This window comes from Phodopus roborovskii, unplaced genomic scaffold (assembly GCF_943737965.1).
Source record: "Phodopus roborovskii unplaced genomic scaffold, PHOROB, whole genome shotgun sequence".
NCBI lineage: Eukaryota > Metazoa > Chordata > Mammalia > Rodentia > Cricetidae > Phodopus > Phodopus roborovskii.
Window position 1 is genome coordinate 5,469,185 of NW_026126447.1, and position 72,089 is coordinate 5,541,273.

Consider the following 72,089-nt stretch of genomic DNA (forward strand, 5'->3'; position numbering starts at 1 on the left):
CCCATTTGCTCTTGTCAAGAACATTTCGAAGGGGTTCTTGTGTTTTTCCTAGCTAAGGTCCTCATGTTGGTGCAGTAAGAGCTCCTGCCTGCAGGGCCATCTATTTTCTCGGCCCATTTTTAATAATTCTTATATCTGTCATTGCACTATTTTGCTAAGGCTGCCATCACAAAGAACCACAACTTGAGTGGCTTTTACAACAGAAATTTATCTTCACAGTTTGTGAAGTAAGAAATCTAAAATTGAAGTTGTAACTTGATTGGTTCCTTCTATAGGCAGAGTAAAGATCTGTTTTAGCATCTCTCCTTGGTTACTTGATGGCTCCTTTTTCTCATGTCTATTCATGTTATCTTCTCCCTATGTCTACCTCTATATCCAAATTTCTCCACTTTAAGGGCACTAGTCACATTAGATGAGGGGGAACAAGAGTCACTTGATCTCACTCGAACTTGACCTCAGCTTAGAAGTTCTAAAATATATCATGAGCCTGAGTGGCCTGGCCTCAGTCAAGGGTCTCTGACTTTCAGTTTGTTTCACTTTGCCTTAATGGAGGTCATACTATAATGACAAAAAAAGTGTTGCATTCTAAAGTTCTAAGGGCTGACACTTAACAAATGAATATTGGGAAAGCAAAACAACCTATAAGAATAGTCTAGCTCCAGTAGATAAAAGCTCATAAATGTCTCCTATTTACCTTCCTTAAAGCAGAGTTAAGTTGTTTGCAATAAAAGAACATTTAGAAATTGCATAAATGAGTTCATGAATGTAGGTAAGTTAGCAAAACTAACAGAACAATGGACAGGTAAGAAGTTAGGTCAGTATAAAAGCAATTGAGCAAATGAAAGTAGTTACCGCTTGGCTTCACTCTCATCCAAATCACACTTCCCTGTCTCTCCTCTGTAACTAAAATCATGAGTCCTTGGGGTCAGGACTAGGCAAGTGAGACGTATACTTGCTCACTGTTCTCACTGTTCATTTTTGAAAATATGTCAACCAGGTTATATTTCATTAGAGCCATGAAAAAGGAAGATGAGACACTGTCTCCTTTGCTCAGCCTACTCTGCTTCAGGGAATGAGACAGAACATCAATTACTTAGGGGAAAAGTCACATTTTATTTTCATCCAAGGAAAATGATGGGGGAGGGGGAAGTAAGAAGAATAAATGTGGATGTGAGCCTCCCTCTGTCCCTCTTGGGAAAAAGAAGGCTGCCCATCAGCTAATTTTAACAAATTTCACCAAGTACTGACATGATTCCCAGAGGCCCGTGTCTTCTTTTTCTAGCACATTAATTGAAAAGTAGAATTGGTATTGGAGGAAATTAAGGTCTCCTCCTCCAGTACTTTTAACATAGAGGATAGAGCTGTTGACAATCGAGGATTATAAAGGAGGCTGCATCTTTCCTATTCTTATACCTCCTGACATGACTTTCTGGCATATCATCTGACCTGTGACCCTACAGTATGCTGATGGACTCCTGTCTGTCATCACTGACAACCTGCAAAAATGCTCCTCTGCATATCATTGTCACTCTTTTACAGAAGTGAGACACATTTGCTACCTTTAGCACAAATATAGACATTTTTTTTAATCTTTGTCATTTCTTCTTCGATTCTCTGACTTTTCCTCTCTCACTCAGATACTAATAGCATCTATCAACTCCATATTATGTATTACCATAACAGCTTCAGGGTGGTGTGTCTTATTCTGTGTAACCTGTGAATAATTTTTGTTAAATAAATAAAACCCCCAGGCATTTACAGATGGCTTGATCATTGTATATAAGTACTTACTTCCATGTTATATTCTGTTAAGATTTGAATGTGAAAAGTTCCACATGGGCCATATGCTTGCACTTTTTGGTCTCCAGCTAGTAGCACTGTACCAGGTCATTGTGGCAACTTTGGGGCTGCTCCATCCAACAGAAATGACTCACAGAGGCTGAGTCTAGAGGTGTTGATTCGTACCTAAGCTATCAGGTTTTCTGATCAAACAACATAAAAACAAGCTGCATCACGAGCTCTTGCCACTACTGAGATGCTTCAGCTTCCAAATCTTCTACAACATTATGGCCTGAACCTGTGAAAGATGTGAGCCAAAGTATACCTCCTTCCCACCTGCCTCTCTAGACCCTGTTTAGTTTGATCTCTTTGCCACTCTCTTCCTGCGTTTAAAACACATAATAATTCGCACAAATGAGAACCTTTTAATTTACACTAGTTCATTTGGGATGATTTCTGTGCAACATATGCCCTGCTCATACTGTGTCTTCATTCAGTTCTCTGCTTAAAAGCAACAGCTTCAGAGAGGCAAACTCTTAACCTTCTATTTAACATAGCATCATCCAGTTTAGTATTCTATCACTATGCTTTGTGAATGGCATTGTAGACATATGTCTGATACTGTGTTGTATAATCAATTTGTTTTATCTATTTCTTGTCTAATTCCTTTTCTACAGTATATACTCTCTGGGGTTAGTTCTGTGTATTTTATTTCCATGTGCAAAAGTTCCTGACACAAAAATATATATGTAATAAATAAATACCCATACAACAAAAAATCTTTGTGTATGTAGTGTGCAAATGATTAGTTTACAGACATTCCAATGAGATAAAGACTTCAAACCCCAGTCATAATTCATTCTCCTCTCTACACTACCATCCCCAATGTTAGCATTTGTCTTCACTTTCATCTATAAAATGGGTATGATACTATAGCCTGCCTCCCTAGAAAAGCTTTTCTGTCAGGGTTGGGGTGAAATGTGAAATTAGAATTGAATGGATATTTAGAAACATAAGGAGGCAATGGAGAAAATAGCTCTAGCTGATTAGCTAGAGTAGTGATTGCATTCAGTTCCTAAGGGAAAATGATCCCATGCATCTCACCATACACAGCAAGCATTCCAAATGCCTGAAACTGTAATGCATCTATCAAGACACCTCTGATGGAACATCTAACTAGGGCGCTGCTTGTGAAAACAAGAATAAATTCAATTTGAATGAGACATAGAACACATTTTGGGAAATATCACAAGAATAGTTTTCAAGTAGGATGGTGACCAGCTGTTCTTGTTCTCCCCCTAAGGGGAGGGAGAACTATATCATAGGGATTTGGGGACTAGGTGTAGATCATACTAATTCTGGGGCAATTCGGCTTTTAAAAGTTAGAAGAAAGAAGAGAGATATGGATGCTTAACATAAGTCTCTTTGTATAACTACCTTTATCTAACAAATCTGCCAAGGTGTCCTGGTACAATCTCTCTATAAATTTGCATTACACTTTCTTTAAAGAACACAGACACATACATTTGATTTTACTTCTTAACTTTTATCTATTTGTTTGGCAGTCTGTGACTCAGTCCAGGTTGTTGTGGCATGAATGTGAATTGTTTCAAATAGGACTATGAGTTTGGATGTCTGGTTCTCAGCTCATGACTCAGGGAAGGTGTGGGACCTTTAGGAACTGGAGCCTGACTAGAGGAAGTGAATGTCTGCAGTGAGCCTTGTGATTTTTGTAACCTGGTCACATTTCTTGTTCAATTTGTTTTCCTAACTGTAGATAACATGACCAGCCAGACTCTTCTGATGACACGCTATCTCTGCAATAATGGACTTTAGCTCTCTGGAACTATATTCCAGAATAAATTATCCCCTCTTTAATTTGCTTTTGTTTGGTGGGTGTTTTATTGCATCAGAGAAAAGTAACTAACACACAAGGTTTTACACATTCTAGCAGGCGCTCTACCTGGGTTGCATCACCAGCTCCTTTACTTTATTTGGAAGATATTCCATTAACAAACTACCAGCATCATTTTCTATTCCATTCAGTATTGTTGTTTTACTTACTTTGTACTGTATATAACCCAATATTTTACACCAAAACATTCATAAACAGGAAACTGTCCATCTTCTTTATTATCATTTTGGTTTTGTGCTTCCTGTTTCAGAAAGCAACTTTACCTTTCCTTCACCTCAATAGCTACTTATCCCACAAGATTCAGCTCATTCCTTCTTTTCTATCAGGACACTGCAAATAGGTGCTTCTACACGCAAAGTGACATGTTTTGTGATATCCTGTGAAAAACTCATAAATATCATAAATATATTATATTTATGGATAATTATTTTAAAATACATGTCTCATGTGTCTCCTCTAGGAGATATAAAAGAAGCTGGTAATCTTTTTTTTTTTTTTAAACTCACATATAGTCCTGAAACAGAAAATAACCCCAAGACATTGAATGCATCACAAATGGTGCTAAGGAGGAAGGATCTTAAATATTGTTTAAAAGAATTATCTTTTTCACAGCACATTTTTGGGAAACATCTTTATCTTTTAATTTTTTATTTATTTTATATAACAAAGTCCATTTAAATGAAAACAAACATTTATAGACAACATTTGGGAATTTGGGCGTTGTTCTTTCCAAACTACTTCCTGCTGGTAAGGGGCACTGTCATGGGGGATTCGAAGAAGATTCAGAAATCCTGGCTGTAGTCTGTAAGGCTGCTTTGTCCAGCTGTTTTGAATGTAGGATCACCTCGTACTGTTTCAGGTGGTCGGCTTAATCAAACCACATTAGTCTGGAAGGAATCCACATCTTTTCACTTTCTGTGGAAACAAAAATAGAAATCCTTTTCCCCAGTAACATTTCCTTGACCTTAAATTTTGGAGTCAAAGCATTTTTAAATTTAATTTATTTTTTACATGTAGATCCCAGTTCCCTCTCCCTCCCTCTTTCCTTCCCTACCTCCCTCCTTCCTTCCCTCCCTTTTACCCTCTCTGCCCTCTCACATGCACTCTAACCACCCTCCCCTCCCATCCCCCCACCCCAATTCCATATGTAGGGGAATGCCATCCAGTTGGGGTCATGTAGATCTGACAGGTCATATGAAATAGGGACTAGGGCTTCTCTCCTGTCTCTAGATTAAGGCAGTTATCCCTCCATGGGGGATGTGTTTGCAAAGTCCTTTTGTGCACCAGGGATACATTCTGGCTCCACTGTCTGAGTTCCCTTAGACTGCTTAGTCCTTCTGGCTGAGACCCATATTCAGGGGAGCCTGTGTCAGTCCCATGGTGGATTCCCAGCTATCAGTCTAGTGGCCATTAGCTCCTCCTTGTTCAGGTAAGCTGTCTGTATGTTTTTCTGCTGCCTGCTCTTGTCCTCTCCATCTGCATCTGGGTTCTAGTTCGACTCAGTGTTTATGTATGGGTGTTTGATCCTGTTTCCAACAGGTATTAGTTGAGGGCTCCATGGAGAAATTAGTTGTTGATCTCACTCTCTGGGAAGGGCATATATGATAGCCTTTCCACGGAAGCTCAAATTGTTAGTTGGGAACAGTCTTTGGGAAACATCTTAAGAATAGTTTTCAAGTGGGGTGATAGTCAGATATTATCTCTTCCCCCTTCTTGATTTTGGTAGACATTTCACATTCAAACCACAACATCCTGGACTTAACAGCAAAAATAAACAAATGTTCATAAAGAAAATCAAATTCATTTGTCAGTGCTCTTTTTACCAAAGCAATGAACATTAAAAATCAAAATCAGGAATGTCTTAAACATACCTTTTCATTACCAAGACCAATTCAGCCCATCAAGCTTGGAGGACATGGCTTACCTTAGGAACAAAATCCAAATGCATTGAAGTGAGATATTCACTTTGTCTGCACTTGTGACATAGACCATACCCATTGGGGGTGGACACAGGGCCAGAAGTGATCTGGAGGGAACGAAGCCTGACGAGGGGGCATGGAGAGCTCTCTTGCTTGTAGCATGGGGAAAGGAGGATATCTGGAGGCATCCTTGGGACCAGGAACCTGCTGGTGTTGATCTGTCTATGTTGTGAGTTTTTCTTCCCTGAATAAACATCTATTCTGCCTATTTGTTTCTCCTGATCCTTATTATACATCAATATCTGGTGTCAGAAGTAGGATACGAACCCATGAGCCCCCTTCTCAGACTTCCTTCCCCCAGGTCACCTCTGTCCCTGTCTCCACCCCCAATGGGCGTGGTCTATGCCACAGGTGTGGACAAGGTGAATATCTCACTACAACCCATGTTTAGAAAAACTAAAATATCCAAGTTTTGTCTTTTTGATAGCAGTTCTTTTCATATGACTATACAATACCAAGGAAAACTAAAAAGATAGCCCAGTATTGAGCACATAGTGTTCAAATACTTTAATAGCATCTGAAACCTGTGTGAAGTAGTGAGATATTGTGGGAAGTACAAAATCAGAGTATAGGTGACAACTAGGAAAATGGCAGTTTATGCATGTTGAGGAAGGATTTTATAAAAAGTCAGAAATAAACTTCTAGTCCCCAAGTGCAGGCAGATTATTACAGAAGTCTGATGTGATCTCATGAAGAAACCAGTTACAGAAATAAAATCTTGGTGTCAATCAATGTATGGAAGTTATGCTCTGTTATAAGAGTCAGGTACTGAGACACACTTAGCAAAATATATTCACTCTATTCACAATGGTTAATCCTTATCCTAAGGTAGAAGGTCTCATTCATCATTTTCTACCCTCTCCCTGCAGAAAAGCCAGATAGGACTATCTTCCCAATCAGGCAGATTTTATATTATCAATTTTCACATTGTTTGATAATTAGTCTATTTACATGCTGTGTCATACACTGGATGTAGACTTTGAAGCAAAGTTATGATTTATTATCATTTGCTAGAACAGTATTGAAACTACCAACTCATCCACTAAATAAATGTTTTTTTATTTAATTTATTATTTAACATATTGATCCCAGTTCCCTCTCTCCCATCCTCCCTCCCTCCCTCTCTCCCTCACTCACTTTTACTCTCTCTGCCTTATCACATGGAACTTAACCACCATCGTCTCCCATCCCCCCCACCCCATTCCACATGTAGGGGAATGCCATCCAGTTGGGGTCATGTAGATCTGACAGGGCTTATGAAGTAGGGTCTAGGGCGTCTCTCCTGTCTCTAAGTTAAGGCAGTTATCCCTCCATGGGGATGTGTTGCAAGGTCCTTTTGTGAACCAGGGATACGTCCTGGCTCCACTGTCTGAGGTTCCTTAGACTGCTCAGTCCTTATGTCTGAGACCCATATTCAGGGGGGGGGGGGGGGGGGCTGAGGCAGTTCCATGCTGGATTCCCAGCTATCAGTCTGGGGGCACATTAGCTCCTCCTTGTTCAGGTCAGCTGTCTCTATGTGTTTCTTTAGGCTGGTCTTGTCCTTTCCATCTGCATCTAGGTTCTAGTTTGACTCAGTGTTTATGTGTGTGTTCCTGTTTCCAACAGGTATTAGATGATTTCTCCATGGATAAGTTAGTTGTTGATCTCACTATCCAGGAAGGGCATTTATGGTGGCCTCTTCACGGATGCTCAAATTTTAGTTGGTGGCCATCTTGTAGTTCTCTAGACCTTTCTTTGTGTTCAATTTTCTCTTCAAACCAATATTGGCTCCCTCTTTTATGTTCTCTCTCTCTCTCTCTCTCTCTCTCTCTCTATCTATCTATCTATCTCTACCTCTATCTCTCTCTCTCTCTCTCCTGTCTTCTATTTCTAACCGAGCTCAATCTTCCTGGTTGCACATGTTTTCCTTTCCTCCCCCACATTTTCTCCTACTTCTCTCTCCATTCACTGCCCTCCCCCCACTTCCTCTGTGCTCTGGGGGACTTCTCCCTTCCAGGTTCTGTGAGAGACTTGATATGATTCTCTTAGAATACACCTTGTATCCTAGTTCCTCTGGTGGTGTGAATTATAGGCTGGTGATTTTTTGCTCTAGGTCTAAAATCCATATATGAGTGAGTACATACTGTGTTCCTCTTTTTGTGACTGGGTTACCTCATTCAGGATGGTTTCTTCAAGTGCCATCCACTTGCCTGCAAATTTCAAGATACCATTATTTTTTTCTGCAGAGTAGTATTCCATTGTGTAGATGTTCCACGTCTTCATTATCCATTCTTCAATTGAGGGACATCTAGGTTGCTTCCAGTTTCTTGCTATTACAAATAGTGCTGCTATGAACATAGTTGAACAGATGTCTTTGTTGCATGGATGTGGACCATTTGGATATATGCCTAAGAGGGGGATTGTCGGGTCCTTTGGTAAACTAATTCCCATTTTCCTGAGGAACTGCCATACTGATCTCCAAATTTGCTGTATGAGTTTGCACTCCCACCAGCAGTGGAGGAGTGTTCCACTTTCTCCATATCCTCTCCAGCATGAGTCATCATTGGTGTTTCTAATTTTAGCCATTCTGGCAGGAGTAAGATGGTATCTCAATGTTGTTTTGATTTGCATTTTCCTGATAGCTAAGGATGGTGAGCACTTAAGTGTCTTTCAGCCTTTTTGATTTCCTATAATGAGAATTCTTTCTTCAATTCTCTACACCATTTTTTAATAGAGTTATTTGATGTTTTGTTAACTAGTTTCTTGAGTTCTTTGTATATTTTGGAGATCAGCCTTTTTTCGTATATAGGACTGGTGAAAATCTTTTCCCAGTCTGTGGGCTGATGTTTGGTCTTGTCCAACGTGTCCTTTTGCCTTACAGAACCTTCTAAGTTTGAAGAGGTCCCATTTATTAATTGTTTCTCTCAGTGTCTGTGCCCCTAGAGTTATGTTCAGGAAACAGTCTCCTATACCAATTTGTTCAAGGGTGCCTCCTACTTTCTCTTCTAAGGGGTTCAATGTGTCTGGATTGATGTTCAGGTCTTTGATCCATTTGGACTTGAGTTTTGTGCATGAAATAAATGTTTAAAGCACTTTCATTTTATAGACACCATTGAGATTAAGAAATACCTAACGAAAAACAAATTGGGGTTATCCTCAAGAATCTTACATTTTAATAGGAAAAAGAAACTCAAGAAAACAAATTATACCATTATGAGATAAAATGATATGATAAGAAATATTAACTGGAAATACAGACTGATAGAGAAGACATTAACAGTATTTTTGGGGCCAGAAAATGGCTCTATGTAGTATTTTTCATCGAAGTTGAAACAAATATATGAGTCAATCATATGGATAGTAATTCAGGAGAGACATGGATGAGGCAAAAATCATAGGAATGGAGAATGACTGAAACATTAGCTGGTGGAGAAGAGAATGTGTGATTAGACAAGAATCCGTGAGTGACTACAGAGGACAAAGTATATTTGTGACTGGACAGATGAAAAATAGGAAATCTCATTTATTCTGTAGAAAATTGAAAGGTCAACTGTACTCATATAAAACAAAGCATGTTTAGACTAGATAATAAATAATACCATAGCATTCATTCAATTAAAATGAGTGGACAAGAGAAGGGCTAGAAGTAGGTAATTGAACGAGGATACATGATGTAATTATATTTTAATGAATCATGTAAAATAAATAAGTAAATAAAAAGAACATGTAAATGAACAAATGAATCTCTAAAACATGCTATTCCAAAAATATCTTTTCTAAAATAAAGTCTGCGATGGTGCTATATATCTTCTGGATGGTTCAGGAGGGATGCTGTAGCCTAAGCCCTAGAGCTTGAACATGACTGCATCATCTCTCCAAAAGTTTGAATCAATGGTAGGCTAGATTGAAGATAAATTAAAGCTCTATGATGCTACCACATAATTCAACTATTAGATAGCCATATATTAGATTTCAGATCATCTTAAAATGTGTGTCTTGATGTGGTCCTATAAATGAGTCTGGGGATTGTGAAAATTTTGACAACAATGTAAATTTTCTGAACAACAGAAAATTCATTCAAAATCAAATGTATAATGAATCTGATGATGCTCCTGTAACATTGCAGACTTTGTTCTGGACTCATTAATGAAAATTTTACATTACCTATGACATGATACAACATAACACCAATGAACAGCTGAAAGATCATATTCAAGATAAATACTTTTTATAAGTTGTAATATTTTTACTGTACACAGGCGTTTTCTTCTCTTACAGAAAGGAAATTGTTTAATTAGCAAAAACAAAGACAGTAGTTTCCTGGCATCATTCCTCATCATGTAAGTATCAAAGGAACATACCTTTGAACTGTATTGTGCTAGAATGCTTGATTTTAAAATTTGTTGTTTGAGTTGCAGATAGAGTGCCATTTAAAAAAAAATCTTTCACTGAATTTTGGTTTAAGATTAGCACAGATTTTCAACAATTTCCATAATGATCCTAAGCATTTATACTTTATGTTTGTGAAAATTTGTGGTAGTCACAATATTAACAATTATAAAATGAAAATATCAATCAACCATGGAAGATGATGCATTTCCTCAGTTTAAATACTCAGCCAAGATTTAATTCTTACTGTATAAATAAAAACACATCCATATCACTATCATGCAAGTTTCCTCCATCATACATAAATGGTAAAAATATACATATAACAAAAAAAGTTCATTTGTTGTTGGTTTTCAGTAATTTTCTATAATTTATCTTCTTCATATACCTGAACACTTAAATTCATTTTAAAATGTATCATATGAACTGGGTTTACAATGAAAACATGTTAAGAACCCCTGGTAGCAAGTATCCAAACATGGTAACACTCTTGGAGGGAAGAATAATTTTAAAAAGATACAGCAGAAGTATGCAACTGGCTCATATTGATTTGATCAAAACAAAATAACTTAGAACACTTTTTTCTTCGTTCTGTTAAGTTTATGTACCACCTAAATCTGGAAGGTTTGTTAGTACTCAGATTTTTGCTTGGTTTTGTTTTGTTTTGTTTTGTTTCAAACTTTAATGATCAGTTAGAAATCGATATGGTGTTATTCAAAAGGCGTTGAACCTATTCTGTACCTCTAAGGTGATAGTGCCAAGGAAAACACATTTTCTTTTAGAGTGCAGCTTCAAAGTGGTTTTTTCAGATAAGATAACTGCAAGAAAACCAGAGAACAGAGTTTTGTTTCAAATACACAAGGTCCTATATTAGATATCAAAGATGAAAAAAATAAGTAAGAAAGAAATATCTAAGAAATTATGTTCCCACAATGAGACACTATTTACAATGACAAACATATCCCTGTCATTCCATGTCAAATAAGATGAAAAGAAAATTAATTTCATTTTTTTAATTATTCTTTTTTCTTGTACATATTGATCCAAGTAACCTCTCCCTCCTTACTATGCCCCCAACCCCTCTCCCATCCCAACCCCGCACTCCACAGGGAGGGTGATGCCTTCCAGGAGGAAGCAACAAAATATGTCAAGTCATTTGGAGAAAGGGACTAGGCCCTCCCTCCTGCCTGTAAGGGAGTATCCTTCCATGGGGAATGTGCTCCCAAAGTCGTTTCATGCACCAGGGACATATCATGGTTTCACTGTCAGAGGTCCCTTACACTGCCAGGCCTTCGAACTGAGACCCATGTTCAGGAGGTCTGAGTTACTGCAATGCTGATTTCACACCTATCAGTCTGGGGGTCCATTAGCTCCCACTTGTTCAAGTCAGTTGTCTGTGGATATGTGTAGCCTGGTCTTACCCCCCAGTTTCTTATCACTCCTCCCTCTCTGCATCTGGATTCCAGGAATTATGCTCAGTATTTAGCTGTGGGTGTCTGCTTGTGTTTCCATCAGTTTCCATCAGCTACTAGATGAGGGCTTTATGACGGTAAATAAGTTAGTCATCAATCTCATTGTCAGGTAAGGGCATTTAAGGTCGTATTCCACTGTTGCTCAGATTGTTATTTGAGGTCATCCTTGTAGGTATCTGGACATTTCTCTATAGTCAGTTTTCTCTTCAAACCTATAATGGCTACCTCTTTTTTTTTTTTTAAGATTTATTTATTTATTATGTATACAGTGGTCTGCCTGCATGTATGCCTACAGGCCAGAGGAGAGCACCTGATCTCATTACAGATGGTTGTGAGCCACCATGTGGGTGCTGGGAATTGAACTCAGGACCTCTGGAAGAGCAGTCAGTGCTCGTAACCTCTGAGCCATCTCTCTAGCCCTAATGGCTACCTCTTTTATGGTATCTTTTTTTTTTTTTCATCTATTTCTCCCCTGACTCAATCTTCCTAGTTCCACATGCTCTTCTCTCCTCCCCTTCTCTTTCTCCTAACTCCCTCTCAACTCACTGCCCCCCACACACTCCCAATATGTTCAGGAAATCTTGTTCCCTTCCCCTTCTGTGAGGGACTTTGTATGAATCTCTTAGACTCCTCCTTGTATCCTAGTTTCTCTAGCAGTATGAATTATAGGCTGGTGTTTCTTTTTATCTATGTCTAAAATCCAAATATGAGTGAGTACATACCATGCTCCTCTTTTTGTGACTGGATTACCTCACTAGGATGGTTTCTTCAAGTTCCATCTATTGCCTGCGAATTTCAAGATTCCAATTTTTTCTGCTGAGTAATATTCCATTGTGTAAATGTGCCACATCATCTTTATCCACTCTTCTGTTGAAGGACATCTAGGTTACTTATAGTGGCTCCATCTATTATGGTATCTGTTTTCTTTCTCTTTTCTATTCTTCCTCTGACTCAATCTTCCTGCTCTGTCATGCCCTCTTCTGTCCCCTTCTTCTCCCTAAGTCCCTCTCCCCACTCCCCATGCTCCTCTCAATTTGCTTGGGAGAGCTTGTCCCTTTCCCCTTCTCCAGGGGACCATGTATGTCTCTCTTAGGGTTCTTCTTGTTTCCTAGCTTTTTTGATGGTCTAAAACCATATATGAGTGAATACATACCAGGTTTCACTTTTTGTGATTGGATTACCTCACTTAGGGTGGTTTCTTCTAGTTTGATCTATTTGCCAGCGAATTTCAAGATTCCATTTTTTTTTCTGCTGAGTAGTACTCCATTGTGTAAATGTACCATGTTTTCTGAATATGGAATGATTTAAGAATTTCGATGACATAGTTAGAAGACTCCCATTTCACAAAGGCTACTGTCTACAACTCTTAGATGAAAGTTGCTTTTATCCTTTGATTTTGTTTCTTTGTTATCAAGAGATCCAGGACTTATGGATCAAGGAAGGTATGACTGCCCCCTATTCTCTATAAGTACCCAGAGGAACCACATGGATTCATATTTTTCATAGCTGCTCAAAGTACCAAATTAACCATCATCTCCTAATGGGTCTGGCTACATCTGGAGTTAACCCACCAAGAATAATAATGAGGAGCTTTGACAATGGCCTCTGGCCCCACTATCTCCCAAAATTGGACAATAGATCTGCAGCAGTAATTGCCAGAAACCCAAAAGCTGAAGCAAAAATGGAAATGGGAATAGAAATAAAGTTCCCCAGGGAGAACTCCTGGAGGATTCATTATTGTGAAGCAGAAGTAGTGGGAGGGTGATACATTTCCACACTTGAGGCTCCATTTGGGTGAACACATTACAAATAGTACTGCAAGTCTTATAGTACCACTGTTCTCTGTATACCACTATTAGAATATGTTTTCCAGAATGGGGTGCCTACCACTCTCACCACTCTAACCCTACTTTCCAAAGCAAAAACCACAAATGATCCTTTTGCCAACAATACCTACCAAGACTATTCTTAAGCCTTAAAGATAGGATACAAATTTGGGCCTGCAAGCAATCCCAGTCTCTAAAGAATAATCAATCCATTCTGCTATATTTATACAATTTCAACTAGTGGAAATTGAGTAGGTTTTTATTTGAGCACGTATTAAATAGGAGGTACCAAATGACATGTCAGCATATCATCCTCAAATAGAGATAACAAAAAATAAATAAATTAGAAAAGAACCTGAAATCTCAGTGAATCTCAAGCTGAGTCAAAGGCAGGATACAGATTCTAGAAAATTGATAGAGGAGATCATAAAGTAGGATGAAAACCTTTTCTCAATCTTACTAGTGGTCTGCTCTATATTCTAGCTTAAATATAGCATATGAGTTCAGTCTTAATAATAAAAAAACAAAAAAATGTGGAAGGGGATTGACCTGGGTAAGAGACAGATGACAAAAGATGGAGCAAAGGATGACAGCAAGTAGAATGCATATATACACACATGAAATTGTCAAAGGACACTTTTAGTAAGGTATAATATTGATTATATCAATAATATTAATAAAATGTACTGCTTTATTCTTAAAATGTAGGCAACCAGTACCCATTTGGAAAGTGAAAGATCAAAAGATGAAAATAGTTTCTCATATGTGATGATCCTTTTTTTTCAGCAACAAAAAACAAAGAAACACAGAAATGACTTCTATTATTGCAATCATCCCCTAAAAATCACTACTCTGTCACCATTTATTAACATGCTTTCTATTCTGTTTTCAACTTATATCAGAGTAACTTAGTGAAGTGGGGTTGGCAAGCCTTCAACTACGTCTGGGATCACATGCTGCACTTAAGAATATGATGAAGATTTTTACAAGGTGTACCTCCTTTGGACAGAGCTTTTAAAAGGATGAAAGTCTTAGGAAGCTGAGAGTGAGAGCCCACCAACTCACCCACTCTAAGATTCCAAGACTCAAGAAATAATAAAGCTTAAAGGAAACTGAAGAAGGGGGCACTGAGGAGCCAGACTCCTTAGACCACCAAGCCACACTGACCCTTTGTGTGCTAGTTCTGTATGCTTCTTTGCCCTTTTGAAGCCTCCTCTCTGCTCCTCCTTCTCATTTTTCTACATGAGGCTGCTTCAAAAGAGAACTAGACTCCTAGAAATCAAGCCAGGGAATAACCTGACTATTTCTTGCTGAGAAGTAATAATTATGGCCCTGGAAGGATGCAATCTGCATACATTATTGCAAGTTATGCCAACAGAATGTCAACATTTGTGTCAGGAGGAGTCTCAAGCAGCAATTACTCCCAGTCTTGGTCTGGCTTTCTGAGCCAGAGATGGCAGTACTAATTACAGGGGAGGCAAACTGGAGGGAGGGCAGGTTACACAAGGGGAGACAGAAGGGGAACTACAAACTTGAAGGTCAGACTTGAAGGTAGTAGGGACAGAGAAGAATTGGGGGTCACCTGGCTAATAGGAATGGCTGAGAGGGCAATCTTTTTTACTAAGGTAAACAAGTGTACTAGATGTAGGAAATTAATTTTTACACCCTTGTTTTTTACCTCCTGTTTGTTCTTTCAACTTCTTTTAAATAAAATCAGCATTTAAGATCTAAAAACGTTTGAAGTAGTTATAGGCAACATCTTAAATATCATCATTATTATGGCAACCTGTGCACTGTTGTAGATACGGAGAATGTACACACACCAACCACTGCATTTGGGCTTATAAATTCAACCTCAGATGGATAAATTAACAGATAGTCATAACAAGGCAAACTAAATATTAAAACATGAACTTACAAATGCTTGAAAAAGCACCAAAAATAAAGGAAACTGGCAAAGGAGGAAAAACAGGACATTTATGAAAGAGTTAGAGTTCTAGTACTGATTTAAGGGATGGAAGGGGGAAACAGTCAGAGACAGAATTCTTAAATGGATGAAGGAAGTACATTTACATAGTAAATAAAAGTATTCGACAAGAACTAAATGTGAGCACAGACAGTGTGATTTGAAAAAAAATATTGAAATGTGTGTCTTAGTGAATCAACCTATTTACAGTAAAGGATACTGGAATTTAGCTTTGGTTCTGCTTCTACACTGTGGGAGAAGTAACTAGCAGTTATTAAATAATTTCTATGTACTTTACTAGAAATATCTTCTTCACAGTCTACACAATCTTGTCTTAAGCTATTTTACTGTGTTAGAAAATATTTGAAATAGTTGAAAGATCCTCAAAGTTGTACAGTAGAGAAAAAGAGAGAGAGGATCCAAGTGTAAATCTTCTAGATCACAAGGTCTATTTTCTTAGCATATCACATATCATATAGTTTCCAAACAAATCTTCAAAGGGAAGAAGGTTTTGTTTTCTTATTTGCTAATAAGATGAACTAATTAGTCCAAGGACTTTATTTTTCAAAGTAATGCTAAATTTCAGAGAACAAATAAAAGTTCTCCATGGGGATCCAGGGAAAGGATAAGAGAACCAAATGGTATTTCTATGAAGTTACATGTTTATTCATATTAAAACTTCTGAGGGAAATTTGCAGTCTGTCTATAGCATATCGTTATTGAATACACATATTCAATAACATATAGATTAAATTACTTGCTTCCTGTGTAAGCATGCATGGAGTAAAACCAAAATTTCCAGGAATGGTAGCCTGGGCCTAGGAAGACTAGAGGAAGAATCTGTAAGACATTGTGTTTGAAGCTCATTCCATAGACAACCCTACTGTCCTTTTCCTCTTTCATGTTAAATGTTACAGAGGCATGATTCTGTCACAATAGTAGCTTAAAATTAAAAAAGAAAAAAAATCAACATCTACAAACAGATGAATCAGAGACTCTGGGATGGCCTCAATAGAAAGTGTTTTAAATTTGCAAACCCTTCCCAGAGCTCACTGATGCACCCAGGAAACCATGAGGGGCATATCATGTAGCTCTCTTCATGCCCTCCAAGCACCATATGAATTGCTTCTGGAAGCAAATTTCCTGTGATAATTACATCTCAAAATGATCTTAATACTTTCTAACAGGGTTATGATTCCTCATGAAAGTCATTCACTCACCAGCATCCCTAAGCTAAAAGAGTTATGGTACTGGGAAAGTAGTTACATTTAAGTGTACCTAAAAAGAAATGGGAAACAAAGGGGGCCACAAATAGTTCTTCCTGGTGACTTCAGTTTTTCTTGGAGTTTCAACTTTATTCTAAGGAAATGGATCAATCCACATGATCTTGAATGTCCCTTTCTTCTTAAGAAATAGATGGTAAAACATCAAACCTACCCAGTATATTTGAGTTATATTGGAGTCATTGGGAGGTTAAAATGTTTATAGGTCGCTACCATTCAGATTTGTCCTATGCAGCTGTGGCTCCAGATAGTAAGTTGCTATCTCATATGGTAGACTATGGGGGAGCTTAAGGGGGAAGATGAACACTAGTACAAAGAAGATCCATGGTACAAATAATCATGCCTTCCAATATGAAGGCAGAGAAAGAACTGTTAAGTGATGTGCCTTGGCACTGATGAGCAGAGGCTCTAACAGCAGCTGCAGCATCTTGTCTTGGATGTTCTCAGTCCCTCCAGGGCCAGCAGCCTCTGAACCTGGCAGCAGATATCTGTGAAGCAGTGTTCCTACTGTCTTGGCTGACATATCTTGATTACTTTCTGTACCTTGGACTTGGGGCCCGTTTTTGCCCAGGATGTGTTTCTCAATCTTTCAAAGAGAGAGGCAAGTGGTAACATAAGGCTTTATCACGATCAGTAGCTGAGTCAAGTGGGGTCAGAATGTTGACTTAGAAAATTACTGTTTTCCTAGAGTCTAAATAAATCCAGTACCAGACCCAGGTCTTTCAGGTTTAGCGAATTTAATTTAGAGTGATTGATTTATCCATTGTAGACAGGTGGGCTCTATAAAGTATTTTTTCAACAGGATTTACAGCCATTTCCTCCCCTCCAATATGATTTTATAAAAAAGTTTCATGGTTGCTGACAAACTCCCCTGATCTTTGCAGCATCCATTCCCCATCAGACAGTGCTTATGTCAAGAGATAAAAAGAAGGAAAGTTCTCTCCTCTATTCTTTTCCTGGATGAAAACAGATACCATAATAGATGGAGCCATTATAGGCTTTAAGAGAAATCTGACACTAGGGAAATGTCCAGAGATCTACAAGGATGACCCCAACTAAAATTTTAAGCAATACCTTAAATGCCCTTCCCTAATAATAAGATCGATGACTACCTTATATGCCATCCTAGAGCCTTCACCCAGCAGCTGATGGAAGCAGAATCAGACACCCATGGCTAAACACTGAGCCAAAATCCTGGAATCCAGTTGCAGAGAGGGAGGAATGATGAGCAAAGCTGTCAAGACAAGGCTGGAGAAACCCACAGAAACTGCTGACCTGAACAAGGGAAATCTCCTGGACTCCAGTCTGATAACTGGGAAACCAAATTAGGACTGACCCAGACTCCCTGAATGTGGGTGTTAGGACAACTAGGCAGGCTATGGGGCCTCTGGTAATGAATCAGTATTTATCCCTGCTATACAAATGGACTTTGGGGATTCATTTCACACAGATACATATTCTCTCAGCTTAGACACATGGAGGAGGGCCTAGGCCCTGTTCCAAATGATATGAGAAGACTTTGAAAACTTCCCATGGAAGGCCTCACCCTCTCTGGGGAGCAGAAAGGGGATGGGATAGGGGTTGGTGGGAGGAACAGTGGAGGATAGGAGGGTGCAAGAACTGGGATTGACATGTAAAACAAGCTTGTTTCAAATTTAAATTAAAAAAATAGAAAGAAAAAGGAAGGAAAGTGGCACCCTAATTGCAGTTCAAAAGTGATATCATGGATAATGAAGAGAGAGAAAGAAAATAAAACAGGTATGTGCAATCACCCTCTTGAAAACCCTGTTTGTCCTACAAGCAGTTTGCAGTTTGGCTTTCACTGCCCACATGTATTCTTTGAATCATTGCCAGAACTAGTGGAAAGAGAAATTAAATGAAAAGAGCAGGGTAAGTACAAGTCCCTCTACTGATTACTTTCTCTTTTATTTAGGTGTGAGGGGATTGACATAAAATAAAGTTAATGTTGGGAGAATTGGGACAAGGTTATGAATCTCAGGTGCAGAATTAGATTGTCTATAGGTAATGAGACAACTGAGACTATTATAGAAGGAGAATAATTTGTATGTGTGTGTGGAGTATGAGTATGTGCATTCATACATGAATGCTTGTTCATTTGTGTGTGGTTATGGATGTGTATGCATATGTGTACCAGAGAAAGCCACATGTTGATGTTGGGTGTCTTCCTTGATCACTCACAACTTAGTATGTTGGAGCAGGGTCTTTTCCTTGAACCCAGTGCTCAAAGATTCAGCTAGTCTGGCTAGCCACTTTGTTTTGAATTTCTACCTCTAGCTCTTCCACTAATGGGTTAAGGAGGCAGACAGCCATATCTACCAAGTACTTAGATCAGTGCTTGGGACATGATCTGCAGTCTTAATGCTTGCACAGCAAGCATTTTACCTAATGAAAAAAGTTGACCAACTCTTCAACCCTCAGAAAGATATTTAAGGGAATCTAGGAAAAAAGGAGGACCCTAATAGAGACATACATGGTACCCAGAGAAGGGGAAAGGGACAAGATCTTCTGAACAAATTGGAAGCACAAGGGACGGGGAGGGAAGTAGAAGGTAGGGGAGGGATTAGGAGAACATGAAAGATCAGGAAGATCAAGGTGAAGGGGAAATAGAGAACGAGAGCAAGAAAAGAGATACCTTAATAGAGGAAGCCATTGTAAGTTTAGAAAGAAATCTGGCACTAGGAAAATGTACAGAGATCCACAAAAATGACCCCAACTAAAAATCTAAGCAATAGTGGAGAGGCTAACTTAAATGTCCTTCCCTGATAATAAGATTGATGACTTCTTTATATGCCATCTTAGAGCCTTCACACAGTAGATGATGAAAGCAGAGGCAGAAATTCACAGCTAAACATTGAGCCAAACTCCTGGAATCCAGTTGTGGAGAGGGAGGAGTGATGAACAAAAGGTCAAGACCATGCTGGGGAAACCCACAGATATAGCTGACCTGAGCAAGGGGGAGCTCATAGACCCCAGACTGATAGCCAGGGAGTCAGGCCCAAATCAGGCCCCCTATATGTTTCTATCAGTTAGGAGGCCAAGGAGGCTATGGGGTCTCTGGCAGGGGGACCAATATTTATACCTAGTGCATGGACTTTGAGAGCCCATTTCCTATGGAGGAATATTCTCTCAGCCTAAGTAGACAGGGAAGGGCCTAGACCCTGCCCCCAAATGATGTGACAGACTTTGATGATCCCTCCCCATGGTAGGCCTTGCCCTCCATGGGGAGTGAACAGTAGAAGTATGATGGGGGATTGGTGGGAACATGGGAGGATGGGAGAGAGAAGGAACCATGATTGGTATGTAAAATAATATTGTTTTTCATTTAAAGAAAAAGAAAAAGAAAGATATTAGCTGGGCGTTAATGGTTCATGCCTTGAGTCCCAGCATTCTGGAGACAGAGGCTGGCAGATCTCTGTGAGCCTGATCTACAGAGCTAGTTCCAGGACAGGCTCCAGAGCAATACAGAGGAACCCTGTCTCAAAAAAAAAAAAAAAAAAAAAAAAAAAAAAAAAATACAAAGAAAGAAACAGGAAGCCAAGCTATCAGAAACAGAAATTTTTGCAAACTTTTTTTCTGCCAAAATTGAGATAATAAATATCTTTGGCTTTGGAAACAAAATGACCTGTGTTGTGTGTTCTTAGTCATGCTATTATAGTGTGAAAATATCTCTAGAGAATATGTAAGTGAACGAGAATCCAATTACAATAGTAGGTGTCAGCCAGATTTGGACCAGCTGAAGGAAATGATAGAAAGGTAGCTGCAGGATAGTGGAAGTGTGAAGCTGGGACTGATCACTTCACATCTTGATAGAACAGGAAGCAGACAACAAACAGGAAGGAAGGTCAAGATATAGATCTATAGATCCTTGAAGTTCTCCCATAATGACCTACCTCCTCCAAGGGAGTTCTACCAACTAATTGTTCCACAGCCACTGAAAGCAATGCCACCAGCAACTGAGGAATAGGAGCTTAAGCACATTCACTTATCTTTTTTTATTATTATTATTTTAAAACAATCTTGTCTACTTTACATACCAATCCCAGTTCCCTCTCCTTTGATTTAATTTTGGTATGTGGTACCTATCCAGAAAATTGTCCATTTACTTTAAATTTTCCAGTTTCTGGGTATGCAGGTTTTTGTAAAATGTCCTAATGATTTTATGGATTTCCTCAATGTCTGTTAATATCCCCCCTTTTCATTTTGGATTTTTTTTATAATTTAGATATTCTCTCTCTCTCTGCCTTTTGGTTAGTTTAGATAAAGGTTTGTCTATCTGGTTGATTTTCTCAAAGAACCAACTCTGTGTTTCATTGATTCTTTGGATTGTTTCCTTTGTTTCTATTTTACTGACTTCAGCCCTCAATTTGATAAGTTCCTGTCATCTACTCCTTCTGTGGAATTTGATTCTTTTTGTTCTAGAGCTTTTCAGGTCTGCTATTAATTTACTAGTGTGAGATTTCTTCAGGTTCTTTATGTAGGCACTTAGTGCTACGAACTTTCCCCTTAGCACTGCTTTCATAGTTTGGGGTGTGTTGTGCTTCCATTCTTGTTGAATTCTAGGAAGATTTTAATTTTGTTATTTCTTTCTTGACCCAGGGGTGATTTAATTCATTTTCTATAACTTTGTGGGCTTTCTGCAATTAATGTTGTTTATTTTTAACCTTAAGCCATGGTGATCCAATAAGAAAAGGGATTATTCCAATATTTTATATCTGTTGAGGTTTGCTTTGCTACCAAATATGTGGTCAAATTTAGAGAATGTTCCATGGGGTGCTGAGAAAAAGGTATATTCGTTTTGTTTTGGGGGAATGTTCTATAGATGACTGTTAGTTCACTTGAGTCATAACATCTGTTAGTTCCTTTATTTCTCTGTTAAGTTTCTGTATGACAGTTGTGTCCAGTGGCGAGAGTGGTATATTGAAGTCTCCCTAGTATTGGGGGCATAGATGTTCAGAATTAAGATTTCATCTTGATGGATGGATATGAATATGAATATGAAACCACCTTCTTATGTCTTTTGGTTAATTTTAGTTTGAAGTTTAATTTGTGATATATTGGGAAAACTACACCAGCTTGTTTTTCAGGTCCAATTGATTGGAAAATTTGTTCTCAACCCTTTACTCTGATGTAATGTCTGTCTTTGAAGTTGAGTTTTGTTTCTTCTGTGCAGCAGAAAGATAGATCCTCTTTTCATATCCATTCTGTGAGCCTGTGTCTTTTTATGTGTGAATCGAAACCATTGAAATTAAAAGATATTAATGATCAGTAATTACTAGCTCCTGTTATTTTTAGTTTTGTTGGTGATGGTGTTATTGAGTGTAGGTTTCCTTTCTTTGGATTTTGTTGGTGTGAAATTATGTTTTCATGGGTGTAGCTAACTTCCTTAGCAATTTGTTGTATTGGACTCTTGCTTTTTTGTTTTTGTTTTTGTTTTTTTTTATTATTATTATTTGTTTGGTTTTGGTTTTTTGTTTTTTTGTTTGTTTTTGGGTTTTTTTTTTTTTTGGTTGTGTTTTGTTTTTGTTTTTGTAATTCCTCACATTTGGAGTGAAGAAATGCAAACCACATCACCCAGAATCTGCACAATTATAATTAATCATCTATTTTCTTCAAGTTTGAATTTCCTTATTTGTAAAAGGGATTTGTAAACACTATCTTATGTGAAGATTTTGAATTATCAGGCATGTGATGATACCTGACATATTTGAATGCAGAGTTCATTTCTCTAAGACTACTAAGTAACACGGCAATGAGTATATCTAAACAGTGGGTTTGGTGTGTCATGCATGAAGCCCATTTTCTAGATATTTTGTAATCTGACAAATACTCTCCTTATCCAAAAGTGCCCCTTCCCTCCCTGAATCCCAGCTGATTCAGTGTAGCAAGAAAATATGCTCTTTCCAATTCTCTGGTTCAGACCTCCAGGGAAAGAAGGTCACAGCAATGCCAGGAACTGGACAGTTTAGCCTTACACAACCTAGTCATGAAAAGAACACTGTGTTCCTTCTGCCCCAAAGGTGCTATGTAAATAGGAAGCTTTAATTACTATAATTAGCTCATGTTCTGGCTCCTTAACAAGGGTGGTCACACCTGACTCTCTGCAGCAACAGGCTCTGAATCTGGCCATCTGAGCCCTTGGAGGGAACAGGGAGAATGACAGAAGGAAATGGATTAATGATAGTGAATTAGCCAAGTGGGCAGGACATCAAAATAGCTGCCTCTAGCAGAGGTAGACACAACAGGGTGGAAAGTCAAAAAGCTTACCACTCAGCCAGTGTTGATAATTTTTCATGGCAGGGAACACTTGATGGTTTATAAGGCATCTGGATGCTGAGCATTCAATTCTCATGCCCCAGGAAGTGTCTGGAATCAAGTGGTTAAGGGCTTTGGATTCAGAATTGTTCCAGAATTAAGCACAAACTGTGCTGCAAAAAAGCTATGTGTCCTCGATCACAGGCCATCATCTGTCTAAATCTCTTTCAAGTACACAGGAGTACTGTGAACATTTGATGAGAGAAAGGATGCAAGGTATAGCATAGTACCTTTGCCTCTGGAAACTGGCATTAACAGTCTTCTTTATTTCTCAAAGCAACCCTAGTATGAATTCCTATTTCATTTTACAGAACAGTGAAACAGGCTTAGGAAACATTATAAAGTCCCTTTCCATGATCAGGGTAGGATCCAATCTATAGAATAAAAATTCAGTTTTCTTAAAGGCTATGGGAGCACAGGAAACAAGGATATAAGAGCAATGGTCGCGATAGAAGCACTAATGGTGGCACCCTGTGCTAGAGACTTCCATGTATCTGTGAACAAAATGCCCAAGGACAACTTGAAGGAAGAGTTTCTTTGACTCACTGTTTTAGAGGATTCATGGCATGTTCACATGGCCCCCATCTGCTTGGCCAGAATGTCATTCCAGAGGGACTGTGACACCCACCCAACATAACAGCATCATTAATCCAAGGAACAGGAAGCCAAATTCAGTAAGTATCAGTGTGCAAACGAATAGGGTAAGGACCTTCTCAAAAGGCAGAACACAAGCAAGACTTATCCTCATTAATAAAGTCACTGATGACTGGGATGATCTGAGCACCATATTATGAGCAAACAGGGATTGAATGACTTGTCCAGCCTCAACCAACTATCAATGAGCAAGAATGGGATTTGAAATCAGGTGTGTCAAACTCCAAGGTTGTATTCTTTTCTCTATCCCAATAATTGAGACAGATATTAGAGAGCAAATGTTACTGGAAAAGGTTTGCCATAGAAGATAGCCTCTTTTCAACCTCAATATATTTTAATGGATAAAAATAACCATTTTAAATAAAGAATATCAATTTGTTCTCATATTATGCACCAAGTTTCTTTAAAAGCTATTGTTTTAAGTGAGCAGATGAACTCTCTCTGGCTGCCTCTTTACATATTTGCTTAGAAAATCTTTTCACTCAAAGAGAGAATGTAAAAAAATTACAAACTCTGAGTTGCTAAAGTTAAAAATAAAGTGATTTTTATCATAATGTCTGTAAGTTTGATATAACACTGATGTTGGATTTTAGGCTCTAGTATATATTTGTGGGTAAGACCTTAATGTCCAAATTGAAAGAATTCTATATTTCATAAAGGTAGATGACTACATCCTCAATCAAAGTCAAAGTGAGACTTGTTCACAGAGTGAACTTCAGTGAGTTTTGATCACTTGTGATTTTATGTTCAGCACACCTGCAAATTCTAGGTTTAAAATAAGAGGATGCTAAATTCAGAAAGGGATTTAAAAGTAGGTTATCTTTAATGTGAAGACAAGAAAAACCTCCAAAGCAAACACTGAGAAAATGACACAAATATGATGGAGGAAATCAAAGGAATTTAAATGATATGCTAGGAAATATTCACATAGGACAAACAAAAGCAGGCCAAGAAGCACAGAGGAACAAAAGAGAAATGAGATATACATACAGCATACTTAGCTGTGGTAGTTCCTATATGAGGCTGATTTTGCTGTACCTATAATGAAAATAGTTTCTTCTTTGTTTCATTTAGATCTCATTTGATGTTTTAGGGCACAAGCAAGTAAGATGAATGAAGCAAGCAAACATCATGCTTAATGGTAAAATTTGTTAGAGTTTCCCTGAAATTTAGGTCTAATAAATACCTAGTGTTGTCCTTAAATATGTCAGCCAATTACACACATTTAATCAAATGTTAGGAAGTATGGCCAAAAATATAGCAGAGAGGCAGGGAAGTGTAAGAGTGAATGAAGAAGATTGAAGACAAAAATTATACTTGGGTTTAAACTTCTGCTTCCCCACTTTCTATCTGAGAAACTAAACTCAAGGAATGCTTGTTAACGTTAAATTGCTTCATCAATAAAATTAAGTTTCTAAATGCCAAGTATGATCATGCATTCCTGTGGTCCAAGCAGTAAAAAAGCTGAAGCAAAAGGATTGCCAAAGTTCAAAGCTCACCAGGGCTACAAAGCAGTGCCCTGTCTCAAATGCCAATGATGTGTGTGCTAATGATGAGTGCCATACACATGTATTCTGTTGTAGAAACAGAATCTTTGAAATACCAGGAATGTATATATCCTGAATGCTTGTTCACTGTTACTTAGAACATACGATTTTTAATTATTAGATGATCTAAAATATTCAATATCTTAATCACTAAATATAATAACTAAGAAACTACTTAAAGTCCAACATAAACATAAAGGTTCATATTGATTCTTTATTCTCCAGTAATGAAGAAAATCATGCAGAAAGACAAACAAAACAAACTAATGCATACTAAAGAGATTCTGAACAAACCCATTTATGAATATCCAAGAGATTAGTAAAACTTGGATGTGGAGAGAGAAGCAACGATGTTCTAACTTAACTACCCCATCCTAACTCAGCAGAGACAGTGAAGGGAAGTCCAAATGTGCTGATATTGCCCTTTATTCATGAGCTCTGGAAGTGAACAAAGACTATAGGGCTTTTGGGTACATGAATAGCACTAATCTATCTACACAGTCACAATTGTAAAAATCAAGGATGAAAACATACATCTCAAGAACCAATTTCTTTATCCCTATAACCCTATAACCCTATATCCTGTACCCACTGTGTTCTTTTTTTACTGTGATTCATTTCTGAAGGTAGCACATTTTCTCCTCCACTCTATGACCAATACCTCCTTCTCTTTCAAGATCTCTCTCAAATGTCACCTCCTGCAAAAGTTTTGCTGGCTCCCCAGGCAGCATGAAAATCCCCTGCCTTGTCTTTTGTCCATGTTATGTTCATATTTAGCTGAAAGAGGAATTAGAGATTGAAGAACTCAAACAGACATTTCTATTCACCAAATGATTGTTTGATTTATTCCCTTACTTTCTTTGGACAGATGAAAACACATAGCTCCAAAATTCAGCCCCTACTTCTCTTAGAGACAGAGAGAGAGAAAAAGCATTAAGTACTTGGGATAGGGCCAAACTCTGAACACCCTAGACAGGAGATTTTCCCCATGAACTCTTTCTGCAACCAACTCCCAGATGAGAATTTACAGAAGGTTCTTAACTTCATAGAAATTCAATAGGGAGAGAGTTTGGGAAGGAAATGAGGTAAACACAAAAATAGAGATACAATGCTGTCTTGAATTCCTTTTCCCTAGGAATTTGGACTCAGAGCAGATGTTTGCAAAGCAGTGTTGAACTACAGGAGTAGGAAGATGATGAATTAGCTATTCCTGGCCATTCAAAGAAGACATGCTTAGGATATGTTTGGTTTATTCTGATGCTGCAAACACTCTGGCCATGGTTAGCAGATCCAAAATAAAAACTTCTTTGGTTTTAACAGGAAGAAAGGTGAAAACATTGCAAGATAATGATGCTCACAACACCTAAGATGGGATCACCTTGCCCTGTAAATAAAGTAACTCATGTATATATGAAGGAACAGACTATGAGACTAAGCTATAGAAGTATCTCTTTATGCTCCCCCCTCCCCCCACACACACACACTGGAAGGAACCATGGAGGCTGTGCTGGAGAAGAAAAAGAAGGTTCCTGCTGTGCCAGAAACCCTTAAGAAAAAACAAAGGAATTTCGCGGAGCTGAAGGTGAAGTGCTTTCAGAAAAAGTTTGCACTGAAGACACTTGGGAAGGCACGGAATACAGACAGATGTACCTGACAGAGTGTACTGGACAGAGATTTACATGGCTAGGATGGCAAGGAAAGCCGGAAACTTCTATGTGCCTGCAGAACCCAAGCTGGCATTCGTCATCCAAGGTATCAATGGTTTGAGCCCAAAGGTCCGCAAGATGTTGCAGCTGCTCTGTCTTTGTCAGATCTTCAATGGCACCTAAGCTCAACAAGGCTTCGATTAACATGCTGAGGATCGTGGAACCATACATTGCATGGGGTTACCCCAACCTGAAGTCAGTAAAGGCGCTCATCTACAAGCGTGGCTATGGCAAAATCAATAAGAAGAGATTGCTCGATCTGCATGGAGGATCTGATCCATGAGATCTACGCAGTGGGAAAACGCTTCAAGGACGCCAACAACCTCCTGTGGCCCTTCAAACTGTCTTCTCCATGAGGCAGAATGAAGAAAAAGACCATACTGTTCGTGGTAGGTGGCCTTGCTGGCAACAGGAAAGGCCAGATAAACAGGCTTATTAGAAGGATTAAGGCGCTGCCTGTGGTATTTTTGTAATCTGGTCAGTTAATAAACAGTCACAGCTTGGCAAAGAAAAAGTACATCTTTATTCCCCCACTCACTCGTTCATAAAACCTCTAACATTTCTATAATGCCATATGACATGATGGGGATATTATGGATCCAAGTACAAAGTTGTTATCTCAAAAATGACTGTGAAACTACAGTTATTAATAGTATTATACTAAAGGTACAAAAAGTAGTCAACCTGTGTGAATGGAGGACTAAACTAGCAAGAGGTAAAGAGAGAGTATGGGGGAACTGGTCTCAGAAAATAAGTCCTGAGCATGGAAGCATGTATAGATTCAAAAAGGTTAAGGGTGAGGTCAAAAGCACTCTAGGTCACAACAGTAGTGTTTAGAAAGGCATTATGTTAGAAGGGAATTTTGTAACTTTAAGAAAGAAGAGAAAGTCAGCATACAACAATAGAAGGTTCTGGTTATAGAGTGGTACAAGCAGCAATAATGACCAGTACAAGGATAGAATCATGGCCTCATAAATTGTTTCAATGACTACAGACTTCATTTCAGCAGCATACCACAGCTCCAGTGAGTTGGCCTTGTCTGTTGGCTTGCCTTTTAGTTCTCTGAGGAAGCCCCCTAAACAACAGATCCAGTGAGTTGCCATTGTCTGTTGGCTCACCTTTGTAGTTTGAGGTTATAGGCAGACCTACAGCTTCCCCCATCTTTCATTAGTCTCATCTGGCAGTTCCTCCATTCATAGAACAGGCGCATGTTTGCCCAATACAAAACAGGCAATCTTCTATGGCCAGACACCTCCATCATCAAATTTAGAAAATGTCATAGTTTCTGGTTTAGCCTTGTGATTTGCAACTCATCCTCAAAGCTGTTTGTCTAATGTGGCTTCCTCTATTTCATCCCCATCTTCCCTTCCTAACCTCCCACAGCCATCTTGTATTAGCTGTTACTGAAGTTAGAGACTCACATGGACTGTTTAACCACTTTGTCCAATTTCACAAGATCTAGTTCTTATAAGAAAAAGCCTGGCTCTCTGATCATACCTTGAATAGGCCTACCATCCAATGTATTCCCTAAGATATAGACCAATATTTTGAACTATGAAGAGAAAGGGGCTTGCATCTTATGATTTACTTACTTTTCCTGTATCATTTCCTATTAATCTTCCTCCTACACTATTATTCATTTAAAATTCTCTGTATTGTTCTGCTTCTTTAATGTATGTGCTCAATGGCCCTCTTGTATCCAAATAAGTTTCTCTTTCTTCCTAAAATGTATTTATTTTGTAGATTTCGGTAACCTTCATTTCTTGGAGTAGATATCATTTCCCAGAAAGCCTCCAAAGAATCTGTATTATGTGATGATGTGTTATTTATGATTTATTAAAGCTTGCCTGAGGACTCAGAAAACCAAATCAGCCACAAGAAGTGGTGATACACACCTTTAATCCAAGCAGCCATAGCAGCCAGGAGGTGATTGTACACACCTTTAATCCCAGGAGTCATGATTAAGAAGATCTCTGTTAGTACAAGGCCACACTGACTACATGAAATTTATCCAGTTCTAAAAGAAATGTCCCACACAAAAGTGATCTCAGTGCCTGGGATCACAGGTCTTCAATCCCAGCACAAGGCAAGTGGAGGTAGGAGTGAAATGATATAGGTGGGTAGAGAACAAAAGGCAGGAGGAGAAAGAAACTGACAACTTTTGCCTCTGAGGATTCATGGAGACAGGATTGCCATTTTGGCTTGGTAAAGGTATGATCTACTGGTTTGGCTGCTTTGTTTCTCTGATCTTCAGCTTGAAGCTTGAACCCCAATATCTATCTCTGGATCTTTGTGTGTGTGTGTGTGTGTGTGTGTGTGTGTGTGCACTACAGTATTATTAAGCAATTCTCTCTCAATTTACACCCAGAGTACCCAATAGCATATGTCCTTATCTCTGCTTATATAAATATTCATTATTTTATTGTATCTGTCTTTCTAAACAGCCAAGTCCAGCTTTCCTTACTGTAGCTTATTACAACCAGCTGAACTCCCAGTTTGTAGTGTCAACTGATGAGCTGTGAATGGTCATTGTCCTTCACAATAGCCAGCTCCTTCCTTTGACGAATGAATAAAATATATCACTTGACTGTTCATAGTGAGTCCTATATGTATTTCCTTCTTAGTCATAGGCATGCCATGGACTCACAGATTACATATTTCTTTGATGTTATTGTTTTGTTTTATCATTTTGACACAAGCCATAGTAATCTATGAAGACAGATCTTCAACTGAGAAGATGCCTCCATCTACTGAACCTGTAGACATTTTGTTAGTGTTTTTCTTGAAGAATGATTCATGCTGTTGCCCCTAGGTAGGTGGTCCTTGGTTGTATAAAAAGAACAAGTGACAGATTTTGATGATCCTTCCTGGAAGGCCTCACCCTCTCTATGGAATAGGTGGGGAATGGGATAAGACGGGAGGTCAGAGGGCATGAAAGGGAGGGAAAAGGAACTGGGATTGATATTTAAGAATATTTAAATATATTTAAATAAAAAAGTTAAGTGAGTCATAGAAATCAAGCATGTAAGCATGGTTCCTGCCTCTGGTCCTGCTTCAATTTCTGCCCTGACTTCCAATAATGATGGATTATGATCATAAAGTTCTTTAGGTCATAATGCATGCATTAGCAATGGAAAAAAAAACTAGGAAAGTGTTACCCAGCCATATTCCAATGAATAATTCTAGACCCATGGTCATGTGGACAGCTCTACTTAAAGGTAGTCAGTCAGAGAACAAGATGAAAAGACATGAACATTGGAAAGTGATTGATATAGAGGAGTGTTGTAAGGAGTACAGATTTTTCCGCCCACCACCCGGTCTTGTCCTGCCGCTGCGCCAGCCCCAAATAACACACAGAGACTCGGTATTTGATATCATTCTGTTGGCCCACTACTAGTTTCTTATCAGCTAGCTCTGTCTTATTAACCCATTTCTATATATTTCCACGTGGTCTTACCGAGAGCAGAGGAATGGAAGTTCTGATCTCTCCAGGCTCTCCATCCTGACTCCTCCTCCCTACCTCCTAACTCCTCCTTGTCTCCTAGTCCCTCCCATCCTCCCCTCCCATTGGCCAACAGTGATTTATTCACTAACCAGTATGAGAAACATACACAGAATGACATCTCCCATCATCTCCTCTTTTCTGTCTAAATAAAAAGGGTTTTAACCTTAACATAGCAAAATATATCACATAACAGTTATCAAATAAGAATCACATGGGGCTGGAAAGATGGCTCAGTGGTTAAGAGAACTGGCTGCTCCTCCAGAGGACAAGGGTTCAATTCCCAGCCCCCACATGCCAGCTAACAACTGTCTGTAACTCCAAGATCTGACACTCTCACACAGACACACATGCAGGCAAAACACCACATAAAAATAAATAAATTATTTAAAAAAAATAAGAATCACAGTCAACACTATTTAGTCCATTAACATTTAGCAAGATTTGAAGAAAATATTCCATCATCTATTTTATCTTTGTGAGCTAAAGTCCTATATGTAATTTATCTTTAAGCTTAACTAATGAAAACTATAACCATAACTATCTGTCTTCAACTCCATCAAAGACCACAGAAGGATAGTATATAAACTCCAGAAATGACAGCTACAACTCACTGCCTGGTCATCTGAAGTTCCCCTGTAATCTTCCATCTTCAGCCCATAGGCCATAGTGTGTCTGGCAGACTCTTCAGCAAAGCAGGAAACCCCAAACTGTCTTCTTGTATTGGCAGTTCTCTCTGTGCCTGCAGACTGTCTGACAGACTCCCCCATGAAGCAGGAACTTTGCAGCAATGTCCATCCCGAATCAGCAATCACTTTTCTGTGGGTCCTGCATGTCCAGTTTATACAGCATAAAGTCAAACAGTCCAGACAAGAGCAGTATCTTATCCAAATGGCTAGTCTTGCCATATTGGAGGCAAACTCCATTATTAGTTTCTTTAATGTCCATCTTTCATCTTCCTCTCTGATGTAGTTGGTGTTGCCAGGAGCATTTATGTCTCACTGTCAAGAAAAACCCTAAGCCATTTTAAATGCCATATTCTGTAGGTCTTTGAAAGGTTCGAAGAATGCCTATCCATCTCAAATACATCTCTGTGTATGTTGAAAAACCTAACTAACTTAACTCTAAACTTTGACTATCATAGGTAATTATCTATAATCTGTACTACATTATACATTACATTTCCAAATGAACTATATAAACACAATACCCAAACAAGAGGAGAAATACACATCTCACAAAATTGACATTAAATTGTATCAATAAATGAAAATCCGTTCCAAAACAAAGTATTCATACCTATACCATAATCCCCTTTTTAACTTTAAAATAATTGGCTGTGATCATTAACCATTTATAACCAAGTCCATTTAAATGAAAACAAACATTTATGAACAATATTTGGGAATTTGGGCATCGTTCTTTCCAAACTACTTCCTGCTGACAGGGGGCGCTGTCATAGGGATCCTAAGAGAATGCAGAAATCCTGGCTGTAGTCTTCAAGGCTGCCCTGTTCAAGCTTGTTTGAATGTTGGATCACCAGGAACGCTGTCTCAGGGGGTTTGGCTTGATCAAACCACATTAGTCTGGAAGAATCCACAGCTTTTCATTTTCTGTGGAAACAAAAATAGAAATCCTTTTCCCCAGTAACTTGTCCTTAGACTTAAATTTTGGAGTCAAAGCATTTTTAAAATATAGAAATTGAATTAATGCAGCAGTATTTCCTTTATCAGTTGTTATTTTCTCAGCAAACAATGCAGAAACAACACAATAGCATACAGTAACCAGATTCTCTCTGAGCTGTTCATCTCTGCATGGCTTTATTATTCCTCTGTTTATTTTACTTTGATTTTTTTTCATTTTTTGAGACAGGGCTTCTCTGTGTAACTTCTATCTGTCCTGGAATTCATTCTGCATACCAGGTTTACTTGGAAATCACAGAGATCTGCTTGCCTCTATCTCCTCAGTGATGGGATCGAAGGCATATGCCACCACACCCAGTTCCTCTTTGTCTTTTTAAAACCATTTTATTTCTTTTTCTCTCCCAAGCCTACATTTATTTTAGAACACACTGTAAACCTTTAGCGCTTCTTCTTAAGTGAATCTGTCTTTACTGCAAATCTTTATCCCTTTCTGGCCACGAGTCTTTTATTTGATAAACAACAACATAGCTGAAATGAAAATCATAGCTGTGTTAGCCGCGATCTATCCAAGATGGTAGTGGCTATTTTACCGCCAGCAGTGAGAACTGTGCTCACTGCCTTAGTCTGCATGCTGCAGGCTTGGAGATGTGGTCACTGCCATTGCAAGCTCTCGTACACACCAATAAATTCTTAGCAGGGCTTCCCAAAAGCCACAGTTTTTGCCGCTTATGCTGAGTCAGGAAACCTCTCTTAAAGGAGCCACGCGAATATCTGTTTGTCTCTCGCAAAGCAGAGTTCAACCAAGAAAAATGCTGTTACCAAGAATCCTTGCTTGTCTCTGTTCTTTTGTTTCTAAAACCCTTTTTAAGCTTTTGTTAAATTTTAAGTGGAAGTTCTTATTAGCCACGTGGGTGCCATTTGTAAGGCTTACGGTTTTTCCGCCTGCTGCCGCTGGTCTTGTCCTGCCGCCACGCCTCCAGCCCCAAATAATGCACAGAGACTCTATATTTGATACAATGCTATTGGCCAGGTGCTAGTTTCTAATCGGCTAGCTCTGTCTTAATTATTAACCCATTTCTATGTATTTCCACATTGTCTTACCGAGAGCGGAGGAATGGCAGTTCTGTTCTCTCCAGGCTCTCCATCCTGACTCCTCCTCCCTACCTCCTAACTCCTACTTGTCTCCTAGTCCCTCCCATCCTCCTCTCCCATTGGCCAACAGTGCTTTATTCACTAACCAGTATGAGAAACATACACAGAATGACATCTCCCATCAGAGTGTGGTTCGTTGAAGTGAGACAGAGAAAAGAAAGATTGGAAGTGAGAGTGACTGAAGTATGAGATTGTCAATGAATAGTTTAATTTAAAAATTAAAGTACAGATTAATATAAATTAATTGATAAAATTAAATAAATTATGTTTTATAATTCCCAAACTGATAATAACTTAGAAAATTCTTGAAGCCTTAAAATGATTTAAGACTTTATGTAGTTAGCCATAAAGTAGCATCACACTAAAGGAGGAAAATAAGAAAGCATCTTTATAAGACCCAGGACAGACTAAGCTGTTTATATTTACGATTCTACCTATTGCCATATAAATGCCATATAAGAAGTACCAGCCAGAGGACTCAAATAAAAATAATATTAAATGAAATAATATCAGAATTGGAAAAGGGAAATCAAATTGGGACGGTTTACAGGTGGTATGGTGTTATGGTAGAGAAAGCCCCAAACTTTGGATGTAGTTAACAGATTTAATAAAATTTTAAAATATAAAGTTAATGTGTAAACAATTAATACCATTGCCATACCCTAAAAGTGAGCTATCTGAAACAGCAACCATAAATGGACTCCTATTTAAAATAACTACTAAAATATACATGTGAATAAACTTAACTAAAGAGGAGAAAAATCAATGTAATGAAAATTATAAAATATTTATAAAAGAAATAAAGACATTTAAAACTATGGAAAGATATCTTGTGCTCATTGTACCTAAATTAATTTATATATTCAGTTCAGTTTCTATAAAAAATATTAATGACATTTTTCACAGAACTAGAAAAAGCAATCCTAAATTTTGTAAAGAATAATGATAATGAAAATCCCTTCACAGCCAAAGAAGTCTTGAAAAAAAAAAAAAGAAAGAAAGAAAAAGAAAAAAACCAAGAAGAAGAATGCAAGAGGGACTCACATACACTACATATTTAAATCATAGTTGTCATTGTTATATAACACTATACCTAATTAAAGTAAACTTATCAGACAGAGGGTTTATTTATGTACAAAGTCTCTGAAGTTTCAATTTACCATGTTAGGGAGGATGAGGAAAACCAGAGCAGGCAGGCAAGGAGTACAGAGGGGGAATGCCTGCACTAGCTGGTTTTCTTCTCTCTCTCTCCACTTATTTCCTCTAGGCTCCCAGAATTTGAAATGCTGTCAGCCATGCTCAGTTTGGGTCTGTCTCCCTTAGTGAATCCTCTCTGGAAATCGTTTCATGAAACAGCCTTACAGACACACCCAGAGGTGTGTTTTACTAATCTCCTAGTTGCTGCTCAATCCAATGGAGTTGCCAGTCAAGATTAGCTATTATACTTCCAGACTTCAAATTTCAATGTAATGACAGACTAATGAAAAAAGATTGGTATCATCATGTAAACAGACACAAAGAGCAATAGAAGAGAGCCTCATGGAAGCTTGGGTATATAAAGGCAACTAGTCTCCCAGAAAGGTTCTACAAAGATGCACTGGAAAATGATATTAATTTAGTATGTGGCTCTGAGAAGAAGTGATATCCACATGCACTGGAGAAATCAAAGCCACAATGAGATATCATCTCACTGCAGCAGGAATTGCCATCCTCAGAAAGACAAGAAGTGCTGGCACAGATCTGGAGAAAGGGAAACACTTGCACACCGTTGCTGCATTGTGGAAAAAGTTGTGGTTCCTCAAAAACTTTAAAGTAGAGGTAATAAATATATATTAATCCAACATCTGATCACATATTGAAATACACAAAAATCAATATATGAAAAAGCTATTTGTACTCTTAGGATCATTGTTGCACTGCTGATAATAGCCAAGAAATGGAATCAAGTTCAGTACTCATCATTTGTTAGGAGATACATTGTGATACATATACATAGTGGAATACTATTTAGTCAAAACAATTAAATCCTGTCATTTGTGACAACATGCACAGTATTGGAGATCATTGTACTAACTGAGATGTTTCAGGTTAAAAAGGTAAGTTCCACCTGACCTTAAACTGTTGCCTCATAGATACTGAGGGTATCATGGCTACCAAAAGTCCAGATGAAACAAAGAGAAAAGGATCACAAGGAGAAACATGGATTGGGATCACTTAAGTAACATCTGGAGTACTATCCAGGAATATATTTAGCATATATAGTGATTTTGCACAGTACATCTCCAAAGTAAAAGAAATATGATTTTGAATATTTCTGCTTGAAGAAAGAATACATGTTAGAGAACACAATGTTACACATATGAACACTGCACACTAGTCATTTGTGAAGTTAATATTGGTTTGCTTTCTGTAGCCATTAGGACTAAGCTAGGGACCTTTTACATCAGAACAAACACTCTGCTATAACTGAAATTAAAACATTTATTTTAAGAATCTCATGCTAAATCACCATATCTGGCTTTGAACTTAAGTCTAAGCCAGGCAGACCTTGAGTTTGTGACTCTGCAGTCTGTCTATGGATGATAGACCTGTTCTGACTTGTAGTTTATGCATCAATAAAAAACAAATTTACATTTAAGACAATTCAAAGGAAGACATTTGCTTCCAATAGTACAACATAATTTATTTGAGAAATATAAACAAATGACAAAGAATGTAATATATTGCTTCATGTAATAAAATAAAAAATGAAAAAGATTATAAACACTAAAAACAGTTGGGCATATATTACAGTTTAAGCAGACAAACATATTTATAATTATATCAAATAACAAAATATGGGATGGAAGAAATGGTTTGTTTGGGAAAATAGTTTGTTACACAAACATGGACCAAATCTTAAAGACTCAGAAAACGTTGTGCTTGGCCAAATATGACTGTAAACCTTGTTATAGGAGTAAAGAAAAGAGGATCCCAAGAGCTTTCTGGCTAGGCTGCCTACCCAAAAACATGAGCTTCAGGTTCAGTGAGTCTGTTACAATGTAATAAGTAAAGCAACAAATCTTTCTTTACACCAAACACACACACGTGCGCGCACGCTTCAAAAATATTAAAATTAGAAATTCTATTATTTAGAAAAACAAAATGTGAAAGACACCCTAGACCACCCAACACTATGAGTCACCACCAATTTTGCAGTGGCCTAAGCATCTAATATGCACAGTTGTCTAGCTCACAGATGGAGAGGAGAAAAGAACAGGTCTACAGTTATTAATACTCTTCAACATTTCCACATACATATACAATACTTATAAACAAAGTCTACATCATAGTCATGCAATTTTTGTGCAGTCAGATTTGTTGACCTGCACAAAAAATTGAAATTCTATAAGTATTTATAATGATACACCCAATATCAAGCAGAATGTAAACATTGAATTCATCACATACCAAATTCTAAGGAAAAAATATTATCTTGACATTTAAAATGTTATGGGAAAACTTCAAAAAGACAAATCTAAAAATAAAACCTGACATATGCATAAGTATATTAGAGGGAGATGATGCAAACAACTGTACAGTGGTCTGTGAGAGCTGGCCAAATTTATAATCATTAACTGCATTTTGAAGTTATGCTTTGTGATAAATAGCTGATACTTTTATATCTTTTTGTTTCAGGGCAAAGTATTCCTCAGAACATGTTTGTTTTTTTCTATGTGGCCTTACTTCTTCCATGCACCAGTACATAAAGTTGATCTTAGTAATACATCAAGAACATGTTACACTTGTGTATTCCCATCCTGGCTCATACAGTTTCTACCATCTTCAAGACAATGCTTTTTTTTTTTAGTTCATAAAAATGCTTCTGGAAAAGAGAGATGCCATAGAACAGGGATCCATTATAGTTTTGAAGAGAAAACTGACAATAGAGAAATGACCAGAGACCTACATGGATAACCCTACTAACAATCTGATCAACAGTGGAAAACTACCTTAAATGCCCTTATCTGATAATGAGATTGATGACTAACTTATCTACCATCATAAAGCCCTCATCTAGTAGCTGATGGAAACACAACCAGACACCCACAGCTAAAACTTAGCATAAGGAGTGATAAGAAAATAGGGACAAGACCAGGCTACAGAAACCCAGAGAGACAGCTGACCTGAACAAGGGGAAGCTAATGGAACCCCAGACTGATAGCTGAGAAACCAGCATTGAAATGACTCAGATCCCCTGAACATGGGTCTCAGTTAAAAGGCCTGCGCAATCTAAGGTACCACTGCCAGTGGAACCAGGATTTATCCTTGGTGCACAAAAGGACTTTGGGAGCACATCCCCCATGGAGGGATACTCCCTTAACCTAGAGGCAGGAGGGAGGGCCTAGTCCTTACTCCAAATGACTTGACAGATTTTGTTGACCCCTCCTGGATGGCACCATTCTCCCTGTGGAGTGTATGGGGGAAATGGGATGGGATGGGATGGGATGGGAGGGTTGTCGGGGGGCATGGGAGGGAGGAAGGGAGGGAGAAGGAACTGAGATCAATATGTAAAATAAGAAAAATAAATAAATAATAAAAACAATAAAACAGGAAAAAAAGATACACAACTTGCTTATCTAAAAGGAAAAAAAAAATTCAACCTCTGGAAATAATACCAATGGAGACAGGAGACAATTGCTATGTTTTTAGCTAAACATCATTGCTGTAGGATGTGCACACACACACACACACACACACACACACACACACACACACACACACACACACACCACCATGGAATCCACCTTTCTACACAATTTTTAAATTAAATTTTATTTATTTTAATTAAAAACAATGTCTTTTACCTACCAATGCCAGTTCCCTCTTCCTCCCATCCTGCCATTTCCCTGCACCCTCATCCACTCTTCAGGGAGGGTGAGGCATCCCTTGGGGGATCATCAAAGGCACATCATTTGCAGCAGGACATAGGCCCGCCCCAATGCATCTATGCTGAAATAATGGGCTTCCAAAGTCTAATTGTGCGCTAGGGATAAGTAGTTGTTCCACTGCCAGAGGCCCCATAGACTGCTTAAGCCTCCCAACTGAAACCCACATTCATGGGCCCTAGTTCAGTCTTATGCTGGTTCCCTGGCTGTCAGACTGAGGTCTGTGAGCTCCCACTTGCTGAGGTCATCTGTTTCTGTGGGTTTCTCCACCATGGACCCAATCCTTTTGCTGATCTCTTCTCCCTCTACAACAGGATTCCAGGAGTTTGGCTCAGTGCTTAGCTATGCATGTGTTTCTGCTTCCATCAGCTAATGGTTGAAGGCTCTATGATGGCATTTAAGGTATTCTTCAATCTCATTACAGCAGAAGGCCATTTAAGGTAGTCTCTCCATTGTTGCTTAGATACTTAGTTGGGTTTATCCTTGTGGATTCCTGGAGATTTCCTGCTAGGTTTCTTGTTAAGCCCATATTGGCTCCATCTATTAAGCTATCTTTTTCCATGCTGTCCTTCTCTATTGTTCCCCCAACTCTACCTTCCTGATACCTTATATTCTCCTCCCTCTACCCCTTCTTTCCTCCCCTCCTCCCTCTCTCCTCCTCCCCACCCTATGTCCCCAATTTACTCAGGAGATCTTGTCCCTTTCTTGTTAGGGGGGTGAGGGAATATGTATTTCTCATTTAGGGTCCTCCTTGTTTCCTAGCTTTTCTGGGGTTGTAGAGTACAGCCTGGTTATCCACACTCTTTTTATTGCACCTCTCAGTGTTCACCATTATGATTTGTAAATTTTTATAGCATTTACCTTTTTGGATTTCAACATTTCTGACAAAGCCAATTTAAAGATTATGATTGGCATTGCTCTTAACCAACCTAGTCCTTCAGTGTATGGTGGGGGAGAGCTGGGTGGAGAGGAAGAGGAGGAGGAGAGAAAGAGATAGAGAGAGAGTTTGTGGGAGTCTATGTATGTTTATATGAGTGGGTGCATTGTGTTTGCATTGCTTGAAAACCATTTTGACAACATACTCAATCCAAATTCACAAGACTTTTGTCAAATTTCCAGAATGTTTCCCACATATGCAACTTTTAATAGCAAGTTTTTGCTGACATTCTCAGGAATTGTCCATTTTATCACCAATTCTATTGCATTTTAGTGAGCAGCATGTACAGTGTATGACTGAGGTTTCTATATCAAACACATTGATAGTCTATGGTTATTTTGGCCCAGATCCACTCATTATGATTTTTAATAGAATATATGAATTTCACTGTTTGAAGTTATTTTGAGTTCAAAAATGCTATTAGGTCAGGTGAGAATAGGTGATACTTTTTAGATTTTTCCATGTTCTTTAAAGAAGAAAAGGTCATATAATACTTTAAACATGTCTTCCATTTCCTATGTACCACTCACCTTGATTTCTTGCACTTAAATTTCAAGGGATTTCTTTATATAAAAAAGAAAGAAGGAAAAGAAAAGCAATTGCTTTTTAGATATTAACCATTAGGGAGTTTGAAAAACCTTCCAGATGGGAAATATATATATATATATATATATATAAATGAAAAATCTCATCACCATGAAAAATAAATCCCCCCAAATAGAGGCATGTAATGAAACACCTAATTCAGCCCAAATATAGTGGTCATACGGCTGTAATATTATAATGCCAGATGACTCTTTTAGCACCATGGACAGCAGCTGGCCTTCCATCAGGAATGTTTAAAAATGAATGCAAAGTTCTTGCTTTCCAATGGACATTTGGCTAGTATTCGAAGTCATTGAATAGCACAGTCCTCATATTCCTTCTATGCAATTAGTGCCTGTTTTAATAAGTTTCAGCAAATGTATTTTTTAAAATCAGGTTTACCCTCCAGAAATATATATTTGTACATAGTGTCATTGAACATTGTAAAGGCTATCAAGAGTCATCCAGTTGCAATGTCAAAAATTAGTTTCTTATCCTTCAATTCTTTTGAACTCTCTGAAACTTTGAAACTGGGGTTATGCCCTATATTGTGGAATTTTTTTCCTTTAATCAACAGTAATATACCAACATTAATCTACCACCCATTCCCAAAGACTTCCTTATAACCTTTGAGTCCCCTTTACATGTTTTAGCTTCTAAATATTATGTGTCTTCACCCAAACCCATCATTTTCAGGGTTTTCATACTCTGTATTCAGTACATTGTTCTTCATAAATGTCTTTCACTTCCACAGATTCCATTACCATTTTATGTGATATTTATGAAAACAAAAACAAATAAATAAAACAAAGCAGATGAAAAATAAATAAAACCTCTCCTTTCCATTGCCTCATTCCCATCAACTACTTAGGTCCTTTGAACTGGTGAGGCTGATAACAGAAACATTAATTATAAATCTTGGGCATTTTTAGAGATTTTCAACTTTTTTTCTGTCTCTCTCTTTTCCCCTTCAGTGTGTGTGTGTGTGTGTGTGTGTGTGTGTGTGTGTGTGTATGTATGGGTGCATGCGTGGGTGTGTATATGTGTGTGTACACGTATGTGTATGTGTATGGGTATGTCTGTATGTGTGTGCATGTGTTTGTGCGTGTTATCCTTTGAGTAAAGTCATGTTGGTACCTAAAAGCTATTAGCTATTCTTTTATTTCATTCTCTCATAACCAAAAAGATGTCAAGAGCTTATCATGTAACTCTATGACAAGTCCATTCATACAAAGCTAAACAATTTATTATTTTAAAAGTAAGTACTTCTCTTTTATCAACTTTTGTTGATTTCTAGTGGTTGCATCTGTCTCCAAAGTGGCAACTCTTATTTCACAAAGGATGTTTCACAAACCTGATTTCAAACTTTTATCCTATGTTCAGGTTCAGTACATTTTTTCTTTTGGTCTATCCTCTGAAAATAAATGAATTTAGGCTAAGAAACCCTATCAATGTGTGTTTTAAGGTTGGTTTTATACTACTGTGTATATCTTATGTTATCTTCAAAATTATCTTATATTTAGAGGTGGTGAGTGAAAATAAAAATTCATTTTAATGATGAAAAAGCAGATAATCACAATTAGCTAAATGCTTAGCACATAGTAAAATTTCAAAAACATAGTTTTCTACTCTTCTAACATATACATTCTAACATGTATCTAATACATATTTTCCAGTAATGCCTAATTGATCTTTCCATACTGTTCTTCGAAATGCTCTATTAAGGTCCCATTGACAACAGCATAAAGTTCAAATTCCTTAGCTGTGTAGTCAATCCTCTCATTTAAATTGCCTCAATCTATACTTACAATCTAATTCCACATTCTATTTCATGGAAACTACAATGAACACTGCCCGAAAATTTACACACACTTACAAAAGGTCCTTCTCATGCTGTCTTAGTTTGTTTGACTCTTGTAGATGCCAGGATGAGCTTCCCATTTCCAAATTACTTCTTTTAAGTACTACTTCACTGTGGCATACAGGCATGTACAGTTGTGCAAAATATACATGCCTAGTATCACTGGAAGTCAGAAGGTGAGTGTTAGATTCTGTAATTTGTTGTGAGCCACCATGTGAATATTGGAAACAGAGTGTGGGTTCCTTTTCAAGAACAGACTGTGCTCTTAACTGCTGAGCCATCTCTTTTGCCCCAAGTATTTCTTTTTATTTAAGATCTCCATTATGATTTAAACAAAGGATTCAAATGGCATTGATCATGTTTTACTTTGTTGACTGCATATTTATAGTATTTATTTGATATCTGCTACTGCATTTCATGGTAGCTAAAAGTCAGAAGTTCATGGTAATTATCTGCATAACCCAAAGTTTCTAACAAAATGCATTTGCACTGTAAGTGTTCAATAAATATTTGGTATAACATGATTATTCTGTTTATTATCTTCACACTTGTTCATAAAATCTCATTAGAGAAAAATCTTTGCAGTCAGAAAAGAATTCCAACAATAAAACATTTGTCAGCTGTCTTATAAGTGCTTATAGAACTTGAAAGGAAACCTACTAACTAAGGTATAGATCTTTAATCTGTATCCATTCTCATGTTAGGGTAGTTCCAACTCTGGTTATGTGTATACATAGGACATTTCCTCTGCTCTTTTCCTTCTTAGCTAATTAACTTATACTTAAATAGACGTGTTTCCTATATTTGTGGCCAAATACAAACCCCAATGAATAATACACACACACAAAAAAAAAATATTAAAAGGGAAACATTTATTTTCCATACAGACAATACAACTTATGTAATTGATCAGTTACTTAGTTTAGCAAGGCAGTCTTATTGTTATTTTTATTTTTGAAATGAACAATAGAATCAGAAATCTCTGCAGATAAAGTACCAAGGTTATATCTCTCTTCCCAAACATCCTAATAAGTTTTAGCCCTCCACAAATATCCACTTGTTATATGTGGCAAGAGTAACGGGAGCTGGGGATGAATTAAACCAAACTGGGGAAGTATCTTTTGTTTTGTTTAGCTTTGCTTTGTTTTGAGGAAGGATTTCTCTATGTAGCTTTGGCTGTCCTGGAGCTCACTCTGGACCAGGATGGCCTCAAACTCACAGAGATAGGCCTACCTATGGCTTTAAAGGTGTTTGTATCACTACCACCTGAAAGAGAAGAAAATTTATCTCTTGATGCAAACTTTGATTGAGATATGTAAAATAAATGATGGATACATTAATTAACTTGGTTTAATCATTAGGCATCCTTCATATGAATTAATGACTATTTTACATCACAACAATGTACAATTATAATTTGTCAATTATAAACCATATTAGTTTCACTTTTAAGAAAAGAATAAAGGGTAATCTTCTTTCACAAACATTCAATGCTCTTGAACTGCTCTTGCTATACTGTGCATAAATACAGCTTTTCTATGCGTTGATTAAATTGGGATCCATCTGCAAAATTTAGATTCCTCATCTCTTGCATTTATTCATGCTGATGTTTTCTCCTTTGAAATAAACACCAATTAAATGCTGATTCTTCAAAATAGAAGCATAAACAAAACTCTAATGCATTGGTAACAGTCCATCCATTCTGTGTACATATGGGTTGTAGCAGAAAACTAGTTCTTGGAACATGATAATTAAACAAATTTACTTGTCTAGAAAATATTTCAACTTGGGTTAACTTGAGTCATAATATTTGGAAAGCACTTAAAAAAAAACTGTTGAATTCAAGTGAAACTCTACAGACCTGGTACCAAAACAACACAGGGATGAACACTAATCAAAGGGTATGTTATGTTGTACAGTTATTCAAACCTTTAAGGTACTGGAATTGAAATTTGTTTAATTATAATAACTAGTCCAGTCTCTGATGTGGATAACTGTGGTAGAAGCCTAAGGGGGGATTTATACACTTATCTTGGCAAAATCAAGGGGGATTGGCCCTGGATCTCACTGTCCCTGTTCCCTGTCCCCATCGACAGCTCTCTTGGAGCTCTGATATGCACCCAACCACCTCCACCAAGAGTCATTGAAAGCCTTCTAATCAAAAAAAGCCCAGGGCCAGATGGCTTCAATGCAGAATTCTACCAGAAAATCAAGGAAGAGCTAATACAAATGCCTCATATTGTTCCACACAACAGAAACAGAAGGTTCATTACCAAACTCTTTTTATGAGGCCACAATCATCTTGGTACCCAAGCCACACAAACACACAACTAAGAAAGAAAACTACAGATCAATGTCCTTGATGAACATCGATTGCAAAAAATATTCAATAAAATACTGGCAAACTGAATCCAAGAACACATCAGAGAAATCATCCACCATGACCAAGTAGGCTTCAACCCTAGGTTGCAAGGATGGTTTAATATACAAAAATCTGTCAACATGATCCACAATATTAAAAAAAAAAAGTAAAAAAGAAAAACAATATGGTCATCTCCCTAGATGATGAAAAAGCCTTTGTCAAAATCCAACACCCATTCATGATAAAGGTCTTGGAGAGATCAGGGATAAGAGGAACATACCTAAATATAATAAGAGCCATTTACAGTAAACCAAGAGTTGACATCAAATTGAATGGCAAGAAGCTTAAGGCAATTCCTCTAAAATCAGGAACAAGATAAGCCTGTCCTCTCTCTCCATATCTCTTCAATATTGTACTTGAAGTTCTAGCTAAAGTTATAAGACAACAAAAGTAGATTAAGGGGATCCAAATTGTAAAGGAAGAAGTCAAACTGTCTCTATTTGCAGATGACATTATAGTTTACATAAGAGACCCAAAAAACTCTACCAGGGAACTCCTACAGCTGATAAACTTCTTCAGCAAACTAGCAGGATACATGATAAACTAAAAAAAATCAGTTACCCTACTTTTTTCAGATGACAAAGGAGCAGGGAAAGAAATAAGAGAAACATCACCCTTTACAATAGCCACAAGCAACATAAAGAATCTTGGGGTAATGCTTACCAAACAAGTGAAAGACCTATATAGTAAGAATTTAATAGCTTTAAAAAATGAAATTAAAGAAGATACCAGAAAATGGATCTCCCATACTCTTGGATAGGTAGGATCAACAAAGTAAAAATAGAAATCTTGCCAAAAGCAATCTACAGATTCAATGCAATCCCCATTAAAATACCAGCACAATTCTTCACAAATCTTGAAAGGATAATACTCAACTTTATATGGCAAACAAAAGACCCAGGATAGCAAAAACAACCTATACAATAAAAGAAATTCAGGAGGCATCACTTTCCCCTACTTCCAGCTCTCCTACAGAGCTATAGTCCTGAAAACAGCCTGGTATTGGCAAAAAAATAGACAAGTAGACCAATGGAATCAAATAGAAAAACTTGATATTAACTCACACACCTACAAACACCTGATTTTTGACAAAACAGCTAAAAGTATACAATGGGGGGAGGAAAGCATCTTCAACACAAATGGTGCTTGCACAATTGGATGACGCATAGAATACTGCAGATAGACCCATGTCTATTACCATTGACAAAACTCAAGTACAAATGGATCAAAGAACTGGACATTAATCCAGTCACACTGAACTTCTTAGAAGAGAAAGTAGGAGGTACCAATGAACAAACTGGTATAGGAGACTGCTTCCTAAACATATCTGCAGGAGCACAGACACTGAGATCAACAGTTAATAAATGGGACCTCCTCAAACTTAGAAGCTTCTGTAAGGAAAAGGACACAGTTGACAAGGCCAAACAGCAGCCTATGGCCTGGGAAAAAGATTTTCACCAATCCTACTTCTAACAAAGTGCTGATCCCCAAAATATACAAAGAACTCAAGAAACTAGTCAACAAAACACTAAAAAACACTATTAAAAATGGGGTACAGAACTGAAGAGAGAATTCTCAATAGTGGAAACAAAAAGGCTGAAAGACACGTAAGAAAGTGCTCACCATCTTTAGCTTTCAGGGAAATGCAAATCAAAAAAACTTTGAGATACCAGAATTTTAGCCAGAATGGCTAAAATTAGAAACACCAATGACAAGTTATGCTGGAGAAGATATAGAGAAAGGGAAACACTCCTTTACTGCTGGTGGGAGTGTAAACTTGTACAGCCATTTTGGAGATCAGTATGGCGGTTCCTCAGGAAAATGGGAATTAGTTTACCACAGGACCCGACAACCCTTCTCTTAGGCATATACCCAAATGATCCACATCCATGCAACAAAGACATGTGTTCAACTACATTCATAGCAGCATTATTTGTAATAGCAAGAACCTGGAAGCTACCTAGATGCCACTCAAATGAAGAATTGATAAAGAATATGTGGCACATTTACACAATAGAATGCTACTCTGCAGAAAAAAAACAATGGAATCGTGAAACTCAGAGGCAAGTGGATGGAATTTGAAGAAACCTTCCTGAATGAGGTAACCCAGTCACAAAAAGAGTAACATGGTACGTACTCGCTCATATATGGATTTTAGACCTAGTGCAAAGGATCACAGCCCATAATTTGCACTGCCAGAGGAACTAAGATACTAGTTGTATTCTAAGAGATTCATATAAGGTCCCTCATGGAAGGGTGAGGGAACAAGTTCTCCAGAGCACATTGGGAGTGGGGGGGGGGGCAGTGAGGGAAGAGGGAACTAGGAGAAAGAGGAGGGGAGGAAAGCATTGTGACTAGGAAGATTGAGTCAGCGGAGAAATAGAAGATAGAAAAGAGAGAGAGAGAGCATAAAGAGGGAGCCATTATAATAGGCTTGAAGAGAAAACTGAACCTACAGTAATATCTAGAGCCCTACAAGACTGACCCCAACTAACAATCTGAGCACCAGTGGATAGGCTACCATAAATAACCTTCCCTGATAATGATATCAACAACTAACTTATCCACCATCATGGAGCCTTCATCTAGTATCTGTTGGAAACAGAAGCAAACACCCATACCTAAACACTGAATCGAACTAGAACCCAGATGCAGATAGAGAGGACAAGACCAGGCTGCAGAAACACATAGAGACAGCTTACCTGAACAAGGAGGAGCTAATGGGCCCCCAGACTGATAGCTGCGAATCCATCATGGGACTGACTCAGAGCTCCTGAACATGGGTCTCAGCTAGAAGGCCTGAGCAGTCTAAGGGACCTCAGAAAGTGGAACCAGGATGTATTCCTGGTGCACAAAAGGACCTTGTGGGCACATACCCCCATGAAGGGATACTCCCTTAATGGAGAGACAGGAGAGAAGTCCTAGTCCCTACTTCAAATGACTTGACAGATTTAGATGACCTCTCCTATATGGCATCACCCTACATGTGGAGTGGGGATGATGGGAGAGGAGGGGTCGGGTGCGTGTGAGTTGGGGAGAGAGGGAAAGAGGGAGGGAGATGGAACTGGGATCAATATGTAAAATAAGAAAAATAAAAAAATGAATATGAGGGTGAGAAACAGAGAGAGAGAGAAAGAGAGAGAGAGAGAGAGAGAGAATTAAAGCGAAGGAGGAACATAGTCTATGGGCCAGGCTACAGGTCTGCCATGGATTTGGTTTTTCTGTTTTTTGTTTTTTGTTTTTTTTTTTTTTTTTTTTTTTTAAGAAAAAAATAAAACCTTAAGTTTTATTAGTTGAACTGACAAAAAATAACATTATCTTCAAAACATCTGGAATATTATTGAAATGTAGGGAAGGGATAAGATAAAATGTATTGAAATAAAAGCAGAGGTTGATAAAAGCTAAACCCAGTCAATTGTTAGTTCTATAACTTTAAATAAGATCTTTTTGTGTGTGTGTGAAATTATTTATTTATTTATTTATTTTATATAACCAAGTCCATTTAAATGAGAACAAACATTTATAGACAATATTTGGGAATTTGGATGTCGTTCTTTCCAAACTACTTCCTGCTGGCGAGGGGCACTGTCATGGGGGATTCTAAGAAGATTCAGAAATCCTGGCTGTAGTCTGTAAGGCTGCTTTGTCCAGCTGTTTTGAATGTAGGATCACCTGGTACTCTGTTTCAGGTGGTCAGGCTTGATATAACCACATTAGTCTGGAAGGAATCCACATCTTTTCATTTTCTGTGGAAACAAAGATAGAAATCCTTTTCCCCAGTAACTTGTCCTTGAACTTAAATTTTGGAGTCAAAGCATTTTTTTTTATTTAACTTATTATTTTACATGTTGATCCCAGCTCTCCCTTCCTCCCTTTTACCCTTTCTGTCCTCTCACATGCACCCTAACCACCCTCCCTTCCCATCCCCCCACCCCAATTCTATATGTAGGGGTCTGCCATGGATTTGAATGTGAAGTTGTGACAGGTCCACAGATAGAGAAATAAAAAATGAGTACCATGGATTTGCATAGTCAAATATTCTTGTATATTGTACTCTATTTCTCCACTTGTAAGTCCTGAAGCCATTAGCTGATCCCTTAACCTCAATGTCCCCATCTACAATATGGAGATTTCAAACTGCCAATACTGAATGACCATTACAGCAATTCAATATGAGCACACCTGTAACTACCTAGCAACTCACTGGAGCAATTAGTTTTCTTCAAAGTCCAATTTTCTCATCCATATGCAAAAAAAAAAAAAAAAAAAAAAAAAAAAACAGCAATGTTTTCCCTGCTGAAAATGATTTTAAGGATACCTAAAGTGACTGAATATAGAACATTTTAGGTATTCTTAAAAGAAAATTATGAAGGATTAATCTCTATTATTATGGTCTATTTTGTGTCCTTTATTGTGTCAACTCCCATAGCATCAGTGCAGTATAGAAGTAGCTGTCAAAACTGTTTGGCATTGAGTTAAATTCATATACTTGACCATAGGGCATGTCATGCAATCAGTTTTCTCAAGATAAGTACAAGATATCAGTTTGTTGACTTCAATTTTTTTCATTTTTGCATAAAAGTTGAATGTAGTCTTTGCAAGTAATAGAGGGTTTATGTTATAGAATGACAGGTGAGCTAGCTTTGCTGGCTATATGCAATTATGTACCATAAAACATCCCCGCTTAATATATACCTCTGGCTATAGATATGCCTAAGTTATGATTCAGTCTATTTGTAGATTGGTTGAAATACCCTGCTATACAATTAGGCAGAATTGGGTTTCACCAGGTAAATTGGTTTAAAATCTACTGACTATGTGCCCCAGTTATACCCCCAACAGTGTCGAGAATTCAATTATTAAAATTAATTCCTTTGGGCTTTGACAGATTTACCATCACAGAAGAAAAAAAAAAAAAAAAAAAAAACAGGAGCTCAGAGTTCCTTAGAGATCATTTAGTTCAGCTTCTTTATTTTATAGGAGAGCAAACTGAGATTGCTGCAGAAGGTAACCTCTCCCATTCAAGGTCAAATGCTAAATTAAGAACAGAGCCCAGCCTAAGCATCCAGTCTCTTTTCATCCTGTCTGGACAGCATCTTCCTGATCAAACAATTTTCCTGATGCTCATAAGTCCCAAGAGCAGAAGAAAGCCTATGCCTTCTTTTATCCCAAGGAAAGTCAGAACTTCAGCTTATTCTTCAACTATTTTTGGTCCTCTGACTCTCCTCAGGACCAAGCAGAGTTGCTGATGCTTTATGTTTCTCTATAAGAGAAAGCTTGACTTGCTGAAAAAGAATTGTTAAAAAAAAATCACAAATGTAACAGCTTTTATAAAGGATTCTATCTTGCAGAAAATTCATTCCTCTGATGGGGAAACAAGATTAGACAAAGGCATGAATCAGCATTGACTCTTTTTAAACTGAGAAGTGAATGCAGAACCAATGGGCAAGTTAACAGCTGCCAAATGCAAACACACACCTAATCATGTCTGCACATCTAATACGAAATGGGGAAATATAGAAGTTGTCAGTCACTGAGAGTGGAGAAGGTTTTTTTTTTTTATTTTTTATTTTTTTAACCGCATGATGATAAATTATATTAGCTGAGCATTTACTTTGGGCTTTTAGTGCTGCATGTAGTATCTTTGATTCTTGCAAAAAAAAAAAAACCCTGTGATATCTTACATGAATACCCATTTTTACAGACAAGAAAAATTAGCCGAAGAAATTTTACAAAATCACAAAGCTATGGATGCTGTGAGAAGACCTAAAGGCATGGTCATCCTGTTTTCCAGACACCAGCTATACAGTGTGCTATTTTAGCTCTAAATATTATTTCAAAGAAAACAAGCCTGCTATTATTGGCTGTCCATCAGAGCTTCTGTGTCTCTGCTTCTTCATCTTTCTTGCTGGCATTATAAAAGTAAAACAAGACCATGCATGTGAAATCATGTCTAGGCAGATGGACATAGCACAAATGTGATATATTTATTAACCATTACACTCATTTGCAACATTTTTGGAAATGTCTCTACAGAAAGATTTTTGACATATAGAAAAACTGTTTTCCTGTGTTTGCATTCTGAAGATAAATCAGAGTTTCTATAATGATCATTAAGTACCATGAGTATTGGCTTCTGTAGGAAGAGAAGAGGCATTTATGTACTTAATAAGTAAATTAAAAGCATTTAAGTCACAGAGGAATGTCTAATTTATCAAGAACTATAGATATATTAGGGAAAATTTTGCTTAATTTGATTATACATACTGATCAAAAGCATTCAAAAGAAATAGATGTACTAGAGAAAGAACTGCCTACTTGGTGGGGATAGCCTTGACTGTGCTCAGCCAAGCGAGTGACTTGAAACCAACTGTTTACCTCTCAAAATTTTGTCATTTCATCTTTCATTGGTTTAAATCCTGGCTCAGGTATACTCAAGTCAAACATCAGCAAAATGTCCCTGTTCATTCTGATGTTTTCTATTTAGTCCAGGAGGGCAGCAAAAAGCAATGACATTCATCTAACAAACATCAGTTTGTCATCACTAAAAGAAAAGGCACTGCACTAGGCTCTGAAGGGGTCTGCAAGATAAAGGAGACAATGTCTGGTTGTGCTGATTGCTGATATGGAGGAAATGTAAAACCCCACAAGAGAGCCATTGACTTAGAAAAGTTTCCTGTCCATGGTCATTTTCAGTGAAAATATAAAAGAATCTCAATTCATCTTCGTCCTTATTATTTCCTCTATTCCCAAAGAATTGAAGGTGGGAACCAGAAGCAATTTTCCAAGGGCAAGTTGTTAGGCAAGGAAGTAAGAAACATCACTGGCCAGTTCTAATCTGCAGAGAGCATCTCTGTCTTGCCAGCAGGAGCAACAGGAAGCAGGAAAGCTAACAGAGCACAGCTGGACCCCTGCTTTTAAAGCATTGCTGAACTCTTCAGTCAAGGTGGACAAGGACAAGCCCAGACTCAGTATTTTAAGACTTAGTCTTAAAACAGGTCTTGGTTCTTTTCATCTTATTTTCCTCCTCTATTCATTCTTTCTTTTCTTGTTTACTTTCATTTTCCTCCTTGTCTTCTTATTATCTTCCTTACTGCTGACCTTTCCTATCACTTTGTGATTCCTTCTTTCCATACCTTTGTTTCTTTTAGAATTGTTGCTTTTACCATCTCCCTCCCTCCAGGCTTCCATTTTCTCACTTACACTGAAAATTCATCAATTTCTGTCTTGGCTAAGGTTTTATTGTTTTAAGGAAACAACGTGAACATGGCAACTTACAAAGGAAAACATTAATTGGATCTGCCATACAGTTTCAGAGGTTTAATCTATTATTGTCATGGGAGGTGGCATGAGGCAGACATGTTCTGGAAAAGGAGCTGAGAATTGTTCATCTTGATCCTCATGAGACAAGGAGAGACTATCATACTGCGCATTCCTTGAGCATAAAAGAGACCTCAAAACTTACCTCCACAGTGACACACTTCTTTCAACAAGGCCACATATCATAATAGTGTCATTGCCTATGGCCCATGCATTCAAACACATTAAGTCTATGGAGGACATACCTATTCAAACTACATACTATCCTTGTATATTTCTCACTTCTGAGCCCTTCATTCTGTATTATCTATTACTATGGTGGTGTGAATGAAAATAGGCCCCATAGGCTCATAGGGAGTTGCAATATTGGGGGGGCATGTTTTTCTGGAGTAGGTGTGACTTTGTTGGAGGTGGGCTTTGGGTTTTCAAAAGCCTAAGCCAGGCTCAGGGAGACTCTTTCTGCTTGCTGCCTGAGATCCAGATATAGAACTCCCAGCTTCTTCTCCAGCACCATATCTGCCTACCTGTTACTATGTTTTCCACCATGACAATAATGGACTAAACCTCTGAACCTGTAAGACAATGAAATATTTTCCTTTTAAAAAGTTACCATGGTCATGGTGTGTCTTAACAAAAATAGAATCCTAGTTGAGACAGTCACTTAAAAAGATTATTGTCATATATTATAATATTACATATGTTCAATCTATGCCTAATCTTAGATCTTTATCATTGATAAAAATTAGTACATTAATTCTTTATAATTAATACTTCAACTAGCACTCTTGAACACCCTAAGATATAGGTTTGTTTCTAAATCTTCAGAAGCCAAATGAATTTGTTCTCTTTTGTTTACATAGAGCTCCTCCTACTCATGGTGTGTGTATAATACTTCATAAAGGTGAACACTACTATGAAAATTGACCATCCTGTTCTCATAAAGCAGGGTTGACTCAAAACCAGAAAGAATTTATCTGATTCACAAATACTATTCTGTGCCAAACAACAGGAAGATGCTTGGATTTGTTATTTCCTTTGAAGAGCATGAAGTTTGAGACATTTTCTCTCCAAAATTTGCCTAGAGAAAAAGAAAAACAATATTCTAAACATCATATGTGACACCTTGCACTCATTGGTAGATTCAGGGTTAAATCTTGGCACAATATAGAAACTTAACAAACATTGTTCATTCTTACCAATTATCTCATGAGAGATCAATAAGGAAATAATTATGCCATACTTATTCCATTTTCCAGGAGAGAAACCTAAGACTTAGGTGGTTATAAATAAACAAATATTCAAATAAGAAATGGCAGAACAAAGAGATGAGGAGCATTTACCTACCAGTTTTGTCATTGACTCCTGGCCTTCAATTAGAGTGAAACATAAAGTGTATATAGAATGGCTGAACTATCAGGATATTTCCCTTAAAAGACATGGCCTTATGCAATGCCTGAGAGTGGAAGGGGTATGCTGTGCTCCCCGACATGCAAGTAGGTAAGGTAAGATATTTAGAATTGGACATCTGAATTGCAGTGGAGGCTCAGCCATCATACTGCCATAGGAGCCAGAGCAAGTCCATTTTCTGATCATCACTTGCTCAATAGGCATGCAGTGTTACTACACAGTATTTTGCTAGGCTTTCTTACTTGAATGCCTCTGGAGGCATCCAGTTTCACAGTCTTTCCAATACTCACTCCTGATAGTTTATAAAGACACTACACTACAAAGATATAGATGCTAATCCCCCAGTGAGCTAGTGACAGAATCAAGACTGAAATTCAGGTCTCATGACAAATAGCCCAGAAACCATTCTTCTCTGTGATAACCTAATGGATAGCATTTGTGCAGTCCACCAGAGCAAGCCATCATAACCAACACTGAGGCTAACACGCGTCCCTCATATTCTGTAATTTCTCATAGTCAGGTCTAAGCTTTTGGCTCATCTGCAAACGACCCTCACATTTATTGTACTACCTCCCTTCTGATTCAAGAGATACTTGTGAACTTCCCTGTAAACTCCCATAACATTTTGCTTGTTTGGTTAGGCAGTCCCACTATCACCCATTAATAACTTGCACACAAGCATATTTTTTTGCCTTCCTTGCTTTTTGAAAATTAACTGCTTCTCACCATTCTCTTTCAATAGCCTTTCAATTCCCCAAGGGAAGAGTTTGTCTTATGTATCTTTGTTTTGGAATTATGGTAGTGTGGGACATAGAACATAAATGATGGAGGCTCATTTTATAAACAAATTGAATCTTTCTTTCTCTCTGCCATTATTGTGTAAGCTAGGCCAGTTTTCAAGTTTCCATTTTCTTGTCTGTAAAATAAGGATAATGAGTTTTATCATTTCTGGTTGTGTAGTAAATATAGTTAACATTTATTGAAGCTCTACCAATAAGCTCGATAGTCTTCTGTGTGTTTCCAAGAATTCATTCACTTAATTAATTTAGTCACACTAAATTAAATGTTGTTATCACAATTTTGGAGAGGAGGTCTTTGAGGTCCAGAAAAATTAAGAGTTTAGGCCATGATTATAAGACCAGTGAATGCCATGATGCAAGAAGCCTGCTATAAAGCTTTGTCCAAGCCTGGAAGTCTGCTGCAGCACTTACCACGTTCTTGGTAAATAATAGGAACTAACTAAAATAATTTTTTCATCCATTATAATCTTAATGAATAAAGTTAGACTCCTCCCTGTATTCAAACTTAAGAGAACACGTTAAAAACATGGTCACTTTCGATTTAGCACAGCTTCACTGAATATAGAGCCCACAGAAACATCAACATGAATACATCAGAGCAAGAAGGAAGCTAATAAGCAAGGGAAGAGTAAAAGAAAATCTAAGGCACTTTAGCATTCATCAAAATATCCCAATAAAATAGGTCAATACTCAGTCACTTGATTATAATCTCTTCAGAGGCTCTGGAAGCAGAATCTAAGACAGCTGAGGTTGAGGCACAAGCAGCAGGAAACAAGGAGGAGTCAAGGGTGGAATCATAGGTTCAGCATGGAGAAAACCAAGTCTAGCCAAGTTAGCATTAAATTGAATCTATTCCCCTTTTCCCTGTGGATCCCATGTCTAAGGATCAACACCACTTACTGATTGTTCCTCTTCAGTGGATCCACAAAACACTATTTCCAAGTATACTTAGTTCCCCATTGGCAAGATAGAATGAAGAGAACTTATCCCACACTAGCATGGTGCATTAGTTGCTAACACATGATTCATAAATGATATAGGTCTTTCCTATGTTCTCACAGGACGCACAAGTGAACTTAGACATACAATTCCTGGCTGCTTGCTGTATCTGAATAATTCTTCCTTCAAAACAGCAAGACCCAACAGAATTTATCTGAATTCTAAAACAAAATTTTAAAAGACATCTTATATTTCTGTAATGTACTACATAGCCAAGACTAGCTTTCACTTTCTAATCTTCTTACCTTTAATTCCAAAATATTAGGATTGTAGATGTGTTCTACTATGCCCAATTCTAACAATTTGTTTTTATTGTGGGCAAGAGTAAAGGAGGTGCTGAGCAATTCAGCAACTAGGATGAGTGGCTGCAACTATTTTTAAAAAGTCTATCAATTATTGAATTATACATACTGAGAACACAGCTAAGTATTTTACACTCCATTATCCAATTTTATAATTAAAATAATGCTGCAAAGGGATTACTTTTCTCATCCTGCAAATGAGAATACTGAGGCTTAGAGGAGTAAAAAATATTCCTGTGTGGGTCAAATAGATATGACCAATGAGTCCTGGTGCTAACTACCCAACCAATCTCCTCTGCCTCACGGAATCTAAAACTGTAGATCTTCTGGATGGAGTAGTTAATTGTGTGGCCCTTCTCTAATCCACCTGGTCCCTGAACTTATTTGAGTCTGACGCCTGGGAATACAGAGAGCTGAAGGTCATGCAGTAGACCAAACTCACCTCTGCTACCCTTCCCTACATCCACCCACCCACACATGCACCCACCCACACACCCACCAACCCACTCACTGTCATAATACTATTTTGATTTCCTGAGATTGAAGAGAAAGTAGAAAGACATTGAAACAAACTATGATAATTTATTGTTATTATTATTTTTCTTATTTTACATATCGATTCCAGTTAGCTATGGTCATTTCTAATTTATCACATTTGTCTGAGAAATTTTACTTAAGATTGAAATAGCATTTTTCTTCTTTCCTATATCTCAAATTACAAAGCAAATGCACAGAAATGGAGAAAAATCTATTAAAACAAGATCCTTGCTACTTTATGGTAATTAAAAGCAATAAATATTCTTGCCCACAGTGTTAAAAATCTCAAATAGCCCATGGGTCAATACTGTTTCTCTGGTTAGGATGGTAATAAATCTTTATTCCTTTTGAGTCAACATAAGAAGGAGTTTTATTCATAAGTTCCACAACTTGATAGTGCAAGCTTTTCAAAACAAGCATCATTGGAATGAATTTTCCCCACTAAGTACGTTAATATGCTTTCCCTGGCCCACTTCCTTTACCTAGAGATTGTATGTCCTTTTGTGATCACTTTATAAACACACAAGCAGTTTCTTCCTGCATCATGGTGGCAGCATGTTTCTCAAATCACTGTATTTTGATCACATTTTCTATTCTGCTAGAAATTAAAACAAATTTTGAACTTCTAAAATTCATCTTTCTCAAATGGTATTGTGACATCAACAACTTTGTTGTGCCCCATTAAGATATTTTGTTTGTTTGCTTAGTTCCTTGCTTTGGTTTTGATTGGTTTCATTTCTTTAATATTCTGGATAGCAAACTTTAGTGGCCTTTTACACATATCTGCCATATTCTACTTATATAATAAAAGTATTTATTTTGAATAACAGTTTGGGGATTAGCCTTTAATCAATTGTCCTCATATTCCTTAGATACTGGTGGCCTGAAGCAGATCCTAGTATCTCTTCCCCTTTTAAACCATTAAAACCATGAATAAACCTAAATGCAGAGAGCTTAGCTGGTTGAGCAATTCCTGAGGAATATGATTTAGAAATAGCACAACTTAATACCATTAGCCAAAAGACTAAATTTAAACTCTTCACATATAGTAAAATATCACTAATTTCAGATACATGGTGTAAAATAGAAGATAACAAGATCTTACTGTCTACTTTAAGGACAGGTTACCCATGACTTATAGACCTTTCCCTTAGCCTTACATCTATAATTTTCTAATATCTCTCAAGATAACCATACTGAAATCAAGCCTTTATCAAATAAACAATCAAGATTAAGTCACAGCAACACTTTTCCCAAGTGAAGATCTCTGTTTTAAGTTGTAATAAGCACTGCTCACTTAGGCCCCTGTGATAGTTTGAATGTAATTGGTTCCATAATCTCAAAGGAATGGCACTTTTAGGAAGTATGGTGATGTTGGAGTGGATATGGCATTGTTGGATTAAGTGCATCACTGTGAGGGTAGGTTTTCAGGTTTCCTATGATTAGGATACCACCCAGTGTCTCAGTCAACTTCCTTTAGCCTGCAAGATGTAGAACTCTCAATTCCTTCTCCTGTGCCATGCCTGCCTACACAGTGCCATGCTCCTAGTCATGATTATAATGAACTGAACCTGTGAAACTCTAATTGGATCATGCTATTAAATGTTTTCTTTATAAGAGTTGCCATAGCCTTTTTCAGATGACAAAGAGACAGAGAGAGAAATCAAAGAAACATCACCCTTTACGATAGCCACAAGCAACATAAAGTATCTTGGTGTAATGCTTACCAAACAAGTAAAAGACCTATACAACAAGAACTTTGTGGCTCTAAAGAAAGAAATTAAAGAAGATACCAGAAAATGGAAATATCTCCCATGCTCTTGGATAGGTAGGATAAACATAGTACAAATGGCAATTTTGCCAAAAGCAATCTACAGATTCAATGCAATCCCCATTAAAATCCCACCACAATTCTTCACCAACGTTGAAAGGATAATAATCAACTTTATATGGAAAAACAAAAGACCCAGGATAGCCAAAACAACCCTATACAATAAAAGAACTTCAGAAGGCATCACCATTCCTGACTTTAAGTTCTACTACAGAGCTATAGTTCTGAAAACATCCTGGTATTGGCATAAAAATAGATAGGTAGACCAATGGAATCGAATTGAAAATCCTGATATTAACCCACACACCTATGAGCACCTGATTTTCAACAAAACAACTAAAATTATACAATGGGGCGAAGACAGCATCTTCAGCAAATGGTGCTGGCACAATTGGATGAGGGTGTGCAGAAGACTGGAGATAGACACGTCTGTCACCATGCAAAAAACTCAAGTCTAAATGGATCAAAGACCTCAACATCAATCCAGCCACATTGAACCTCTTAGAAGAGAAAGTAGGAAGAGAAAGTACCCTTGAACAAATCGGTATAGGAGACAACTTCCTGAACATAACTCGAGGGGCACAGACACTGAGAGAAACAATTAATAAATGGGACCTCTTCAAACTTAGAAGCTTCTGTAAGGCAAAGGACACAGTCGACAAGACCAAACGGCAGCCCACAGACTGGGAAAACACTTTCACCAATCTTATATCCGAAAAAGTGCTGATTTCCAAAATATACAAAGAACTCAAGAAATTGGTCAACAAAACACAAAATAACCCTATTAAAAAATGGGTTACAGAACTGAAGAAAGAATTCTCAATAAAGGAAATCAAAAAGGCTGAAGGACACTTAAGAAAATGCTCCACATCCTTAATTATCAGGGAAATGCAAATCAAAACTACTTTGAGATACCATCTTACTCCTGCCAGAATGGCTAAAATTAGAAACACCAATGATGACTCATGTTGGAGAGGATGTGGAGAAAGGGGTACACTCCTCCACTGGTGGTGGGAGTGCAAACTCATACAGCCATTTTGGAGAACAGTATGGCGGTTCCTCAGGAAAATGGGAATTAGTTTACCACAGGACCCGACAGTCCTTCTCTTAGGCATATACCCAAATGATCCACATCCATGCAACAAAGACATCTGTTCAACTATGTTCATAGCAGCACTATTTGTAATAGCAAGAACTTGGAAGCAACCTAGATGCCCCTCAATTGAAGAATGGTTAATGTAGATGTGGCACATCTACACCATGGAATACTACTCTACAGAAAAAAAAATAACGGTATCTTGAAATTCGCAGGCAAGTGGATGGCACTTGAAGAAACCATCCTGAATGAGGTAACCCAGTCACAAAAAGAGGAACACAGTATGTACTCACTCATATATGGATTTTAGACCTAGAGCAAAAAATCACCAGCCTATATTTCACACCACCAGAGGAACTAGGATACAAGGTGTATTCTAAGAGATTCATATAAAGTCCCCAGGAGCTCAGGGGAAGTGGGAGGGCAACGAATGGAGAGAGAATTAGGAGAAAATGAGGGGGAGGAAAGGAAAACATGCGACCAGGAAGATCGAGCCTGGTTAGGAATAGAAGACAGGAAAGAGAGAGAGAGAGAGAGAAAATAAAAGAGGGAGCCAATATTGGTTTGAAGATAAAACTGAACACAAAGAAAGGTCTAGAGAACTACAAGACTGCTCCCAACTAACAATTTGATCTTCTGTGGAAAGGCTACCATAAATGCCCTTCCTGGAGAGTGAGATCAACAACTAACTTATCCATGGAGCCCTCAACTAATGCCTGTTGGAAACAGGAGCAAACACCCATACATAAACACTGAGTCGAACTAAAACCCAGATGCAGATGGAGAGGACAAGACCAGGCAGCAGAAACACATACAGACAGCTTGCCTGAACAAGGAGGAGCTAACAGGCCACCAGACTAATAGCTAGGAAGCCAGCTTGGGACTGACTCAGGCCCCCCTGAATATGGGTCTCAGCCAGAATGTCTGAGCAGTCTAAGAGACCTCAGACAGTGGAGCCAGGATGTATCCCTGGTGCACAAAAGGACTTTGCGAACACATCCCCCATGGAGGGATAACTGCCTTAATCTAGAGACAGGAGAGAAGCCCTAGTCCCTACTTCACATGACCTGTCAGATCTACATGACCCCAACTGGATGGCATTCCCCTACATATGGAATTGGTGTGGGGGGATGGGAGGGGAGGGTGGTTAGAGTGCATGTGAGAGAGCAGAGAGGGTAAAAGGGAGGGAAGGAGGGAGGGAGGGAGGGAGTGAGGGAGGTTGGGAGGGAGGGAGGGAGGGAGAGGAAACTGGGATCAACATGTAAAATAATAAATTAAATTTAAAAAAAAATGCTTTGACTCCAAAATTTAAGTTCAAGGACAAGTTACTGGGGAAAAGGATTTCTATTTTTGTTTCAACAGAAAATGAAAAGATGTGGATTCCTTCCAGACTAATGTGGTTATATCAAGCCAGACCACCTAAAACAGAGTACCAGGTGATCCTACATTCAAAACAGCTGGACAAAGCAGCCTTACCGACTACAGCCAGGATTTCTGCATCTTCTTAGAATCCCCCTAGACAGTGCCCCTTACCAGCAGGAAGTAGTTTGGAAAGAAGGACACCCAAATTCCCAAATATTGTCTATAAATATTTGTTTTCATTTAAATTGAATTGGTTATATAAAATAAATAAATTAATTAATTAAAAAAAAAGAGTTACCATAGCCATGGTGTCTCTTCACAGCAGTAAAATCCCTAGTTAAGACAGCCCTCCTGGGAATGGATACAGACAGTAAGACGTCTATCCTAAAGGAGGAAGGCAGAGCTATGTAATTAGTCTTTTTCTGGGGGCTTCTACAAGGAAGCTATGTGACCTTGCAGAAATCATTTATTCTCTAGTCCTCAGTTTTTTGAAGCACAGAAGAGTGGGATTTGGATTTATCAGTCTCTTCCATATGTACTTCTTTATCAAACCATTGTGTGCATTCTGTCTCAACTACTGTTGAGTAGTTGGTCCTGGAAGACGGGGGGAAGCACAGATATAGAGCAAGTAGAAGCTGCCAAGTTAAGTTGCTCTATTAAGTCCACCCTCCTCCTTTGGACAAGAAGCACACTGTATCATATAACTGATTTTGTATATAGCACTTATGCTAAGTTCAAGTTGACTCAAAAATGCCACTTTGTTGGGGTAACTCAGGGGTGACTTTAACATTTAGCTAGCACAGCACATTGTGCATTAAGGCTAGCTTAGAGATAGTATATGAATGTTCATAAGACATATACAAAATCAGCAGCATTCTAAAAGGTTTCTGGCCCAATTTATGCCAGGGCAACAATGCCCATTTTATTTTCTATGTAGAAAAGAAAAACACCTCAAAGAATAGGTTTGCTGAATAAGATAGACTCTTTTTATGCCTATTTATTGCATCACAGGTCTGCTGTAGGATGTCTTATGCTAAAGAGGGTTCAGGGTAAAGAGTGAGGAATGTCAAAAGTAACTATATGTCTGTGAATAACACTATGGAAAAACTTGTTCACTAAAATGAAGACTATACAGCAAGCCTGTTTATGTGTAACTATTTTCCTAACTGACAATTCAGCACAATTGTAAATCTGAGGCACTTTGCATTATTTTTCTTTGAGAAACTGGTTGAGAAGTGGGAGGGAGGATATTGAGTTTGGAATCCAGGGAAAAATGATGAGCCTTAATAGTGAATAAAAGGACAACATGCAACTTAAATGCAACTCAAATCTCCCTAGCTGGCTTCAAACGAAAGGCTAAACCTGGGCCTGATAACTCAGTGTCAGTAGATACTGTGGCCAAGAATGAGTCTCAATAAGTTTAAATAAACCCTGGCTAGAGAAGCAAAACAAGTTCCTGTTTATGCAAGTAGAAAAGATGCTAGTAATAGACAGATAAACAAGGTGAACACAATAACCTCAACCATAGTTGACCTGCTTTGGGTTCTATAATCCCATACAAAAAGGAAGATCTGTCAATGCAACATCTGATTATCTGACTTAATTATGAAGGTATTCTACCTTACTCTAAAATTCAAAAATGCCATGCATGTTATGTCTGTTAAAAAGTTTCTCATAGTTTCTATTTGGGCCAAAAGGCAAAAACTACCATTAAAAGGGACCACCAAGGTTCATAAAGAGCATTGATATACACTTATCCAATTAATTAATATGTACATCATTGAGACATTTGAGCATAAGCACTTGAGTTTGAATCAGCTGCTGCCACATAAAATGAGGAGTATGGTGACACATATTTGTAACACCAGAGTTAGGGGCTGAGACAGGTCAATTGAGAGGCCTCACTGACCAGCTTAATCTAAGTAAAATGGTATACACTAGGTTCATTTAAATCTTAAATAATCTTGTCTCTTTTCTTCCCTGGACTCAGTCTTCCTGCTTCTTCATGTCCTCCCCTTCTCTTCTCCTAACTCCCTCTTCCCCCCATGCTCTCAATTTGAGATATCATAATATAGGGAGCCATTTTAAATTTAAAGAGAAATTTGTCACTAGGGAAAGATTTAGAGATCTACAAGGATGACCCCAACTAAAAATCTAAGCAGCAGTGGAGAGGCTAGCTTAAATGCTCTTCCCTGATATGGAGATTGATGACTACCTTATATGCCATCCTAAAGTCTTCATCCAGTAGCTGAAGGAAACAGAAATAGACACACACAGTTAAGCACTGAGCTGAACTCCCAGAATCCAGTTGCAGAGACAGAGGAGTGATAAGCAAAGGGGTCAAGACCAGACTGGAGAAAGCCACAAAAATCAGCTGACCTAAACAAGGGGGAGCTCATGGACCCCAGTATGATAGCTGGGAAACCAGCATAGGAACATCCCAGACCCCCTGAACATGGGTGTCAATTAGGAGGCCTGGAAAACCTATGGGGCCTTACCCTCCCTGGGGAGCAGAAAGGAGATGTGATAGGGGGTTGATGGGGGGCAGGGAAGGAGGGGAAGGAGAGGAAACTATGATTGACATGTAAAACAAGCTTGTTTCTAATTTAAATTAAAAAAGAAAAACTAATATTGTCTCAAAATGTTAGAAGGAAGAGAGACCGAAGGAAGCATTCTGACATTAACCTCTGACCTTCACACATTAAAGAGTGAGACCTATGAGTGAGAATATTTATACAAACTTGCACAGATGCATATACAACCATCCTCTACACACGCAGAAAGAGAAAAACTGACTTAATCCTAAAATCTGTTTATGTGCTGTTCATTCTCTATGTCCTAATTTGTAAATGTGGTATAATAGAGGTAGGATTCTGCCTATGAACTTGGAGAATGACAACAGAGAAGCTAAGTTTGAAAAGTTAAGATGAGCAGGCACAAAGGACTACGAAAAGGAATCCCAGATTCTAGATGTAAAGAAAAGCTAGGGTTCTGGCTCTATGTTGGTGCAAGCCATTCCCTAGCTCCTGTAGGATGGAAGAAAATTCCTTTGATGTTCTCTTTATTTTGTAAATTCCATCTGCTTATTGAAATTGGGCAACAGTGAAGATGTATCAGATGCAGTTGGTGATCAACACTTCTTTAAGATGTACCATGTCAGTACACACTATATAGTTCCAAATGCTGACACCATTGTCTAGTTGCAGAGGATTTTCTCTGGGCACAGATGATCACCACATTGGAATATTTGTATTGATGTTAGTCACTGTTTTTTGTATGGGACAGGGAACAGATTCCCTGTATTTGAAAAGAAACCCAAGATGATGGTCATCTGTGTGCAGAGAAAAGCCTCAAAAGTTTGTCTTCATCTACCCCATCTTACCTGCTATTATTTCCTGTACTTGGTGATTATTGCTGTCCACGAAATACTTAAGAATGGAGAAAAATAGCTTAGCCACTGCCTGCTTCCATTGCTCTTCTTTTCTTTGCCTACATGGGGCAAGACTAGCTAATTCAAGGTGAGGAGGGAGTAGAACATGAGGGAGCAGGTTTATCAAGATATTTTATCATAGCAACAGGAAAAAAAATCAAGACAACCTGTTTCTGGGAAAAGCAAAAACCAGGGTACCTGGAAAGTCTGTGTCCTTCATTATACCTTTTCAGAAGGAAGACAAAGTTGACAATCCAGGAGACACTGAATTCCAAAGGAGACACAAATGAAGGAATTACAAACTGGGATGATAATTAAAGCCAACAGGAAAATTCTTAAGGACATTTATTCTTACCTTGTATATCAGGAAAATATTTTAATAAAGTATGTCTTGTGCCAGAAAATAACATTTGAAGAATTATTCATGTGGTTCTAATGCTAAAATAATCATGTAGAGTATTTTAGGTAAAAACAAACAAATATAAACCTTCTAATTGATAGCCATAGTAACAGAGTCTTTTGACTACATTGCCTTTACAAAGCAAAGGGAAAGTGATGTAACATCAAATCGTGTTCCAAATAAACTAACCAAAGGATAGAAAGAATAAGGTATCCTAATTCTTCCAAGTAACAATCAGATCCTCAAATGTACAAGTGTAAGGTAGAAATGTCTAAAGCAGACACTGAAGTGTGACAAAGAATTGACTGTGTGTCATTGGCTTTGAGAACAAAAGAATGTTTCCACAAGCCAATAAATATAATCTCTAGAATAAGTCAGTTTTAAGGATATAAATGCATTACTTAGCAAATAAGGCAGCCTTTATGAAATTTCATATATAAATATGAAATTTCATTTATATATGTATATATGTATATATATACATATATATATATATATATATATATATATATATATATATATATATATATATGAATCCATAGTAATTGGTTAGATGCCTGCAACTAATGCAGAAATCAGTTGATGCATAGAAGTTGTCTCATTGCCATATACACATGAATCACTGGGGAACTTTCTAGAAATGTGGCAACTGTCTCTGAAAAACAAAATTGGAATTTAAAAACTAATAATAATGGTTAAAATCCTTAAAAATCACCAATCAAAAAACTGTGGTAAGATGAAACATACAAATTTAAAACTTCTACAATAATTAAATAAATCTGAATTATTCTTAAAAGAATAATTCACTGTTAGTATTCAGGCATCTCTATTGCCCTGTCCCCGGTGTTCTGACAGAATATGCCCCTCATCTGTAGCCACTAAGAACACCACCTGTGCACATTCAATATGTGGACATCTCTCATTTTCTGTCTTTCAATCTTTCTCTCTACACTCCCCCCCCCCACTTCTCTTCTGCTGCTCTTGTCACCAGAGGCTGGTCTCCATTATTCCCCCACCTTCCCATTTACTTTCCCTCAATAAAAAAAACCCTCCACCCAAGTTCTGTAGCATGTTGTCTTTCACTTCTGTGCTGCTCTTTAAAATAATAATATCCAAACCTAAAGAGTATATTTTGTCTTATTCCTATTTTCCTGGAATCTATTAACAAGCCAAGTTTAGAAATACAGTAAATGAGATAGATGTTGTGGCACATACCTTTAATAACTGCACTCTGGATGCAAAGGCAGCTGGATCTCTCTAAGTCTGAGGCCAGTGATGTAGTCATAGTGAGTTCAAGGACAACTATGGCTGTGCAGAGAGACCCTGTCTCAAAAAAAATAAAAGAAATAGTGAAAAAAAAAGAGTTCCAAGAATTTCCATTCCAGATAATCAGAGTTAGCTCAACATTAAAAAAAAAAAATCAAATCATGTAATTCATCATGCCAATGGGCTAAAGAAGAAATGTCATGTGATCACAAGAATTGCTGCATAAAAAAACCAAACAACATAAAAAATACATCATTCATTCTAGAAAAAAAAAAGACACTGGGAAAAACTATAGAGGTATCTTAATTCAATGAGCAACATCTACAAACCCCCAAAGAAAACATCAAAAGCACCAGTGATATGTTGGATACTGTTTTATGTATGATCAGTACAAGAAGTATTCATTGCCATCACCTCAGTACAAAATAATACTAAAGTTCTGGTCTCATAATAAAGCATGAAATGAATGAAAATCACACAAGTTGAAAAGAACTGAATAAAAGCATTGTTTTGTGCAAATTACTAATTTCCCTTTATAAAAAACAAGCCTGCAATAACCAGAACTAGTAACATTAACATAAAGGCCTTCTCATTTCTGTATATTAAACAGTGAATGGGTAGGTACAAATTAAAAATGCAATCCTATTCCCATAGAATTGAAGATGAAATAACCAGTTATAAATCTAATAAAAAAAAGTGTGTACACAATTTGTTTCTTAAAATTACAAAATTGCTACCAAAAGAAATCAAAGCCTCACTGGTGAATGCCATTACTCAGCTGAGCCAGGAGACTGTCAGGGGAGACCAACCTAAATAACATTAATAATATACTTGCATTATTTACCTTTCTATTACTGTGATAAAACACCAAGGCAACTTATATAAGAAATGTCTTATTTGGGCTTATAGTTCCAGAATGCTATTAGTCCACCATGGCAAATAGATGCAGCAGTAAGCAGCAAGCATAGCAAAAGAAGCAGGAAGCTGGGGGCTTGAACCACAAGCCTGAATCTGAGAGAACATATTGGAAATGGACCAAGTCTTTAACCCTCAGAGCCTGACCCCAGTTTTACACTTCCTTCAGCAAGGCCAAACCTTCTAAGCCTACCCCAACAGTGCCACCAATTGAGGACCAAGAATTCAAATTCCCAAGATTAAGTAAGGCATTTGTAATTCACATCACCTTAATTTCCTATCAAGTAAGAAAAAGAAAGTAACATGGGGAAAGAAAGCAACAATCTAAAGAAATAGATTTAACAGAATAATACAATATTCCTTGATAACAAATCTCAGCATAATAAAAATGTCAGTTTCCTCAAATTGATATTCAGGCTCCATGAGATTGCTACAGATGTCATACAAAGAGTTCTGTAGGCATAAGCAAGTTTATTCTAAAATACATCTGCAAATTTCCATCACCTACAATAACTAAAACACTCTTGATAAAGAATAGAAAAGAGATACTACTTAATCCAGTTTGGAGGAAGACTAAATCATTATTGTCGAGAAAGACGGTTTAATACAGAATAGAGAATTTGCAAGCAAATCCTCAATTAAATTTTTTTGCCAGGACAAAAGCAGTATAATGAAAGGTAGATGTATGTGTCAACAAGTGATGTTAAAACTAGTTTTAGGACAATTATATATCCACAGGGGAAAATGAGCCCTCTCTTAAGATTTATATATTACATAAAACTTAAGTCAAATAGAACATAGAATTAAATAAAGCTGACATCAATAGTGAGAAAATCATTGGAGCTTAACATTTCAGAAGTCAATTTTAAGTTAGACAAAAATAGGAAAGATAGACACATTAGATCAAGTCAAAATTGAAGTTTTTATGGCGAGAGATACCAGGAAATTAAAGATTTAAAGAATTAAAAGTAGACTGAGAGAGTTATATATAAATCATGTCTCCAATAAATGACTAGAACTTATAAGAAACTCTGAAAATATAAGAAAACAAAACAACACAAAATATCCATTTAGTAATGGACAAAGATCATGAAAATTTAACTGAAGGGGACAAATACCCAGTAAGTATATGAAAAGACATGGCATAATTATTAGAAGCTTATAAACTACATACTTACAAGAATTAATACAATAAAATAAAACAGGTTGGTACAGTAGCATATGTCATTAATACAAGCTCATGAAAGGTAGACACAAGAGAATGTAGAGAATGTAGGGTTCATGAACACTCTAGACTACACAATGAGCTCAAAGTTAGCCTTATTATACTATAATACTCTGTATCAGAATAAACAAATACAACACAGTGACAACACCAAGTCCTGGAAGGATATATAGAATCTATAACAGAAGCCCATTTCCAGCCACACAATATATATATATATATATATATATATATATATATATATATATAGTATTTTATATATAGTATTTATAGTATATATAGTATTATATATAGTATTTATATATAGTCTATATAGTATTTTAACTTACTTTAAATTGTGTGTGTGTGTGTGTGTGTGTTGGTCCAGGTACCCACAGTGGTCAGAAAAGTTCATCAAATTCCCTGTAGCTATAGTTACAAGTGATGGTGGACCATCTGATATGAGTTCTAAGAATCGAGCCCTCATCCTGTGCAAAAGCAGTTGATCCACTCTTAAAGTCCAAATTTTATAAAATTTTATAAAAATTAATTATACAATTATCAAACAATCTAAAACTTGAATGTTTATCCCATAGAAATTAAAATATATTTACATAAAAACCTGTTTATGAATGTTATAGTTTTAATAATTTTAGTATTAACCTTGAAACAATCTAAATGTCCTTTATTTACTGAGCCCTTGAACTGTGCAATGGTCATACTACAGAATATTATTCCATAATGAAAGAGAATAAAACAATGATTTACATAGTCATTTAAATAGATCTCAATAGTATTATGATTATTTTACAAAAGCTTTCAAAATTATATAGTATATAATTCCCATTGTATATCACAAATTACATGCAGAAAGAAAAAATTAGTGACTGCTGCAGTTTAATGAGGGAGGGTGAAGTGGAGAGTAGATGGGAAGAAGAAATGGAGGGAATGTAAATGGAAAGGGTGGAGGAAGAAACCAGAGTGATGGAAGATTTGTCTGTGAGCCAAAACAGGTTCCACTGAGAATAGCAGATTTGGTCTTTGGAGAAAAAAAAAAATAACCTGAGAGACATGTGAGACCATGGGCCATACAAGTGAAGGAAGATCTCATAATCCAGTCTGTAAACTTGAGTCCGGATCAGGTGCTTTAAATGGAAAGAGAACTCCAATCCCATCTCCCATGTTTAGACAAATAACAGCACTGTTTCCCAAACAGCACTAATCCCTACACTATCATCAAGATATTTGCCCTGTCTCTACTGTGCTTATACTATTATATATTCAGTCTTTGTTTAAATTGACTCAGGTCTAACATAACAAATATTTGCATAAAATAAAAATTCTGCCTGTGTTCTCTCCAAGGCCATCTGGTGCCCTGTCAGCAGTACACATCACACACATGGTGAAAAAGAAAAGAAAAGGGCATCCTGAACAGAGAGAGAGGTCTGAGCAGAGCATAAAAAGCTTGGTGCATTCAGGGTTAGGAGTGGACATAGCTGAGCATGGTGGAGAAAGGAAGGGTGGAAGATGCCATGCAGAAGTGAGGTGGAGAAGGTAGGTCATGGGCCAATAGTGAAGGAGCAAATTCATATCATGAAAATCCTTCCACTATTCATGTTGTCTTTTTGCCAGGTAGAAGTGGGCAAGGGTTTTGCAGACTGCATGTTCTTATTCTATCCCTCAGCTGCAAGGGTGTGAGCAACCATGTGTAGCTGTGTTAACACTATGAGACTAAAACCAATCCCCCAGTCCCTTCCCCACTGCACACCATACAGCCTCCACTGCTTCCAAGTGCTGATGTGCATCTGGGCAGGTTGTGTAAACAATGCTGTTCAGGGAATATAAATAACCACAGTCTGGATTGTGGTTCAATAGTCTTGTCTGGAGAAATCAGAATTTCCACTTATCTCCCTGTGGCAAGGTGTAGTCACCCTCTTAACTGCTCACAGGACTTTCAGTTTTTAAAGCCTCCCAAGATGCTGGTGTAGATTCACAGTACTGCACAGCTTTCCCCTGCCCAGTTTCTCATCCTCTGCAACCACAGATGCTAACACACTGAATTGTCAGACAGAATCTAGCTCTGCTTGCCATCCACCTGGGAGTAGAGAGCATGTAGAACAAAAGCTGAGCTCTCCTGAGACAGATTCCACATCCACATAGGGACCTTCTCAAGGTCAGGGATTCAACATTATTCTTCCCGAGGCCTTGAATGGGATGACTTCAACTCCACTGCATTTGGAGGAAAATATTGGTGTTGCTCAGAGTGGGAGATAATTACAGATTCCTGCAGTGTGACCTTGAGTAAGTTACTTAAACTTTTGGAGCAGTTATTTTACTTTCATCTTAAAAGTGAAGCTAATAATTATGCCAGATTGTTAGCATAACCATGAGAAGAAAATTTAATGACATATGCCAAGGCCTTAGTTGGTTTCTTGTGTAATATGAGTAGTAAGTGCTAACTAAAATATAGCTATTGTTAGAGTTGTTCTGGTAATAGTGGTGCTTTATGATCTACATAATTAGTGAGCTGAGGTGACTCCCTGTGTATCCTGATTTCTCTTTCTGTGATAAATACTCGACCAAAAACAAACAAACTAACAAAAACTACCAAAAATGTGGAAGGAAAATTGTATTTGCATATATCTGTAGGTTATATAGTCCATAATTTCCATATTTGTGTTAGTATGTCACATGAGTACAAGTATCCTGGGATGCCAGGAAAAGGAGATGGATCCTCTTGAGTTGGAGATGAGTAAACATGTACTTGTATTGTGAAACAAACTCAAGTTATATGGAAGAGCAACAAGAACATTTAACCATAAGCCATCTCTCCAGCTATCATATTGGGGAAATCAAGGCAGGAACCAAGTATCTAGTTAGATGATATCCACATGCTTCTTCATCCCTATTGTTACACAGTTCAGAGTTCAGCCTTTGTGATGATGCCACCCACACTCAAGGATGGTGTTCTCACCAATTAAAGCAATCAGAACAATGCCCCGCAAGTACTTCCACAAGCTAATCTGATCCGTGCAATTCCTCACTCAAGCTCTCTTGCCAGATGAACTTAAGTCAAGCTTACTTTTAAAAATAACCATCATACTGTTCCTCTATAGAACCATTAGAAGCAGAGAGGTCACCAAAGAGTTGAAAGATTTCAATATAGGACTAGATACCCAGAGCCTGGGTTAAGGAGGCAAAGACTGAACTCTAACATAATCACATGAAATCCATATGATTTCTGAGAAGTTCTGTAAAGTGTAGATTCTTCACCCATGACATGGAAATCTCATGAGCTGGTTCCCAAGATTCATCTTAGACCCAAGTTAGGTATAATTGGGGGGGGGGTGTATTTCTAAGCTTAATGAAAGAGGGCATTGGCAGCATCTTGAGGATTTGAATTTGGGCATGCTTGGAGAACTTGTTGACCTTGAATATCTTCAGTGAAGGTCTTAGAGTCCCTATCTAGACAAACTTGCGGTCTGATTTCAATCAACCTCACTCCTCTCTCACCACACACCACTCACATAAGCCCTCCTCCTGATCTATGAACCCCATGAACACATTCTACATCTGGTCCTTCTTCCTATGCTTCATCCCTGTTTGGATGCTCTTTCCTAGATGAAAACAAGGTCAACTACTTTGTACCATACAAAACTTGCCCAAGTTATTTCTTTTAAGATACTTTACTGACTCCAATCAATGACTCCCAACACCACCCACCTCCAGACCCTGCTCACTGTGTAATTTTGTGCTATGCTTAACACTTGGTATTTGAATCTAGCAGGTATATCTATTTATCCATTGCTCCTAATAAAAGTTAAGATTTGCAAGAGCAGAAACTTGGTCTTATTGTTCATTACTTTGCTGTACCTCATGGCCTGGAATGTGGAGGGTAGACCCAGGCTAAATGTTTAGGAACTGGACTATTCAGGAGAAGGTACAGAAGGAAAAATAACAGCCTTTGTCTGGAGATACTTGCAATCTAGAGGAAAACCTAAGATTCACTATAGTGTCTTGGGAATTATGCCATGCAGAGAAGCAGATAAATATGCATTTATCAAGACACATTGTCAATTATAACCACTTCAAAGATAGACTTAATGAAGATTGGAGAGGAGATTGAACAGGAAGTTGAAATAAGGCCTTTCCATTATCAGTAGCACTACTCATAAGATACTGTTCAACAGGGCATATAGAGCATGGGAGAGGTAGTAAGTGAGAAAAAGAACCTTGAGAATAGTATTACATACTTACAACTGTATATCAGATAACTTCTGTTTTAAAGTCATAGCTTCTTAAGCATATTTACCATGGCAGCTGCTGTACTATGGACACTTACAGTCATTATCTCATTTAAGCATCATCAGTATCCTTCAATATAAGTACCATTATTATTTTTTTATTGTTATACTTCCAGTTAAATAAATTAAGAAATAAGTCCCTAAGTTCTAAAATACTTTACACAAGTCAGAGTCTGGTCTAGTCCTCCTGAGTGCTATTGCAATAGCTTGGTAATTTTGTATTACCAAAATGTCCCAATTTTTAAATACACATTCACACACAAAGAACTACATCAAATGAATGTATTTTAAGAGGAATTAGTGGAAGGAAGACTTAATATTATTACTGCAAGAGGTCATATCTGATAGCTTATTAAAACAAATACTTCACTGAATTTTTTGTTATGCTAAAAGCTTGTGCATTAAAAAACATAAGCCATTGCTTCAGCCGTGTTATGTAGACTCTGTTATATAATATTTTTCTTTTTTCCCTCAGCCACCAGAGGACTCATAACAGAATCAAATGTCTGATGCTACTTATATCTCTTATTCAGTAGCAACAAAACCAACTATACATAGGTACAGATGCAAAAACAACATAGACAACCTCTGTGTTAGATAGAATGTTCAACTCAGAGGAACAAGTAACATATTTTCTTCACTTTAATTTTTTTAATGCATCTTACTTTAATTTAATCCATTCTTACTTGACATTATTTTTACATAAAGCAGTTTGGAAAGGTTGGTAGTTTATAAGCTTTAAATCAATAAAGCCACAATATTATATAATGAAGACATAAGGGATACAATCAGTGTGCCCTAACCTACCCAGGTGTGACAGTAGCACAGTATAACATCTCACACAATCAATTTCTTTTTTAACAACAAGCATTTATTTTCATCAGAAAATGCCAGAAAGTCATGATTCTTCAGAAATTAAGCCAATTTATATTTCTTGGTAAAGTATTAATAAATAGTATCCAATCATTGCAAGTGTATTTTCTGGGTTTGGGAAATAATTCTATTGGTACACTGATTTCTGTGAAACCATGAGAACATGAGTTCAGTTCCCAGAACCA